Genomic DNA, 72089 nt, shown 5'->3' with positions numbered 1-72089 from the left:
GTCATGAGGTGTTTTGGCTGAGCCAAAGTGTCAGCCCAGTGTTTCTTTTGGAGCTCTTTTCCATTATGTGTTGCTGAGATAGGTAGAGAGAGAGACAGACAGGGAGACAGAGAGAGAGAGAGAGAGAGAGAGAGAGAGAGAGAGAGAGAAAGGAACTGATTGATTGGGTGGGGGATAAAAGCCTTACATTTTCTCTTTCTGATAAACTCCCCACCGTTTACCCTGACAAATATTTTAGTAAGATCTGGGATTGGGGCCAATCATGAGGTATGGCAACTGTTGGCTCAGTTTCTGTCTGATGAATCCTGTTCTCTTTGCCTGCCCTCCTCCCTCCTGACCCCTGCTCATCCTACTCTACTCTCTCTCCATCTCATCACTCAGCCCTACAAGCCGTACTCCTACTCATCCTTCAGGCCTCAGATTATTCAACTCCATTTATTTCAAGAAAGTTAAACAAATTTTTTAAATGTTTATTTATTTTTGAGAGAGAGAAAGAGAGAGAGACAAAGAGTGAGTGGAAGAGCGGTAGAGAGGGAGGGAGGCACAGAATCTGAAGCAGGCTCCAGGCTCTGAGCTGTCAGCACAGAGCCCGACATGGGGCTCAAACTCATGAACTATGAGATCACGACCTCAGCTGAAGTTGGATGCTCAAACAAGTGAGCCACCCAGGCTCCCTTTCAAGAAAGTTTTCCTAACCTTCACAAACCCCTGTCACCCCATCCCTGTAGGCTAAGATCCCCTTCCTCTCAGAGCTCCCTGTAATCACAGCTAATATTTATTGGTGTAAGTTATGAGCACTTTACATGCATAAATTCATTTAGTCCTCAAAGACCATGAGGGATGGATAGTAAGAGCATTACCTCCATTTTATGATAAAGAAATCATGACATAGAAAAGCTAGCTAACTTCCCTAAGATCACACAGCTAGTATGAATTCTAACACAGGTAACTGGCTCAGAGCCTAAACTTTTAACCACTATGTAGTAATTGTTTTTCTTGGTACATATAACAATTACAAGTATTTGTTTACTGTAAGCCTTCTCTGTTTAACTGAAAGCTCTATAGCTTGTTCACTAGTATATCTTGGCACTTAGTCTCAGGCCTATTATCACTGGGGCCCAATAAATATTTGTTGAATGAATAGTCATGTAGGTCGGGCATTGGGAAGAACAAGGTAGCAGGAGTCACACAGACCAAAGTCAGTCACTTGGCCGCTTACCAATTAGGTGATTTTGGATAGGTCAATTGACTTTCCAATGGAGTAGTTTTGCATTTGAAAAATGGAAATTAAATCATTGTGTGACTATATTGCAACTACGTGGAAAATTGCATTCTGGTGTAAATGTCAGTTATGACGGCTTATTGTACCTGATAGGTAACCAGAATATGGTTTTTCCACTTCCAAAAAAGAAACAAGATAGAGACTCTGTCCAGAAAAAGTCACTCCCTGCCTATATTGAGCAGGCCTCAGGGACAGGCCAGAAATTCTAAGTTAGGCCAGAAGAACCTGGCCAAAGAGACCTGACAGGTTTGTTGGCTGGCATGGCAATGTCTGCTCCTCTCTGTGAGTTCCTCTAGGAGTATGAGACTTAGTTTGCCTATGTGGAACTGAGGGCTGAATCCAGGGATGAAGCAATGCATGGGAATTGTGCTGGGGCAGAATCTGAGAGTGGGTGTGAGAAGAACAGGGAAATCAGAGTCCCCACTCATCCTCATCCTAGGGGAGGACTGCAAGAGATGGACTAAGGGCTCTCAGAAGAGGGCACCCTGGGCACCAGGAAATGTGTTCCCTTCACGTGCCCATTCTAACTGTGCACGGGTTGCTGCCTTCTCTTCAGACATGGAGTAAACGCAGGATGAACAGGTAGCTGTGAGGAATGATGTGATTAGACCCATCTTGAATGATGTTGGGGAAGTAAATAAAGCAAAATGAGAAATCCTAGAAAAGCTTGGGCTCGAGTGCATAAAGCTTAGAAGTAACTAGTTCTTAAAAAATATTTCTGAGTTGTCTGTGTCTACAGGTGGTAAGTCACCTATAAGTTTGGCTAGAGTCTAGTATGATTGCTAGGCAGATATTTTGTGAAGACCAAGAAAAGAAAGTGATACCTTTCAGAGCTAGCATGAATCCAGTAGGAACAAATAATGCCTTTCCTAAAAAAGCTGGTTGCTTAATTAGAGGCCATGGGAAGTTGTAAACCCAACAGGCCTTGATGTCAGAGCCAGATGTCCTGAAAGACATGGGAGAGAAACATGGGTGGGAGACAACTGGCTGCCAGACCCTGGGCTTATAGATAATAGAAATACAAAGATGAATAAACATACTTCTTGCCCTCAAGAAGCTCTCAGTTTAGTGGATTTTTGTTTAGATTAATTCTAAGCAGTTAAAAATATCACAAAGATAGATGGATTAATGAAGAGTTCACTGGATTTTTACTTCTAGTGTAGTGCTATTCAACTGAAAAAAGAAAGGTATAGAGACACAGAAGGCATGACAATCAAATTTTTAGGTGACAAAAACCTGGAGGGGTGACTAAAAGTGTGGATGTCTCAATAAGTACTCTTAAAAAGTTCTGACATATCAGAATCAATTAAGTCCAAGTTGAACCTTCACTTAGTTTCAGAATAATTAATTAAGCAAGTGTACTGTTGAACAACCTCTGATTTATGTTTTGTTTTTTGTTTTTTTGTTTTTTTAACAGTAAGGTTGTTTTAGTCAACCACAGACTCATCATGAGCCAGGAGCACAAGGTGGTTGCTACAAGCATGAATGCAGCTGGAGGATTTAATAATAGATGTAGCACATCTGGAACAAGGGAACTTATGACACCACAGTCTACTGTTCAGGTCTAGTCTTGCTCAGAAAGAATGGTGTGTGGTTTGGAGTACCACATTACTTAAGGATATATCCATAAGTTCCCTATTCTTCCATAAAGTATGTCTTTCGTTTTTTGGTAAATAGGCTGTTGAAAATGCATTGAAAATTATTATAATCACCCAAACAGAAGAAGTTTTAAATAATGACCCAGACTTAAGAGATGAAAGCCACAATACTCATGGATAGAGTTTAGTCTTCCTGGATTTTCCTGGATCTCATCATTACATTCCATAGATTTCACCATTCTGTTCTTGAATTGCCTCCATGACACAACATCCTCTTTCTTTAAACTCTTCTCTAGCTCGTGATTGCCCCACTGACAAAGACTCTCTCCTTGACTAAACTTTAGCTAGGCCCCTCTTAGCCCTCCTTTCTGCTAGGCCTTGTCTTTGGGCCCTGTCTTCAGCCTGACTACTCCAGTTGTAGAAAGAATCCTGTTGAGTCTATCTAGCAAGAATCCCCCTACCCTTGATTTCTCCTCTTAGTAATTTTCCATCCACCACGTCCCTCACCCCCTTGGCTCTGAATCCCCAGCTGCCTTTACCACATTCAGAGTTGAGGCTCTCCCCTACTGTGAGAGTCCTGACACCTATCACAAGAGGCCTAAATAAAGTCTTCCTTATCATATAAAGTCTTCCTCTTTCTCTTCCCTTTCTCCTTGATAATTCATCTACTCCTGTGGTTTACAACTTCTGACTTCTTTGATAACCTAGAAATCTATTGTTGCACCTGGTGCTTTGAATGCCAGTGCTGTGTCCAACTGTTGAGGGAAAAAGAAGAGAGTACAAATGCGTTTAGTAGTGTTTTACCTATGTGATCTTACTTAATGCCCACAATATCCCTGTTTCGTGTGAGTAGTTGTATATCTATTTTTCAGATGTGGACAATGAAGCTCAGGGAGCCTGAAGTCAGACTTGTAGAATGACAAGTTGGTAATTTGCACCTTGGCCTTCTGGCTCCTATTCTAGGACTTTTCTCACCATAGCACAGAAGCGGCGCTTACCCAGAGTCGGGTTTATGCTCACCCCAGGCAGGGCTCAAGCTCACCTGAAGTGGGGCTCAAAATGAGGAACAGTGAGATCATGGCCTGAGCTGGAGTCTGATGCTTAACTAACTGAACCACCCAGGCACCCCACAGTTCTTTCTTTTTGAAGCTAACAGTCTAGAAGGCGAGATGATAAAAAGGCAGATGACAGAGCCAGGTTACAAGGACTTGATCTACTATGGGATGAGCAGTTTACCTTAGATACTTGAGGAGGCAGTATCTGACACTGGTGGGGTCACCTCTCCTGACACTTGGTGAGGTCTTGGAGGAGAAGTAGAAATTTGACTAATATAGCTGTGCCTTTTATTTCACTTTGCACATTTATATGTGTTATCTTCCTCCCCACCTCATGTATGTGCACAATAGGCCCTCAAATTGTTGAATGCAAGCTTTGAACAGGACTATGGCTGTAATGCAATCAAATATCCACATTTAATTCTTACGTGAAAATCTCAGTACATCAAACAGATGGTTTTTCATTACCTGTATCAGAATACTTATCAGTAGAACATGTTGCTTCTTTATTTTGTAAGGGAAGAAATCATGTAGCAGGGAAGTTTAGTTACTTGTGGAAGGTCACACGGCATTCAATGTCAAAAACTCCGTGTTGGATCTGTTCTTTGGGCTCCCAATCCCTGGTGCTCACCATTGTAGCAATCAACATGCGAATGTTCCCATCTCTTCAAAGAACAGCTGGAGATAGAGCCTGAGCAAGACTAGGCATGTATTTTATCACTGTGGGTGAGAGAAGGGTCCACAAAAGCACATTCAGTATAGAAATGCTAATAACTTATTAGGATCTCAAAATTTAGGCAATTTCTTACCACCTGGACATTAATGGCTGCAATCAGTTATCCACCTTGGTCTGACCCTGGGAAAACCTGCCAAGTGCTGTCCCACCCTACAGAAACCACTTTGCTGGCAAGAAGAGAAGGGCCATTTTTTGTCACTGAATTCATAGAGGGGGAAGCAGTTCGCTCTAATAGTTCTGGAATCTGAAGTTTCATAAAAGGCACCGTATCTCTCTGACTTTCTCATATGTCTTCATCTGTTCCATTGACTCTCTTTGATGGAATATACCAGCAGGTGCTGCAAAGTGCTTTTTAATACTTTAGTAAACAGTTGAGAGAGAAGCCTCATTATAGATAAAGTGAGGAGTGAAGTTGGACAGCCCATTTATCTTACTTGAAATGAAATAAGTGCCATTGTTCAATTAGGCTAAAATAAAATCTCTCATGTTTCTTTCCTAATGTCTTGTTTGGGGCAGAGGTGTGTGGGGGTGGGGGAAGTAAGCGGCAGGATGAGTAAGCTTCTGAAATATTGCCCAAGATGTGACAACAGAAAAATATCCTCTTTTGAGGAGGGGCGATGGGCATGGGGGCAGGGGAACAACAGCCTCAGCAGCTGCTCCCGCAGAAGTTGCTTTGCACTGATTTCTGCTGGCATGTCCAATTAGGAAGCAGGGGCATGACACAGCTAGGGACCCATCAGAGAGAGCCAGCTCAAGTCCTTCTTCACTGATGGAACTTTAATTAGCATGTCTCAGAGAGGAAAAGGGAGGAGGGAGATAGGTGGCAAAGGAATATCGCTGGGGGTTTTAGGAAGAGGAGTTTGAAGAGTCAGCTTGATCCCTACCAAAAATGTAGGAAGATTGCATATCTGCTCTTATCCTTTAGCCATTAATCATAGCCAATGTTTTTGCTGATTTTTAAGGGGATAGAAGGGGGAAAGTGTTGAGCTGAAGGGTGGGGTGTAGGTGTTGGGAAAGCATGGTGGTTGTGGAGGAGAGAAAGAAAGCTTGTCTTGTCACCGAAGTTTGCACCTGGCTCTTTCTCAGCTGCTGTTCTGGTTAAGAGAATGCTTTCATTTGTTTTCTCCCTGTGGATACACATGCTTGTTTTCAAGAAATGTGGGAAAATCCCATTTTTGCTCCCAGACTGTTCATCTGGTAGAAGGCTATGATCTTTGCTAGGAGATATCTTTCCCCCTGACTTTTTCCACTTTGCCTGAACCAAATCAAATTTAGTGTAAGGTATCTGATACACTGGGGGGAGAAAAAAGGCAGCGAGAATGAAAGCTGAAGTTCTGGCTCATTCGTTTGAGGTTTCAGACCTAGGTAGAAATATCCCCTCCTGCTCTCAATAGTAATCTTGTTTTATATGTGATATCCAGGGTGATAAGTCCTTGTATTCTAGTCTTTCTGCTATGGCTCCAGTATTTTTCAAATATTTTTATCTACATGGAAAATACAAACTATTCACCTATTTCTTCAAAACTTTTTTTGTTAGCCTAAGAGACTCATGCATGAAAGTATTGCCAAATGGTGTTTTGATTCAGTTTCTGATTAAGTTCTTAAAATAAGAGGATTTCACTTCCTCAAACTTTCCTCTACTTCAAAAGGCAACCATGTGCCTCTAGTTGGAAGGATAGCAGCCTCTTGGTCAACTGGCCCTCAGGATGCTGAAAACCAAAGAACTATCACACTACTAAAACCTGGGCTCAGGAGTACCTGCTTGCCCTGGAAGCTCCAGGACAGTGTCCTAGAGCTGCCTCTCTTAAGGCCTCAGGAAAGAGAAAATGCTTCAGAAATCATTTAGAATACTTAACTCATCATATATAATAGAGCAGAATGAAAAATCTGGATTTGGTTTATGGAATGGTAAAGAAGCAATACCTTGTTCAATCCTTGTTATTAGGATAGATTAGTTTAGAGATTAATTTACCAGGAATGTGCCATGAAACAACACTAAGAGGCAACTGTGAAGTTCTTCATACAGTTATCAGCTTCTGAAGGGAGAAGTCAAATCAGATGCTTGTTCAGGGTGGGTCGAACTGGCAAGAACCAGGCAACACCCAGAGAGCAGAACCAAGTGACCAATGCCCAATGTCTCTTGAAAACCACTTTTAAATTTTAGGAAACTTTACAGTCTTTGGGAAGGCAGATATGGTAGCATTGCAGTTATAAATCGCAATTGTTTGTATGAACCTCAGCCTCCTAATCTGAGCTCCTTGAGAGTAGACATCCTGTTTCTTTCATTTATTCAGTAGGCACAGAGAGTGTAACAAACATGGCTGAGCTGAACTGAACTGAACTCAGTGGAAGGCTGGACATGTCCCACTGTTGTAGACTATAGCGAACACAGTAGTTTCTACTTTCTAGCAAATTCAGTAAGAAACCTTCACAAAATAGGAGGCTGAAAATCCCCCCTGGAACAAGAAGCATATTTCCCCAGAAATATTCCTATCACTACAGAAGGGTGTGTGGTCTATGTTGGAGGCAGGGGAAGTTGCTCAAGCTTTTCCACAGCTGCATCAAGGAACTTCAAATTCATAAGTTATTTGACCATCATTCGTAAGTAAGATAATCCAACTCTAAATTCAGTTTCTGCATTCACCAACCTGCCCTTAAATTTCCATTGTGGGTTTCCTGATAACTTTTAACCGACAAGGGGATGCCCCAGCCAGGACTTTCTTTTCAGACAGGACAAGAGAAGCCACAAAAAGTTTTCACAGTGTCTTCATTCAAGATATTTAGACCTCCTTTCAGAATAAAAATGAAAAGTCACAGTTAATGGGCAACAAAAAAAATGGAGGACTGAGTGTATAACCACGAAAGGGTTTTCTGAAACCAAAATGTGGATCATGAAGTTGGCAAACTCAATACTCCAATGCAACCAAGCCCGTGTGTCAAATTAGACTTTGGGTCTCCTCTTGGGACTTCAGGATGGTGCCTTATAACCCAGGGAATGCCCACCCACTGGAGGAGAACAAATGAGTTCTTAACAAATTAAGGGACCCTTAAGTTTAAGTTAATAAATTTCTAGATCTTCAATTTCCAACTGTACTCTTTTCTAAATTTGACCTGCCAAGTCTGTGTTCTGCTGATTCTTCCCACCTCTTATTTTAAATTACCTTTTTACAAATGAAAGACAAACCTTTACCCATCTTAATTCTTATAATTGTCCCAGAGTATCAAAGAAGAGGACAATTCCAAAATACCTTGCTCCAGAGGGGAGTCCTGTAAGTGCCAGCAGGACTTATTGAAAGGAGAAGTCCCTTATTTCATCTGAGAGGTGAACTCTTGGCAAGGCTCTGAGGGCTTGCTTATCTACCCATTCATCCATCCATCCCTCCTCTAGTTAAAATTCAAAAGTGAGACGGCTATCACGGGACTGAGCTTTAACATGCTTATTTGAATTGAAAAATAAAGTAAGACTTTCTGACAGAAAGTGATTCTGTTTGGGACGGTTGGTTTGGCGATGAGAACTGGGTTTGCTAATATATGTGGTAGATATTGTCTACAAATTAACTGAATTAAGTATGAAGCTCCAAGATTTTGACCAAAAAAACATATTCAGAGCACATAGACATCATAGAATATGATAGAATATGTTGGAAATTAAACATAGGATGAACATTTCTCAATGTCAGCTCAAAATCATGGAGGGTCACATAGATTATTTTTCAAAGATTGTAACGGAATGTGCAAGGAAATTTGAAGACAGCTGCTCTGGGGATTCAGCAGGGAATAGGTTAAGCTAGATCAATCTGAAGAGGTTCATTGAAGTGGATTGGTTTGGGTGTTAGCTAGGATGGTTCAAAGTAAAAAGGCAGGGTAAGGATACCTGGTCATTTGTTCAATGTTGACAGCACATGCAAGGACTTCGAGGTTATGCCAAATGTGTCCAGTGGCAAGATGATAATATGACTGGTGTCACTTCAGGGCAGGAACCAATGGGATGGAAGGGACAAATACTTGGGCCACCTGTCTCAGCCTGGAAAAATTTAATATCGTTCTTGCTGGGGAGTATTAGGGGAGTAGATTGGACAGGTGAATGAGAAATAGGGCAGGTTAGAAAAGGTGTTGAAAACCCCATGAAGGACTTTTGTAAAAATGTTTTTATTTATTTTTTAAGAGAGAGAGAGAGCAAGTGGGGGAGGGGCAGAGAGACAGGACCAGAGGATCTGAAGTGGGCTCTGCACTGATGGGCTGACAGCTGCGAGCCCGATGTGGGGCTCCAACCCACAAACCATGAGATCATGACCCGAGCTGAAGTCTGACGCTCAACCCACTGAGTCACCCAGGCGCCCTGAAAAACCCATGAAGGATTTTAAACCACATGAACAAAGCAGGATTTACTCAGTCTTAGTCCCTCAACTTTTCTAAGCAGGGCATGTTGCTCTTCTGGATTCCCATAAAATTATTTCCATTTTCTGTTAGAGGAGGTCTCTCAAGTCATGGCAATTGTTTGGTTACAGGTTGGTCTCCTCCATTATTAGTCTGTGAACTCTTCAATAACATCGGTTATGTCTCATATATCTTTGTAACCTCAAGGCCCAGCACGTCTTCCCTCAAGTGATAGGATCTTATAAACTTTTTCATAAATAAAATAATAAACAAAGGAAGTCCAAAAGGAAGGCAAAAAGGGATGAGATAGGAAAAGAGGCCCAATATGCTATATAGTCCTGTATACCAGGGACTGTGTGCTAGTTGTCCAAAGTCCTCCCAGCTGAAGGGAAATCCTTTCTCCTCTCACCAGCTGTTTTGCTCTGTCTGTAGCTTTGCACTTTCAGGTTGGTGTATTATCACTAATTTGTCATTATTATGTTGTTAGGTGTATGAAATTTGATATAACTCACACATTGGTAGCGTGCAGTAGTAAAAAAAGCAACACTTCAAGGAAATACCTAGTTTAAAAAAAATGTTTTTTTCCTTGAAGCCTTGGATCACAGCAGCTGACAGAGAACATCTGAAAGTGCAACCCGAGAAACATAATTTGTCTCTTTTTTTTATCTAGTTCTTAAATTATTTTCACCCTAAAATCTGTCCTATCTATGGAATCCTTCATAATGGACACTACAAGTTGCAAACTCAATACCCATTCCTTGCTTTCTTGCTAAGAAAACCCTAATTTCCTTTTCAGGCATCTACTCTTTTCCTATATGACTTCTGGAACTGCGTCCCCAGCTCCTAGGATAGATCCTACAGATCTAAGCTAATTATGATAATCTCATTTCCTCTGCTAGTGATTGGTTTAGAAATGACCAGAGAAAGTGAAAACAGAAGTGTCCTTGTACAGTGGGAATTTCTGCAGAAAGGCCCAAATCTCTTTAGCCTAAATACAATTTAAGGGAAGGAAGAAGATTCCCTTTAGGGCATTGACCAGACATTAGGTAAAAGCAGAGATTTTTTTTTTTTTAAGCTGGTGAGGTCAGCAAGGATCTTAATTTATTTCTCATGCTTTGCTTAGACAAGATAATGCACTTAGTACTGCTTGGTCGGTCTCAAATGCTTGGCCAGCTCTCAAAGAGCATTTGATTTGGGGAAAGGATAGAACAGGGCATTCCCAGCCAGCCTTATCAGGACCAGACAGTACTCAGAACTGCAGCCTCAATTGTGTGTGTGCCCTTTTGTGAAACCTTTAAAAGGCTGGATCTGCTTACAGAGCCATTAACTACGGGGTCCCAAAAGTCACCTTACAGGGATGGCTGAGCATCCCTCTCCTAAATGCATAGCAGTCATCAAGCTGGAGCCTTTCACTCTTAACCATTGCCAACCCACGACATACTTAACAGATTCAGGGAAACTCACCAAATCTGTGTGGAAATAAAAATTTTTATTTATTCTGTTAACATACCATTAACTGACCCTAAAATGGGATGGTCACAGGGGGCAACTTGGAGGAAGTAGGATTTTGATTCATTCATTTCCTCATAAACTCAGCCTTTCTCAACTAGGGTTCCCCTTTTGAACTATAGCACACAAACAGTGATTTGAGTGACTGTTTTCTCATTCTAAGAATGGTACAAAGCTAGCGCCATTCATGAGGCATGGGAGAATAAATTAGTTCATGCAGTGGATGGGGCATTAGGACTTAATTCTTTCATGGAACCACAGTTCATTTATTCATTATATTTATTGAATGTTTACTATGTGCCAGATACTCTTATAGGTACTGGTTATACAGCAAGGAACAAAACAAAGTCCCTGTTTCATGGAGTTACACACACACACACACACACACACACACACACACAAACACACATACACACACTCTGTATGTATATAAATAATATGTACGCTATATGCTTGGGTCTTGAAGAAAAGAATGGAATTTGGATAGTGGAAGGGAAGGGGGAGCCATTCAACATGATCTAGGAAGGCCAGACCATCTGGAAATGGATCCAGTACCTGGATGGTTTCTGCTCTGGTCATTTCCACCAACCGGAAGGGCTAAAAGGGCAGGCTCTCCCCATCTCTGACTGCCAACCATCATAATCTCTAAGCATATGCCTCTTTGTCCATGGGGCCATGGTCAAGCTCCACTTTTGCGGGGCTGACAGTACAGGAGCCAGATGTCACTTAGGTTATGACCAGGAATTTGGTAATAAGGTTGGGCATCTTGAGTCACCAGAAAAGTAGACACCAGAAAAGTACATGGTGTGATTTAGGGATCCTGAAGTCATCCTTCTCACAAATTCTTTCCCCAGAGCTTGCTAAGGAGCTCCAGATGCTACCCTTACTTTCTCCATTAGCCTAGGGCAGAATTTCCTGAACTTTCTCAGTTTATGGTACATTTATTTTTTTTTCATGGTTCTCCTAGGTCAAAAGAAAGATCTAACAGTTTTATTTATTAAGTAGTTAAGACCAAATACTGTAACTTAGTTTGTAGTAGTTCCTGCAGAGTCTGGCAAATGTCTCTATGTTTCCCTCCAAAATTTAAAATATCCCACAGTACCCCAGTGAGTTCACTGTGGAAAGCTTGGCACATGTTTGTGGTTGTAGACTCGATACACTGAAAGTCCCTGTTAAGATATAAGTCATCTATCAACCCTGAAAGCCAAATGTGTGTCTCTGGTTTGTTGGAGAGTGGTCTGAGCCTAAAGAGATGGAACACATGATGGTTCAATTTGGATGGAGGGAAAAAGATGTAAAGGCCAGGATATAAAGTGCTATGGGAGTCAGACCTGTGGAGGGGGAAAAGGCTGCCTGCCAGGAGGAGAAAGAGAAAGCAGTGAGAGTCCCACATGGGGAGCCTGCAGAGCCATAGGAAGTGAAGGCAAGGAGGAGGGTCATGAAGTAGATGCAAATTATCTACTGTTAGTACACACTGCAGCCCCCAGTATGGACCCAGTCAAGAGAGAGCCTCTCCTAGGTGTGAGAAGTCACTCTGAAGGGCTGGCTCACCCTCTTCAGATGGACCCACGCTTTAGTGTTCCTGAAATTCCGAAGTTGCCCCTCTTGGCCATACCTCTCACAGTCCTATACGGACTTCCAGGACAGGTAGGAGATATCATCTTGGCATCCCACTCACTTTGTTTCTATAGGTGAACATTTACCAGGCTCTACCTTGAGAAAATGCTCAGGTGTTAGGGATGAATGAAATGCAATTTCTAATTTTATGAGCTTAGAGTTCCAACATCCATCTGGAAGACCTTTGGATCTTCCCTGTCTTCTTCCCTTTTGTCTGGGAGTATTTAGATTCATCAGGTGTTAGAAAAGTATGGGTCTCTTGACTAGCTCTGTTGCACATATTCTCTTTGAATTTTACCAGTTAATTTCCAGATTCCATAGGGAAAATCTAAGAGAGAACCACCAAATTCCAAAGGCTCTAAAATGACAATTCCAAGATGCACCCAATATTTATGTATCTCTAAAAAAGAAAAAAATGTTCTTAATTATGGTTGTGAGATTTTATTGATTTTAAGATATAACTTGTCTTTAGAAATGTTAAAATGTTAAAGAGAAGGTGTGTCTCAGAGAAGAGAAAATATAGTAACATTGATTAAGCATCTGTCATGGTTAGGGACTGAGCTAGACACTGTTTATATATTATCTCATTTAATCCCTGTTTTCTGCAGGTAGAGACTACATGACCAATCTCTGAATAACTAAGGCATATTCAGATGGGGTTTTTTTTTTGCTATGTTACTAATAACTTGATTTCTTAATTTAAGTTTCCCAGAAAGTCAAGCATTTAGATAGGAATCTAGTTATTTGGGAAGTGATTCCAAATAATTCCCCGAGGGACCATGGAGAGTGCACAGGGAGAAGGAAAAAGTCAATCAGGTGTGCATTATCAAAACCACCGATTTTGGCTACAGGGGCTGAACTGTGTAGGGACCATTGAGGCCTACAGAAAGGCTTCCAGAATTGTCTCTCCATCATAAAGGAGGTTGGGGCATCTGTCCAATGGATCCTATTTCCCTTTGGCTGAAAGTTCTCCCTGGGGGCTTTAACTACTCCCATGTCCTGGAGAACATGTGTGCCGGTTGAGTGGGTTCTTCCTGTGTTTTTAGAGAAACCCTTGAAATGGAAGAACAGAGAAAGGCAGGGGTACACTTCAGGTGAAACTGTGATAGCTGCAAGCTGTAGCTGAGAGGATATGATGCTATGAAGATACTTTGTCATCACTTGCAACCTTGAGTTCTGACTAATCTTATAGTTTAGGATGAGTCAAGGGGCTGAGCTCCACACAGTACTGTGTAGTCTTGGGCAGGACCATTCACATATCTGGGCCTCAGCTTCCTCCTCTGTTGAATGAGGGTGGTGGACCACACCAATTTTGAGGAGCCCCTTAATCGATATTCTATCACTTGACCTCAATCTTCTATTTACCATGATTATACTATTATTAGTTTCAGCATTGGCCACCTTCCTATCTACCTCCTCTCTTTGTTAGATATCTCCTTGAAGGCCACCCAGATGGTAAGGGATGAGACTGGAATTTATATACAGCGTTGTCTGGTATAGACTATACAGTCTGAATCAACGTTAAAATCAATGCTGAATCAACATTAAAATATAGAACTCAAGTTACATTTTCCTCTTTCTTTAATCCATTCATTCATTCAATAAAATTTTATTTGATGCCTACCATGTATCAGTCACCAAGCCAGGCTCTGGTACACAGCAGCAAACAAAAAGACAAAGTCCCTATCCTTTTGAAATTTATATTCTAATGGAGAAGGACACATAATAAACAATTAAACATTTAAGTACTGAGGGGAAGATAAGTACTATGAAGAAGAAAAAAATAGGCTAAGGAGATAGAAAGTGGTGGGGTACTCTTTTCTAAAGGATGAAGGTTATTTGCCAGCAAAGTCTTCATTGATAACCTTAATTGGTGTGGTAGATGTGGCATGTCAACCCTTACAACTTTTCTCTTACCACAGTTGAAGACCCCTCCCCAGTCTTTCCTACCCCTACCCTCTATTTCTAGCTGGAGCCTTGTATGGCAGGTTGCATTTTCCGAAGATGGCTATAACAAGCTCTTTTGCTCTGCGTGCTCTTCTTATAATGTGACTTTTAAACTCCTTTCATCAGGAGGTAGATACTATGCTCTTCCCTTTGAATTTGAGTGGGTTTATGACATTAGAATAAGTGATGTTATTAAAATTCTGAGGCTAACTCATTGAAGGTAATGCAGCAAGCAGGGACTCAAACAGGTATTTGCATACTCATGTTCATACCAGCATTATTTGCAAGAGCTGAGAGGTGACATTTAGGTTGAGATTGGAAGGATAAGAAGGCAATTGTCTTCTACTGGAAGAATACAGTGAAGAGTAATCCAGGCATAGGAGAAAGCACTTGTGAAGGTTTTGAAGCCCAAAGAACTTGCCGTGTATAATATACTTAATACATGTGTGTTTGCCTGGACCTGCTCAGAGCTGTAGGTGTGGTCCAGATTATTCCACAAGTCTCTCATCCTGTTTGAACTAATGTTAGCAGGGTAGGCTCTTCTCTGGTGCTGGCAGAAGCCCAAGAAGGCAAGCCCAATTGTGTAAACACATTACAAGCCACTGTTTACATGCTTTAAGCATCCCATTGGACCAAGCAGGTCACATGACCAAGTCCAGCATCATTGGGGGATCCATGGAAGAGAGGGAAAAGGGGTACATCCTGTTTTGGGGACAATCCTCTACATTTGTCAAATTCCCTGAATCCTTACCTATTATGAATATTGCCTGGGCTCCCCCTTTTGATCTATGAATGCTAATAATTTTGTAGATTGTACTGACACCAACTAGACTGTTCTTCCTGATACTTCCAGGTAGGTCATGCCCCCTCTCCTGGCCCCTCCAACCATCCATCACGGCTCATGCCAATGCCTTGTTTGATTTTCCATCCTCATCAGTCTGCCCCTCTCTGCAGCATTTAACTGTCTGTACCAGCTGCATCCGGCTATGACAAGAAAATCTGATGAAAATGTAGGGTGCTGGCAAAAATCATTTCATGTAGATAAATTAAAATAAAATCGCCTAGGCTGATTAAAACCCTGAAGAAGAATTGAATTGGAACAGGGTAATAAAACTCACTTATCTTAGAGAGATGCCATGAAAATTAGCTAGTCAGTATTCATGATTTGAACACAAAAGAAAAATTGTTATTGATTTACATATAATGTCTCTGTTCTGTCTTCCAAAAGCCTCTTCAACTAATATATAATGGGATGGCAAAACCAAATGTTAAGCTTAGGACCCATTCATCATGGCTTTCTTTTTTTGTTTTCCCCCCCCCCCCTTTTTTTTTTTTTTAATTTGGTCAATCAAAGAATACCATTAGCAGAGGCAAAGATAGCAGCTCTCTCGGCAGTGCGTGGAAAAAGCAAAGAGAGCTGGCTCTGGACCTAGACATCTTAAAGAACTGCAGAGTAGATCGTAAAACACCATTACATTCATAAAGTATGGTTCATTAGATTTTTGATGAAAAACTTCAAGAGGCATCTGTTTTCCCCTCTCTGTTCTCGCCCCACCCCCCATCACCATTAGAGGCCATTTTGGAGTAAATTATGGCTTGTTCTCAAGCCTGATTATTCCGGGCCTGCTTGGCTTGGCTGCTTTCTTTTTCCTGCCAACCAGCGTCCCTCCATCTCACAGCTTCTTAGCCCTAACCTCTGAGAGCACAGAAGCAGAAATAAAGAGGAGGGACTCATGCCAATTCATTATGCCTCTTGGTGGTGGTGCTGGTAAGAGGTTTGCTGGGAAAAGAGATTGGAATTATGGCCCTCATTAACTGAGGCAATGGAAGGCGGGCCCTGCACTGCTGTTCAGCACTACATCACAGTTTAGGGGTAAAACCTCCTTCCTTCCAAGCTTGTCTTAGCAACGTCTATTGAGAAGAACTTTCCAGCAGGTTTTGTTTTTTTTTCAGAGTCAAATGCTTTTATGCTATGATAATGGTTATAATTATAAGAAGACATGTTCAGTTAGGCACTGTGCAGAGTATTTCCAGTGTATCATCTCATTTAATGCCCATAAAGACCCTAGAGGTGAGAACTGTTACGGTGCTTATTTTACAGAGCAATAACCAACTTGCCGGAGACCGTGGCCCAGAGCAGCAGTAGAAACTGTGAAGAAAAGAGAAAACTGTTCTCCACTACAAGCAGCTTCATCATCTCTTATGGCTGTCCCACTGACACCCTCTGTCCCCGAGGTGCAGAAGCTTGTGTGGGTGTAACACTCTTTCCCACCTTTGTGGAGGGATTCACCAGAGCTCCTTCCCAGCCACTCCCTACCTGCTTGCTTGTGAGATTTCCCTGTGCACATCATGGCCTCCGCCTGCATGATAGAGCCTCCATGGTTTTCTCCCCAACCCTCAGACAGCAAACAAAGGCTCACTGAGGTAATACAGCACACTTGTTAGTCATTCTGGTTTTGGATCCAGACTCCTGGGCTCCATTCTTGCCTCTATTACTGATCCCCTCTGTGACCTTGGGAAGTCAGTTAGCTTCTCTGTGCCTCAGTTTGCTAAGGCTGATAATCATGCTTACTGTCTACAGCGGTTGTGAAGGTCAAATGCACATAGTTTCAAGCACTTGGCAAATGCTCAATAAATACTAGCTATTATTATGTCTTACTACATACTGTCCTAGGACTAAAGAGGCATGAAAAAAAACCCCACTGGGCTCAGATAAATTTAGGGGGCTTCAGTAACCTTACATTTTTATGGACTGCTCTAGGTATTAATACTATTTTAGGCATATTTTTGGTTAAATAGATTTTGGTGCACTGACTTGGGAGCCTTGTTACCATTTATGACATATCAATGTACTCTGAGTTTGAGCAACTAACTTTCAAGGACCCTTGGGAAAGTTCGCTTACTGGGATGAGCTGAGTAGACTGGAGAAGCAGCACTCATTTCCTACACTAATGATGAGGCTAGGAAGGGAGGGTCCCTGATTAGGAGAGGAGCGTTCCCAACCTGCTGAACATTCCAAAATGGTGGGCACCACAATGGGTTAAGAAACAAGAGGAAAGAGAAACCATTTCTTGGAATAGCATCCACTGGGCAGGAACCATCAAACCGTGGTTGAGTATTATGTTTAGCTGCATTTGAGAAGCTGCACTCTATCTTGTTCATAGAATAAGTGTCTGCTCCTACCCATTTTAAATATTGGCTAGGCTTAATGGTATAATAGTTCATTTGGGGGGAACCCTCAGTGTAGAAACTGAATGCGAGACTTTTGGAATTAGGGAGACTTGGGTCAAATCCCAGGCTTCCTACTCTACCTGCTGGGTGGTTTAAAAGCTTTTATTTCCCCTTTTGTAAAACAGAGATAAGAGTGGTACCCACCTCACATGTTGTTAGAATGAGATAATGGGTGTAAGTCACCTGTGCCTGGCATGCAGGAAGCACTTAAATCATTGCAGCTATTATTATTTCATTGTTTTCTTAAGTTGCAAGGTTTCTGTTGATAGGACATTTGGAGAGAGGAAGTTGGGAAGGGGGTAGGGAAGACCAGCAAAGGAATCCCTGTCCACTACCTGCTCATGACTGTGGTTCCTGTGATCGGTGATGTGAAGCCACCTCAAATGAAGCAAGTGACCCCAGATGGGAGGAGATCTCTCCAGCACAGCCAGATCGGTTTCTAAGATAGACACCTGGCTGCTAAGGGCTTGACAAGTTTCCGGGTCACCACCAGTGTTTGTCCACTACTAATCCAAGGAGAATTTTTTTGCATTATTGCATTGGAATGTATGCACTGTTGGTGGATCTATGTTCTCTAATCTAGGGAAATAAGGTGTGACCAGTGGCCTCTCCAACTCTGAAGTAATGAGCAGACAGCTGTCCCATGTCTGCAACCCCTGAAGTGTGGCACTATCATAGTAGCAAAGTCACTATTCCAGCAAAACAACACACGAAGTTATCCAACCCATCTAATAATTTGCATACTAATTATTTTGCTATATGCTAGTGAAGCAGATATGGTAAGCTATTTATAAAAATCACCATACTTCTGTTGAAACCAAAAGCAAAGAATAAAATGAAAAACAGCCTTGAAAATTCCCCAAGCAGATAAAACCAGCGTGGTTCTACAAGCAAAGCTTCATTTAGCTTACTTTGTAAGACAAACTTTACCTGGGTTATTTCCTGCTTATGCCTCTGAAAATCATAAAAAAAAGCTTAAACCATCTCCAGGGTTAATAAGAGGTAACCACTAACCAATTCCCTATCATTTAAGAAAATTCTAGGGGCACCTGAGTGGCTCAATCAGTTAAGTGTCTGACTTGATCTTGGCTCAGGTCATGAACTCACGGTTCATGAGTTCGAGTTCTGTGTCTGGCTCTGTGAGGCAGAGCCTGCTTGGAATTCTCTCTTCCTCTTTCTCTATTCCTACCCCACTCATGTGTACTTTTTCTCTCTCTCAGAATAAGTGAACAAACTTAAAAAAATTAAAAGCCAACAAAATAAAAAGGAAAAGAAAATTCTAATATAACTAATCACTGTGAAGAATAAAAGTCCCTTCTTCCTCACTATATATGCTGCTTTATAGTAATATACCTTTCAGCCTCATTCCATGTTTTGGTTTGTGTTCCTCTGGTTTGCAAACTGCCTTTTTGTTGTGTGGGCAAACTAAACTTTTACTATTTACTTCCTCAGTGATTAATTGGCTTTACTGCTGTTATTTCTGAACTTTTGACACTTCCCATGATTTCCATATGGACCAGTCATATTTTTAGTTATTCTCTTTGCTAGTTGCCTAGTATCTCTCTGCTCAGGGTCACTATTGACATAGTTTTCCACCTTCTAGAAGTCATGCCTCCTGCTACTACTGCTATTCTTCCTTTGTCTTCCCAGGAGGTATTCCTGTCCCCCCTCCCAGTGAGCTCCTGGGTCTCAGCAGCCCTCCTAGATCAGCTGTCTGGGAGCTGGAGGGCTAGAGTTTGCAGAAATTGAGCTTAAAATCAGCCACAATGGGCATCATGTTGGGAGTGAGAGAAAAAGTGGAAATGGGCTGAGAAGAAAGACCTAGAGCACTGGCCCCAGTGCTTAACAGTACTCTCCCCGCTCCCCCCCCCCCCCCCCCCCAAGTAAAGGAATGGAGGGCTAGCTAGCAATATGGAGGGAGAGGAAAGAGGAGCTACAGTTTAAGGAATGTACCGTCTCTGGAGACTCCGGGACCTTGAAATAAGCACAGCAGGTTCACACTTAACGTCTCTAGTGAAGCTTCAGCGTTCTCATCTGCAGAGTGAGGACAACAAGGTCTCCCTCACAGTGTTGGTTCAAGAGTGAAGACAGAGAATGTGTGTGAAGCACTCCATACAGTGACCAGCATACTGTAAATGCCGATGAATGGCACCTGCTGTTTTTTGTAATGGCGTCCTCTTGTCTTGCCCAATAGGGCATATAAGCCCCTCCGTGGAAAATAAGACTCTGGCTAGAAAAAATACTAACGATTATATAGATCTGTTATCTTGATAAAAGACAAATTTTTAGAACATATTCCATTATGGCTAAATTTTGGAATAAAACTACTTTAATCCATGGGCCCTTTCCCCTGTTCTGATTATATTCTGAGTATTTCACTTGCTCGCCAAATTTCTCACTAGTAATGGCCTATTTATTTGACAGAGTCAGTAAAGTGGTATTACATTTCAGCTTATTTTAACAAGTTAGAGTAATATGGGGGGGGGGGGCTGTCATTGCTCTTTTTTTTTTTCTTTTTTACTGTTTATGCAGTAAGTCAGCTTTAAAGTGAAAGACAAAAAGGCAGTTTCAGTCTCTGCTTTATTTACATCAGTGTTTCTCAAATGTGCCCATCAGAATCACCTGGAGAGCTCTTGAAACACAAGATGGCTAGATCTCACCTGCAGAGATTCTGAGGACTGTGCTTTGAGAACTACTGATTAAACCCAGGCTGATTTCTTTGCCCTTTTAGCTGTGCTGGTTAATGAAAGATCCTCACTTGGCTTGATGAACTTTGTAGATACTTTTTTCATTGGTTAAGAATTAAGAAAAAAAATTTTTTTCTGCTCTAAGAAAAGTTACTAGGCCAGGAGGATGGCAGGGAATAATAGGTCATTGACCATATTTGGGGACACATATAAAAAAAGGTTTTGGGCGATTGACTGGCTCAGTCAGTGGAGCTTGCTACTCTTGATCTTGGGGGTGAGACGTTAAGCCCCACATCGGGTGTAGTGATTACTCAAAAAATAAAATCTTTAGGGGCACCTGGGTGGCTCAGTCGGTTAAGCATCCGACTTAGGCTCAGGTCATGATCTCGTGGTTTGTGGGTTCAAGCCCCGCATTGGGCTCTGTGCTGACAGCTCGGAGCCTGGAGCCTGCCTCAGATTCTGTGCCTCCTTCTCTCTCTGCCCCTCTCCAACTTGTGCTCTGTCTCTCTATGTCTCTCAAAAGATAAATAAATGTAAAAAAATATTTTTTTCAAATAAAATGTTTAAAAAATTAAAAATAAAAATAAAAATGGTGTCTACGTTACACACTGATTAAGAGCTTGGGTTTTGGGGTGGGAAGACAAGAATGAGACCCAGCTCTGCCACTGTCTGTTTCTGTGGCTCCCCAAACTTTGTTTCCTTTGTCTGTAAAACGGGGTCAAGGATAGCTTGTTGCCGGGTTTAAAGCAGGAAATGCACATAAACAATTCAATAAGTATTAGCAATGTTTTTCAAAGCAAAGTAAAAACTCAACAATGCCCAAGACCGTTGAGTGCCACTGTTCATGACGTGAAGGCTAGTTAGACTCTGTCAGTCCATGTGGAGAGGGATTTCCAAAGGAATCTCTCTCAAGTTGTCATTCAGTCTTTTCTAGAAAATTCACACTAAAGAGTTTTGTTCTCTAAAATTAAATATTGATAAAACAGCCCCATTGATTATCTGCCCATAGGTTGTGCGTGCTGTTTACGTTAATTAATAAATTGGGGGTTAGCATCAGTTACGACTACAACATGAACAGCTTTGCCTTTTTTAGAATATCTTAGGATGCAAGAGCTAGGATGGTAGAGATCACCAGCCTCAATACTTTTATTTTACAGATAAGAAACCTCTGGGTCAGGCGGTTTAAGTGAATAATTTGCCGGAGGATACAGAACCACAAATTTAATTGTTACTGGACTTGCTATCTAAATGCTCTCAGAAGGAATGGCTAATGATGAACTACTCTAAAACCACAAGTATTTTAGTCTCTTGCAATATGTAATTGGTTTATATCCACACACCCTAAGTAGAAGGTAAATCCATTTAGTTTCACAGGGTGACATGAAACAAATTTATCTGGAGACATTTCTCGGGAAGTTACAGGGAATAAAGCTAGTCATTTTATGATTGCATCATTGCAACTGTTTCATAACCACAACATCCAACAGGTAACATACGCTTTCAAACACCTCGGGTCAAAACGTCATGGGTCCTGGGTGTATTCTATGAATAAGAACATTGGAGCTTCAGTGTCCCCCTTTTCCATTCACGTAATTACACACTGGACTGTTTTCTGAGAAAAATCTTGACCCTTTCTCCAGTTGCTCCTTTTTGCATAGACGGAATGATGTTCTGTACTTTTAGTTGGTGAATTTTTGGTAAAAATAAGTTCAACTCATTTTCTACACAAGTGGTTAATGTATAGGGATTTGTGGTCCCTTTCTTCATCAGAGATCTTAACTTCAAACGTTCAGCTGCCAAATTCTTATGAAAAGTTGGGTAATGAAACAACTGGGTGTGAAGGGTGTGTAGTTCATTACTTTAGAAATTCTGATAGTGATGATAATAATAGTAGTTCATTACTTTAGAAATTCTGATAGTGATGATAATAATAATAATAGTAATAATAATAGACATTGTTAAGTATTTACCATATGCCGATTACCATGCGCCATGAGTCAAGATTTTTCGTGCACTGTTTTATTTGATCCTTAGAATCAGCGGTTCTCCAACTTCAGCATGCACCAAATCACCCGAGGGCTTGTTAGAACACAAATTGTTTCTGATTCATTTGGAGTCTGAGAATTTGCATTTCTAATAAATTCCTAGGTGATGCTGATGCTCTTGGTTTGGGGACTGTGTTTTGAGAACTACTGCTTGCTCTTCACCTAGGAGGTAGGGATTTCAATCTGTATTTTACAGATGAAGAAACAAGAATTGAAGTTATGTAACATGCTCTACACACAGCTAATAACGGGCAGAGGTAGGATTTGAAAATTTGCCTCTTTGATTCCAAAGTCTATATATAGTCTTAATTTCTGTGCTAGGTGGTTTTGCAAGAAGACATTCTGTCTAGGAAGAATAGTATAGGACTCTACTGCTCCCAATACTGAAGTTCAAATACAGGCACACTTCGGACATTTCGCAGGTTTGGTTCCAGACCACTGTAATAAAGCAAATATTGCAATAAAGCAAGTTAAATGAATTTTTTTTGTTTCCCAGTGCATATAAAAGTTACGTTTACACTATACTGCAGTCTATTAAATGAGCAATAGCATTGTGCTAAAAAATGTACTTACTTTAGGGGCGCCTGGGTGGCTCAGTCGGTTAAGCATCTGACTTCTGCTCAGGTTATGATCTCATGGTTCATGAGTTCGAGCTCTGTGTTGGGCTCTGTACTGACAGCTAAGAGCCTGGAGCCTGCTTTGGATTCTGGGTCTCCCTCTCTCTGTTCCTCCCCTGCTCACTCTCTCTCTCTCTCTCTCTCTCAAAAATAAAGATTAACCAAATGTACTTACTTTAATTAAAAAGTACTCTATTGCTAAAAAATGCTTGCCATCATCTAAGCTTTCAACAAATCATCTCGCCTCGATATTGATGGCTGCCAACTGATCAGGGTGATGGTTGCTGAACGCTGGGGTGACTGTGGTGATATCTGAAAATTAGTGAATTTGCCACATCGACTGAGCCCTCCTTTCAAGAATAAATTTTCTGTGGCACAGGGTGCTGCTTGATAGCATTTTAGCACAGTAGAACTTGTTTCCAAATTAGAGTCAGCTCTCTCAACCCCTGATGCTGCTTCATCAACTAAGTTGATGTCATATTCTACATCCTTTGTTGTCATTCCAACAGTCTTCACAGCACCTACACTGGGAGGAGATTCCATCTCAGGAAACCACTGTTTTTGCTCATCCGTAAGAAGGAACTCCTCGTCCATTAGTTTTGATCATGAGATTGCAGCCATTCAGTCACATGTTCAGGCTCCACTTCCCATTCTAGCTCTCTTGCTGTTTCCACCACACCTGCTGTTACTTCCTCTACTGAAGTCCTGAGCCCCTCCAAGTCATCCATGAGGGCTGGAATCTTCTTGCAAACTTCTTTTCATGTTGATATAGTGAAGTTTCCCCATGAATCACGGATAGTATTAATGACATCTAGAATGGTGAATCCTGTCCAGAAAGTTTTCCATTTACTTTGCCAAGATGCAACAGAGGAATCACTGTCTGTGCCAGTGATAGCCTCATGAAATATATTTCTTAAGTGATGAGATTTGAAAGTTGAGATGACTCCTTGATCCATGGGCTGCCGAATGGATGTTGTGTTAGCAGACATTAAAAACAACATTAATCTTGGGGCGCCTGGGTGGCTGAGTCCGTGGAGCATCCGACTTTGACTCAGGTCATGATCTCACGGCTAGTGAGTTTGAGCCCCACGTTGGGCTCTGAGCTGACAGCTCAGAGCCTGGAGCCTGTTTCGGATTCTGTGTCCCTCTCTCTCTGCCCCTCCCCTGATCAGGCTCTGCCTGTCAGTCTCTCTCTCTCTCTCAAAATAAATAAGTGTTAAAAGAATAAAAACAAAAAACAAAAACAACATTGATCTTATTGTACTTCTCCATCTTGTAGGTGACCAGGTACATTGTTAATGAGCAGAGATATTTTGAAAGGAATCTCTTGTTCTGAGCAGTAGATCTCAACAGTGGGCTTAAAATATTCAGCAAACTATGTTGTAAACAGATGTGCCCTCATCCAGGCTGTTGTTCCATTTCTAGAGCACAGGCAGAATAGATTTAGTGTAATTCTTAAGGGCCTTAGGATTTTCGGAATGGTACATGAGCCTGGGCTTCAACCTAAAGTCCTCAGCTTCATTAGCTCCTAACATCAGCATCAGCCATTTCTTTGAATTTCAAAGCCGTGCATTGGGGCCTCTCCTCTCTAGTGATGAAAGTCCCAGATGGCGTCTTCTTCCAATAGAAGAATAGAAGGCTGTTTTGCCTATATTGAAAATCTGTTGTTTGGTGTAGCCGCCTTCATGAATTTTCTTAGCTGGATCTTCTGGATAACTTACTGCAGCTTCTCCATCAGCACTTCTTGCATCACCTTGCACTTTCTGTTACAGAGACAGCTTCTTTCCTTAAACCTCATAAACCAACCTCTGCTAGCGTCAAACTTTTCTCCTATAGCGTCCCCACCTCTCCCCACCTTCACAGAAAGGAAGAGAGTTAAGGCCTTGCTTTGGATCAGTCATGCTTTGGCTTAGCAGAATGTTGTGGCTCGTTGGATCCTTTATCCAGACCACTCCAGCTTTCTCCATATCAGCAATAAGCCTGTTGGTTTTTTTTGTTTGTTTGTTTCCTTTTTTAAAACATTTATGTGTTCTCTGGAGGAACACTTTTGATTACTTTCAAGAACTTTTCCTTTACATTCACAACTTGGCTAAGTGGCACAAAAGTCCTGGCTTTAGTATGCCTTCCTCACTAAACTTAATCATTTCTAGCTTTCGATTCAAAGTGAGAGATGTGTGACTCTGCCTTTCACTTGAACACTTAGAGGCCGATACAGGGTTTTTAGTTGGCTTAATTTTAATATTATGTGTCTCAGGGAATAGGGAGTCCTGAGGAGAGGGAGAAAGACAGGAATGGCTCATTGGTAGAGAAGTCAAAACAAACGCAACATTTACTATTTAAGTTCCCCATCTTATATGAGCGCGACTCGCGGTGCCCCAAACCAATGACAATAGTAACATCAAAGATCACTGATCACAGATTGATTGCTGCCAGAGGGGAGGGTGGTGGTGGGACAAGCAAAATGGGTGAAGAGGAGTGGGAGACACAGGCTTCCAGTTACAGAATGAATAAGTCACAAGAATAAAAGGCACAGCATAGAGAATATAGTCAGTAATATTGTAATAATTCTATAACAGTGACAGGTGGTAACAACACTTGTGGTGAGCATAGCATAACTTATGAACCTGTTGAGTCACTATGTTGACCCCTGAAACTAATACAGCATTGTGTGTCAAGTATACCCAAATTGAAAACTTTTCTAAAAAGTGAAAAAAAAAAAAAATCACTGATTACAGGTTACCGTAACAATTTATAACAGTAACGAAAAAGGTTGGAAATATTGCAAGACTACCAAACTATGACACAGAGACAAGATGAGAACAAATGTTGGTAAAATGGCACTGATAGACTCGTTCGATGCAGGATTGCTGCAGACCTTCAATCTGTAAAAAAATGCAATGCCTGTGAAGCATACTAAAGGGAAGTACGAACGAAGCTCTGCCTGGAGGCTGGTGAGCAGCCCTCCTCCCCCAAAGGCTACAGGATGAAGGGGAGTCTTGTTCCAGGTGGACACTGCAAAGTGTACGATCGTGGGATTTGTCTCCACCAGCCATCCTCGTTGGGGCTTGTTCCCAAAAGATTTGGCTGCATGTGGAAACTGAAAGAACTCTTTAGCTTAGGGAGCTGTGCTTTGAGAGGCCCTCAGTGGAGCATCATAAGGAGGAAGAAATGGCTTATTGTGCATGGTGCTCTGATTTCTACCTCTAAGGGAGCAGTAAACCTGGCATGGGGCGCCGTAGTTGGCACTGAAAAAGGGGGTGGTGGATTAGGGTTAACAAGATGCATGGGTGACTGGGTAAGACCTGTATTGCTAAGGTAGTGCATCCCCATGAGTTATATAGGGGAGGGGAAAAGTTCTGTCATGTAACAGCTATAATACTTCGAGTCATGATGAGCAACTTTATTGCTTGCAATTAAGTTGTATTAATTAAAACAGCATTCCTTGCTCAATTCTGTAGACTGTTACATCAGAGGCCAAGGGTGACCTTCCAGTTTTGCCACTGTAACCCCTGCATCATTGGCTGCAGCTGCAATTTTTGAGTCAACTGGAATGGGGGGTGTGCAAGATGGGGTGGAGGGCCTAGGCTGTCCTAGAATGAGGCAGGAAGCTGGTCCCTGAATCCTTTCTGCACTAGCAGGTAGAAAGGAGAAGATTGATCTGTGGTCTTTAAGTGTCCCTGGAGATTGTGAGAAATATGTAGGGAAGGGGAGTCCTTGACAGGTGAAAGCTGGGAGTCATTGTATTTCAGGGTGTTAAATGAATCCTTGTGTGCTCGTTTATACTCCCAGGTTGAGGAAACCTACAAAATAGCAGATATGTAACATTTAATTCCTGAATGAGGGCAAGAGCTCTGGCCTCTTTTTTTTTTTTTTTTTTTTTAACTCTGCTTTGGTGCTTGATACTGTCTTTGGTGCCACCCCAATGAGTGGCCTTTGGAGCACCAGCATGTTTCTATAGGTGGATCATTGATATGAAGTTCAATCATACTTCCTTCTTTTTTGGTTGCTAAAATCTGAGTCAGATTTGCCACTCAGGAATAGAAATTGACCAAAATCAATCATACATTATTTTTCCTATTTGACCATTTTTCTTTTATACATTTACCTTTTTCCTGTTATGTGGTACACATTCTCCTAACCATCTAATCTTTCTGAAAGAAGGGAGAGGGAGTATGCACAGAAATAGAAAAAAAAAGTAGGATGAAAAAAGAGGTAAAGGAGAGGAGACAAGAAGGAAAGTTAACCCATTTTACAGAGGACATTTACATGGAAAAGCTAATGACCTAAATTGCCCAATCTTCACTTAATTGAGATGACTAATCCTAAATTTAACTTGAAGTATCTAACCAGCAAAAAAACGTCCTAATAAATTATAGTTTTGCAAAATACAATTTAGTGATGGCAATTGTTTAAAGTGGATCAGAATCAACAGGAAGTAATAACAATAGATTCTGGAGTTTATGCTCAAAGAAAAGTAGGCATCATTTTCTATATTGGTGTGCAAAAGGAGAAATGTTTCTTAGGGCAAACATACATTTAATAGCACCAAGTCTGAATCATTAATAGATCTTTTGTAGAAATTAGAATGCTGGAAGCAGCTTCGGGGGTGCTGGAACTCAGCTTTGGGTGAGCTAGGAGTTAGGGGACACAAGGTCCCTGTCCTTGAGCTCAGCTATGTTGGCAAATAATTGCAATTCAAGGCAATAAATGCTATAGGTGAGTTACACATATAGATACATGGATAATTAATTCTGCCTAAGGGAGTCCAGAATATCTTCGTAGAGGAGGGAGCCTTTGAGCTTGCTCTTAACAAATGAGGGTCTTCAGGCAGACCGAACAGAAGAAACTACACAGAAGGCAAGCAGCCATCAGAATATGTGGTTGCTGGGGATTACCCAGTATTTCAGACACTGTCACTAGAATGTGAGACAGGGCAGAAACATGTGCGCTGAACCCCCCAGTGCATCAGGCTTCCAAATATTTGCTGTAATAATAGCCCATTTTCTTTTACCTTATAATCATTTAACTTCTGCTTTGTTCTCACAAACCTGAAGCCTCCTCTGTAGGCTTTCTTACTTACATCCCTCTTTCGTTCTCTTATTAACTCAGTTTTTATTGGCTGAGTAGCTCCCAGTTATAATCAACAGACTAGAGGCTAATTTAAACTTACTGGGGTTCATCCAAATGTGACGAGTTGGTTTCTGGGGTTTTGTCTGCTATGATTACTGTAGCTGTTAACCCTAAGACATCTGTCTTTTGGAAATACTGCTGAGCAACTTTTAGAATTTAGATACATCTCTAAATTTCTTCCATTATGGATGGATCAATTCTCTGTCCTCTAGTTCTGGAGATGCTATTGGGACTTAGCAAATTACCGTTACCTGTATATTGAGCTGAGCCCTTTGTGCCAGGTTCTCAGACTAGTGTGGGGCAGTTTCCATTAGGAGAAGTCTGGCATGGTCGGCCTGTCCAGCTCACCATTTTAGAATAATCTGATCACCACTTTGTTATGGCCACAAAAGCATAGCAGTTGAAATCTTCTACGTTACACCTTGACCGAGAGTTTTATTCTGGTTAGGTACTTGAATGCCTAAGTGTGCAAAAATTAGACAGCTTTTTAAAGCACTAGATTTTGTAGGTATAGCAGGATATACCAGGCAATATCCATTTATCACGACAGCTTCCAGGAAGATTTTATTCGGCAACAGTCGTGATATTCACTCCACTGAGGTTGGTAACAGCAACTGCCCTAACACACTCAGCTGGAAAGCGTAATAAATTATTATCTATTGGGTGCCAGGCACTTTGTAACATGGTACTCCTTTCAACCCTACAAGAAAGGTTTATGTTACTCTCATTCTAGAGTTGAGCAAAAAGGCTCAAGGAGGAAAGTCAGCGTTCTGCTTACCTTCCAAAGTTTTTACTTCTCTTTTTATAGCTAAGCTTTCTAAAACCAACTACAAGCCTGCATTAGAATGCAGAGGGGCCCCATTACAGGGGTGCCTGGGTGGTTCAGTCGGTTTAGGGTCTGACTCTTGATTTTAGCTGAGGTCATGATCTCCTGGTTCATGGAATCGAGCCCCGAGTCGGGCTCTGCACCGTCAGAGCCTGCTTCGGATTCTCTCTCTGCACCCTGCCCCCCGTCTCTCTCTCTCTCTCAAAATAAACAATAATAAAAAAAATTACCACAAGGTTCCACTCAAGATTGTTCTCTTACCGTTTCACCACAGTCAGAAAGGTGATTGTGTTTCCAGGAGATTGAATTAAAGGAGCGAGCTAGTACTACAAACATTCCCAAAGGATTACAAAACACATAATAGAAAGTAGAACAGTAAATGACGTCACATTGGAATAACTTAAGACTAATCTTAATTTTGCAGGGTCATTTTACCTTCCTCTTACACTTCAGTTTTAAACTGAAGGCCCTAAGAATCTTTAGTTGGAAGCCCTCCAAAAAGAAACAGTATTCTTTTACATACTACTGATAGAAGTGTAAATTGGTGTTTTCTAGGGGGCAAAGTGGCAGTAACAAAAGCTTTTAAAAACTGGCATATTCTCTCCACTAGCAATTCCAAGTATTCATCTTAAAGAAATATTAAGAACACATAAAAGATTTAGCAACACAATGTTCTTTAGAGCAGTTTATTAGTGAAAAATTGGAAACAGCCTAAAAGTCAACAATAGTTTAATAAAATGTGGCACATACGATGGCATACTGTGCAGCCATTAAAAAAGATGTAGAAATAGATTCAACACAGCAGGATAGTTATGGTATTGTCAAGTGAAGAAAAGTTACAAACAGCACGTACAACTTGATTCCAATTAAAAAAAAATGTATAAATGCACAAAAGAGTCTGGAAGGCTATATACCTCAATAACAGTCCTCCCGGATGGTGGGAGGATAGGTGATTTTTATCTTTCAAACTAAATTTTCATTTTTTTCCCCTTTTTACCAACACATCTATGACTTGTATTATTAAAAAAGCATTAACAATTCTCAAAAAGTCTCCTGTGAAGTAGGAATGAGAGTGGAGCTTAGTAACCTGAGGCACAGGGATGTAAACATTAGTCTGAAACTGCTTTAATGGCTTGTCAGGGTGCTTTGATGTCAAACTGTCACTGTGTTTAAGTGGAAATGTGGGTGGTCGTAGAGCTTACCCTTCTTCAGACTAAGGGATTCATTCCTAAGAAACCTTCCACAGCAACCAAGAACTGGCATTCCAAGCAAGGTTTCCCTTGCACACACTAAGCATACCTTTATCTCACCCACTTGTAACAGAGCCCAGCAAGGTACCTCTACCCTTGAGAACAGTGCTGGGTGACAGTACAGAAGGCAGGGAAAATTTCTCAAGTGATGTCAAAGAGTACCTGAAGGTGAAAGGCAAGTTTTTTGTTCTACTGAGGTGGTTCTCAAACTCACAAAAACAGATTGCGGGGCCTTACCCCCTGGGTTTAATTCAGTGGATCTCAGTTAAGGCTTACGAATTGCCTTTCCCCCCTTTCATTTGACAAGTATTTATTGAGTACATAAAACGTGCTAGGTCTTGTATTGTTGGAAATTTGTGATCAAAAGAATTATAGCCTCTATCTCAGAGCCTATATTGTAGATTGACAGATATATATTAAATAAATTATAAAAGTAACTCTATATATAATTAAAATTATGATAGTGCTAGAATAAAGAAGACAATTTTTGTCTTAAAACTATTTTTTAAAAATGTTACATGAAAGAACTAAGACCAGTTCTATAGCCCCTTCAAGACAAAAAATTAAGTACAAAGAAAGTACTTGGAAATACAAATTAGCATTTTAGACAAGTCCCTAGGTGATGCTGATATTGCATCTTAGGGTCTCACACTGAGAACCACTGCGCCCTAACTGAGTAGACTTTCTAATTAGGATAATGTGGGAGGAAGGGCACAAGGTAACAGCCATTTAATCCTCTGGGGGAGGGGCTGAGGCAAAGCTAGCTAGCTATTATGGCTCCTTACTCAGGCTTCAAGTGTTACATACTAGGCAACACAGATCTCAAAATTTTAAGCATTTGGGAGGCAGGGAAGAGATTTTTGAGGAATCCTGTCAACAAAGCATGGAGGTGAGCTGAGCCTCTGGGTAAACGGAGCTGTTGCTTCTTGTCCTGCACTTGTCACCTCTCCCACAGTATCTCAGAAAGGTGCTCCCGTATCAGCTCCTCCATTCACATTCTGTTCTTTTGTCCTAGTGGGTAACAGCAGACTGTGTGGATGGACTCGAACCCACTGGTGACCCTAGCCTCAGGTTTCTTATTTCTCCTGTTACTCAGAATGAGGCACATTCCCATTTCTGGGACTTAATGTTCTAATGTATCAGTTTTTCTGATTTAGCACCATAAAAAAAGATTTAACACCATGACCTTTCAGGTTAGATTACTTTGAGAACAGATGTAGAGGCAATCCAGTAATTTTTTTCAGTCTGTAAAAGAGCCTACAATCATTTCCAAGTTTATTACATCATTCGTATGTGCATCTTTCACGTTACTATACCTTTAAGCTCTGGGCCACAGAGCTTATTTAAATAATTTTAAATTGCACCATAAATTATTAGGCTTCCCAAGCTTTTCTTCTATGCCTAAGAAACTTTATGGGCTTTTACCTGAGTAAAAATCAAACTTATGACTTCATAAGTCAAAGCCAAAACCAAAAACCCACAAAAAACAAAACCAAAAAAAACCTCCCAAACCACCAAACAAAACCCCTTTAACATAAAAAGCAATGAACATGAGAACAAGCCCATATATTATGGTGGATTTGTGGTAGACAAAGGCACTAGAAGCCTTTGGACCTTAACATTATTGAAGGTACTAACATTATTGGATTACTATAGTCAACATTCATTTGATGGAAAACAAAAGGTTCTGATAAAACTTATGCTCTGGTGAGGTTAAACCTAGATCTAGGTGTGATTTAAAGGGAGTAGAGGATACAGGTAAGTAGAACAGAGCTTGGATATAAAAGGTATCTCTGGTACACAGTCATAAACAAGGCCTATAGTCTGGATTGGTCAGGAAGCTATGGGGGCTAACAAAGGGAAACTGGTATTTACAGAATGTTTCTACTATGTGTCAAACTTTTCCTAAAAAAGACTTACCATACAAGTTAACATTTGCTATATAATCCTCACAATAACCTTAAGGTGGCATAACTATTATCCCTATTTTACTAAAAAGGAAGCAACAGTTTATATAATATTGAAGCTCAAAGAGCACAGGATATGAGGAAGACTGGATTTGAACTCAGGGTGGTTTCACTCCAGTATGCATACTTTTTCTCCTTGACTACTCTACTTCTCATAAACTTCACTTCCATTTGCTGTTTAAGTTGACCTAGATTCTTTCTATGATCTCCTAAATCCTAAACCTGGACTGATGTAACATAAAAGATGGTACTCTCGGCTGGCTACAGACTTCCCTTCTGGGGAAAGAAAAAGTTCACTCACTTGGCTGGTGCTATAGCTAACTAACCAGCTTGAACACCTGTTAGGGTTACGAGTATGGTGATTCACAGTGTGAATCAAAGTGTCTTTGTACAATTATAAAATTGTAGAGCAATGTGTCTCAGCACAGAAATAAAAGGGTAACAACTACTGTTACAGTTTGGACTGTGGGCTAAATTATTATCAACATGTTGACAAAGTTCTGATTAGGAGCTCTTAAATAAATTTGAAAATACTTTTTGTGTTACGTGTTCATTTTTTAAAGTACCAAAAAGTGTTTTAATGCATTAACATTTCCTGGAAATGAACTACATTTCTGCACTTCACGAGTAAGCCAGACTGAACTCCTTTCAATTGTCAGAACGTGTCACATTCTCTTGGCTCGAGGCTCTTTTTCCCTCTGCCTCGAACACTTCCCCTCCATACCATCTCCCACTCCCCAAATCCAAATTAAGTGACTCAAAAGGTCTCAAACACAACACCCTGCATTCCTTCTATCATGACATGGATTCTGTTATATGGCAACTGCCTATTTATTTACTTAAGGTCTGCAGGGGGAAGGACTGTGCATCTTGTTCAGGGTAGTATCCCCAGCTGATCAGCATAGTGCCTGGCCCTCAAACAAATGTTTGATGAATGAACGAATGAGAATGAATGCAGAAGTCCTAACATGGAAACAATCTGCTGATTCATAGCAATGCTCCAAACAGCAATTTTCTGACTGTAAGTGTGTTTCACAACCGGAGATCCTGATCAAGATAACCTAAGTTCATTAATAAATATTCAAAATTTTATTAGTAAATTGAGTAACCAAAAATGTATTGTTTGTATGCAATTTTCCTCTATAATGAGTGTAGTTGCACTAATCAATATTTTGATAAGAATTTGTTGTTGCATAAGAACACATTCTCTTTACTGAAATATGTTCTTAACAGATCCAGTTCTGATTATGCATTAAATTGTGCCAATTAAACAATCTTAAAAGCATTGTTTAGCAAATTGAACTTGTTCCAGATGTTTTAGAACCTTAATGAAATATATACCAGAGAAATATGGTAATCCTTTTCAAGGATTTCAAGGACTAGTTGTTCTTAAATTTAAAAGAAATCATTCAGTAGTGTTTAATAACCACCCCCCCCCCCCCACCAAACCTCCAAAATAAACCATTGAGATACAATATTGAAATCACTCCATTTCTGTTGGAAAACAAGGTAAACATGGTAGATTAACTGCATTTCTGTTTATGGAAACATTCAGAAATATTATATTTTTCACAAAAGAGGCTTACACCCTAGAGCTCTTTTAAAACCAACAGTTTAAAACAAATTTTAATTTTATTCTTTGGCTATTAAATTATACCTAATAAATGAGTCACTGATATCAATTCACAATAAATTTATTTTACATAAAAGAAAAAGCTTGCCATTAATGAAAAAATTCAGTAGAAAACAGTTCTTCTGCTTTAAGTTGGAGCTCAAAAGTAGAAGCTGCTTATTAGTGAAACTCAGTAGAAAGGGAATTTTGTAAGAAAACATTCTTGGCATGAAAGCATTAACATAAATTCTGTAATGAAATATTTACCATGCAATTTCACTGGCAGAAAGGCTGGTTTCTGATGGCTGGTATTTCTTTTCAGTCTCCTAAGAACATTAACATGGAAGATACTTAAACCTGCTTTATTCAGAGTTAATTGTATATAAATACTGGTGTCATGATGGGTAATCTTTCCATAGTCCACCTATTTAATTGAGCAGTTCCAAGTAGGTAATTGGCACCCTGCCCTTCTGATTTCCCCTTTCCCCCATTAGCCAGTCTGAATCCATTCCAACGACACTGAACACAGTGATCACCTACAAAATAAAATAGTTCCAGTTACTATGTTAGAAAATAAACATTTGTAACTTGTTTAAGCTATTCATTATCAAAGTTCTTTAAACATTATTAATTTTGCTGAAAGATAAAGGATTTTATTAGAGGCAGTTTTAGAAATTTTCTAGTTATTTAGCAGTTAAAAACTTTAAATCTGTGCTATTCTATTAAAGAATAGTAGTTAAAATTTTTATAAAATGTTGATATAACCATCTTAAATCTATGAAAGCATTCATGATAAACTATTTACCAAAAAGTAATAAAGAATTTGCATTTTATTATAATACTAGAAGGTATGTCAATCTATGATACAGTTTTCTTCTTAAACCCATATATTACTCACCTCATCTGCCAGAAGTGATAATTCACTACTGTTTGCAGCATCATAATCATACAGAACCCTGGCCTTCCTGCTGCCACTGCACTCCTTAAGGTCAATGAGGTTGGAAGGGGAGGTGATTACCAGACCACTTGTTGAAGTCAAGGCAGAAGAACCAATCACATTTGATGAAGCAGATGGTGCAGGTGCCACAGAAGTCTGATTGTTGTTACAATAATTGGATGGAAAACTGTTGGAAAAAAATGGCCAATTATCAATTTCCAAGTGACTATAGCTTCTGAATACCGCCACTTGGTGGCAGTGTTTACTTTCTACCAACTTCCACTTTGGCTAAAGATTTACAGATGTAATATTTTAATAGCAAAGTACCCTAACTAACTTATGCCTCTTAGGCCATAGAGAGGAAGACACAGAATCTGAAGCAGGCTCCAGGCTCTGAACTGTCAGCACAGAGCCTGATGTGGAACCTGAACTCATGAACCGCGAGATCATGACCTGAGCCAAAGTTGGACGCTTAACCGACTGAGCCACCCAAGCGCCCCATGCAGGTGGTTTTCAAATATAAGTACTTGGAAGTTTTTTTCAAAGCTGTCTTTACAATTATAAACTTGAAGTTTAAAAACAAAATACCCCCCCCCCCCCAAAACATGCTATTTCCAGAAAAAAAATGAGTTTATCCTTAAAACACTTCCAAAAAACTTCTACTAGTATGTTTTATTAATCTTTTCTTGCCTTTATGAATTGTTAAATAAAAATATCAATGAATAACACTTCTATACTAGATACCACCACAAGAGTGAAGTCTTCTCAAGTTAATTCTTTGAGAAATATTTGAGTAACCAAACTCTCTTTATAAAACTGATCCAATCACACTTTCCTATTCATTCAAATGACAAATATTTATGGAAAATCTACATGTCCAACATCACTACCACAAGCTAAAGACACAAGGATGAAACAATACCCTTCCTTTATGGACATATACACAAGGGAAGGACATGGACATACAAATACTATGTTATGAGTAATAATTACCATAACGAAGACTCGATGGGAGAATAGGGCAAATTTCACAAGCTAATTCTGTCTTGTATTTTTTGTAGGGGAAAAATAGTAAAGTTTTATTAGAAACTAGTGAAATCTAGGGATGCCTCGGGGGCTCAGTTGGTTAAGCGTCCAACTTCAGCTCAGGTATAGATCTCACGGTTCGTGAGTTCAAGCCCCAAGTTGGGCTCTGTGCTGACAGCTCAGAGCCTGGAGCCTGCTTCGGATTCTGAGTCTCCCTCTCTCTCTGCCCCTCCCCTGCTCACACTCTTGTCTCTCTCTTGAAAAAATAAAACATAAAAAAAATTTTTTTTTTTAAAAAAGAAGTTAGTGAAATTTCTGTGACAAATGTGCTTGTAAATATTTTAAAGATAATTAAAATTTTCAATTTAGTGTAAAGCTACTGTTTCTCCAATACTACATGGAAAAGAGCATCAAATGGCTGGCCTATATTCATTCTCATCCAGGCATTTCTAAGGTTGAAAATTTCCTATGAAAATTCATATTTAAATTTTAATAAATATAAAAGGTCTCATCTGGTAAGGTGGGTGAAATTCATCCCTAAATGAAACACAACTTCCTTCTTCTCTTTATGACCACTGTGCCATCTGGAAATCAGTCAGCCAACAACACAATTCTCGTTAGTCTCATAACCTCTTCTCTAAACCTTCCTTCACCCTCTTATGCTTGTGTTTATTTTTCATACTTATTGAGTCTACAAGTGGATGGAGTAGGAGTTGTATGGTCCTCATTACCATTTCTACACTCTTCTAACCAATCTCGCCCAATCTTGGAATTTCAGGTTATTTGACTCTTTACTACCCATCATCTCTTGTTGCCATCATCTATGGATGTTTCATTCCCTTCTCCATTTCTACAAGATTTTAGTTCCTGGCTCACAGATACTGTATCTCACCTGGTGATTATAATATACATAGAGACAATCTTCCAACACTTTGCCTTTTCAGATCCATGGTATCTTCTCTTTCTGTACCTGATCCTGTAGTTCAGCCACGCATTTCTACTGCCTCATCTAGACCTCATTAATTCCAAAAACTATAACCCTTGCAATAATAATTTCCAACATCCCATTGTCTGACCATCATCCTTTTTTTTCCCCAGTACTCTCCAACAAGTCTATAGTGGATCTATGGTCCTACTAATACGTCCTTCATGGCCATGGTAATTACTGTAATCACTCCCTTGCATATGTCTTCATCTCCTATATTCCTCACTTTAAATTACTCATTTGGTAAAAATCTATGAACCTACTCAGTATCCATGTTATTTACTGTTGAGAGGAGAAAAGTACAAAACCATGTTGTCTGGCCTTGGCCCTGAATTTATGAGTAGGAACCTCAAGTGGGTCCACAATGCTGCTTAGCAATTACTATACATTTCTCTAAGTCCATTCACTTTCCATTCTTCTAATATTTCATACACTTTCATCCATCCTCAAAATTCTAGCAATTTCTCCTCTAACTTTATACTCGGTTGATGAGCTGTTTCCTTTCTCACAGAGAGGAAAAAGAACAATCAGGACACATCTACGTGTTTGTGGTCATCTCTCCTCTTACTACAGATGAGCTGTCTATGCTTCTATGGCTAATTTCTCCACCTGTGCACAAATCTCATTTTTACCTCTCAAGGATATCACGCTAGCAATTCTTCCTTTTCCCATGCTATCTTATTTCTCTATGTGCTGTATCATTCTCATCAGCTTGCAAACATGCTCTGATTTCTCCTATCTTAAAAACAAAAATCTGCGAGACCCACTTTCTCCTCCAGCTACTACTTCATTTTTCTGTTCCTCTTTACACTAGAACTCCTTTGAAAGATTTATCTAAACTTACCATCATAGTCCCTCCTCTTCTGTTCTCTTACACTGTAGACATGATCTGGCCCTATTGTTCTACCAAAACTACTCTTGTCAAGGTCAGCAAGGACTTCAATGTTCTAATCCAATGGTCTATTGACATTCCTCACTTCACTTGACATATCTAGTGATCACAGTGGATCCTTTCCCTCCACTTTCCTGTACCTTCCTCACTTGACTTCCAGGCCACACTCTTGGTTTATATCTTACCTTACTGTTCATTCCTTACCGCCACTTCCTTAGCTGTGCTGGAGTACTTCAGGGTTTAGTCCTTAGCCCTCTTCTTTTCTCTGCCTATATTTACTACCTTTCATCTAGTCTGAGACTTAAACATCCCTGATATGCTGACTACTCTCTAACTTGTATCTCTAATTTAGCTCCCAAACTCCAGACCTGCATATCCTAAAACTGGGCATCTCCACTTAGATGTTTAATAGACATTTCAAACTTCATTATGTCTAAAATTGGGCTTCTGGTGTAAAACTGGGGTTATCTACCACCCCAACCTCCTCCTCCTGTGACATTCCCCATTTTAATTAACTACAGCTCCCTTCTTTCAGTTGCACAGGCCAAACACTGATAATTCTTAACTCCTCTGAGCCCTATGTAAATGAAGTCTGTCAGCAAATCCTGCTGGTTCCACCTCTAAAATGTACCCAGGGTTTGATCATTTCTACCACACCTATCACATTCACCATGATCCAAGCCACCATCATCTCCTGACTGGATAGGCTAAAAGTTTGCAATCAGCTCCAAACAGTTCTGTGTGCTTCCACTCATGCCCTCTAGCATTTATCTTTAACAGAGCAGCAAGAATAGTCCTATTAGATGCTAGTTGAATCTGTCACTCTTCAGGGCAAAACCCTCAAAGGCTTCTCACCTCTGAATAAAGGCCAAAGCCCCATGTGTCCCAGCTTCCCGTTTTCTCGATTCATCTCCAGCCGAGCCCTCCTCACTGTTGCTTGAACATTACAGCTATGTTCCTGCTTCAGGGTTTTGTACTTGCTGTACCCTCTCCTGGAGCAATTTTTCTCAGATGCCTGCATGGTTTGCTTCCTCTCATCTTTCAGGTCTGTCTTCTCTAACTAGTGCAAACCTTTACCCCTAACCAAGGCACTTCTCCACTTATTTTTCTTCACAGCATTTATCACCCTCTAATGTAGTATGTAATTCACAGCCATATTGATTTTCTACTTCCCTCTGCCCCCCAATAGATGTAGGTTCAACAAAGACAGGGATTTGCTCTGTTTTGTTTACGCTGTATCCTTCATGCCTGGAATAGTGCATTTTTAAAAATTAAAAGCAAATGTTTCTCTGATAGATAATAGGGTTTTAATGACAAAAAGAACTAATTTCTAATTCAGGTTTTACCATAAAGTTAGGAATACATTTCTTAGCATCTCTTGCTCAGTGAACTCGGTTCCTCAGCAGTGGTTAAATATACACATTTCTGAAGATTAAAAACAAAAAAAACCCTCTCTTTCCCCACATAAGTGTGTTTATACACACGTGTTTTTAAAGCCTCTAACTATGGAATTTTACTTTCAAATTTACTAGTATAATTAACCTTTGTTCACCACTGACCTCTACCTATGTCACTTTGGGGGAATTAATGGTAAAAAGAAAAACACCCAACACCCATCCCTCCAACCAAACAACAACAAAAACCCTGAAAGACCATTTTTACCTTCTAAGAACTTTTACTGATATTTTAAAAACTATAGACTTTCTGCTACTGTAGCTTGATGTATTAAAACCTTCTAATTATTTAAAAGTAAAATACATCTGCTAGCCTTGTGACTAGTGCTTCTGTTTCCTCATCTGTAAAATGTGGATAATGGTACCCACCCTCACAGGTATGAGGACTGTAACATTACATATGAGGTGTCTAGAGGAGTGCCTGGGGACAACTAGAGCCCTTCCTAAATGACTACTGTTTTCAGTTACTACTACTGCTACTAACACTGCTCTTATAACCTGGTTCTACTTCTCAGAAATAGCTTCTGAATTAGCATGGAATTGGATGATTTGTCGAGTTCTGCAACTGAATACTTCTATACACTCTTAAAAAGCATAACCTGCAACATTAAAGACTTTAAACTCTCTCCCCCTCCCCCACTCTCTATCACTGGTCCTTACCAGTAATCTAATTCTTTGAGGGCAGGCTTTCTTCCCCAGAACAGCAGCACTCAGTTCACGGTAATGTCTGAGCTTACCCTAAAGTGCAATAACTAGCATTTTGTTTGGATGGAAGAGTTCCAAGCATTTGTATGGCTTTAAGCAGAGTGCAAGTATAGATGGTAACAACAGCAACCCCTCTGCTGTATCAGGACACAGTGAAAAGAAAGTACTAAGGCTTCTTGCGCTTAAAATAGTTGTAACGATGTGGGGATAAAGTGGTGTTCTGCTTTCAGGTATTTAACACCACTAACAAAACTTTAAATATACAGAAGTGTAAATCTTCTGTAAATCCTATTGGAATAACCAATGGTATCAGACCACGATTCATTTTTAAGATCTAAAATGGGTTTTGTGGATGTGCCTAATATTGTTCTAAGCCCAGTTTTAAAGGATTATGCAGAAAAGAATATTGAATCCACTTAAAAAAACCCCACCTTATTCCTTAAAATTATCTTCTCTTGATATTTTTTCCTTCAAATATTATGTATCACCCACTCCCTGCTTTAATGGTTTCTCACTATATAAATCTTAAACTCCTTACTATTACTTACTTTACAGGACATTGGTGACATGACCCTGCTTCACTCATCTAGCCTCATCTACCATCCCATTCCTTAACTCAAACACCATGTACACTCTAGCCAGAACGAACTACTGTCAGTTCCCTGAACTTGCCACACTACTCTTTTTCCCTGGCCTTTTTACATGCATGTTCTTCCTTTGTCTGAATATTTGTTGTCCCTGCCCCTTTCTTCATCTAAATTATTTCCACTAAAATAATTTCATTTGTGAAACTTTGCTAGACCCACTGAGTCACAGTTAGACGTCCCTTGCAGGAACCTACACTTCTACCTTTCCACTTGCCATCTGGCCCATCCCCCAATGGCCTTTATTTCTAGCTAGGCTTTAAATACCTAGGTATTTCCATCTAGACCTTGTAGAGACCATGTTTGTCCTATACATCATTTTATTTCCAGTGTAACCTTACAATGTGAACTCCATAAGGGTAAGCAATTTTGCCTGTTCTGTGTGCTGATATAATCCTAGAGTACAGAACAGTGCTTGGTATATGGCAAGTGTTCAATAAATATCTGATGAATGAATGACTGAGCTATGCATGTTATACGTTATCACTTTGCTTTAAAGTATATTAAAATATGATTTTTAATAATAACATCAATGGGCTTGAGGTCTTACAGACTATTCCAAAACTTTTTTTTTTTTTTTTTTTAAGCAGTGAACAAGTGAGTAATGAATAAGTATAAATTAGCTAGCTGATCTCTAAGGGCAAATAAGTGTCAATGTAACTAGTTAATCTTCCTCAACTAATTGCAAAGGTATTCCACAGAAAAGTGAACTTCAAACACTTTTGGTGCCAGGAGAGTTCAAAATGTTTTTGCTACCTCACAAGTCTGACAATTACTTTCCTTAAGAAAAAAAAATCTGATTTTAAGCAAGCTAACACAAGCCTTTAATTCTTTGAATCTTCACCTCTATCATTAGTTCATATGCAAAAATCTGAATTTCTTCTCTTATCAGGAGTTTTATGTGTGAAAAGGAAATTACCACCTTCCTAGTTGTTTCTGGAGGTCTAACATGTACTGGTAACATTGTGCATAATAAGTCATCTGGGCTTCCACAAAGTCATTCAGACAGCGGAGATGATGGGCCTGTAAAGGAAAGTTACAGTTACTTCTCAGTTCTATAATCTACTTAAAAGTGTTAAATTCCAAGGGGCAAGAAAGCACGACATATACTCATGGCAAAACACCAGTAACTAGCATTCTACTACAAGGCTTATTGAGACTGACCTCGGTCAGCAGTGTAAGAACAAAACGTGTAGCCAATAAAGGCCAACAAATGATGATAGTGGGAGAACTAGGTGATGAAGTATAAACAAAAATTTAAAATATTTCTCCATGTATCTTGGAAAGTGCCACAATTTAAATTTTCCTTGATAAGTGACTGAAAAAGAAGTTCAGTTTTCCCCCCTCAAAGTGCCTTAGGACCATCAAAGTCTTCTGTTTCAAACAAACTTCCAGTTAATGAACACTCACGTGCGTACTGCTGATTCCCTCTAACAGAAGTCTTGTAATCTCTGCTTGACGATCAAATTCACTTTGGGTTATTCTCAATTCCTGTTCAGACTTAAATTGGAATATAGTTTTAGAATTTTGCTTAATGACTTAGTCCGTTTTATGTACATTTGTTTAGACAGTTTACAAATCTCTCAGGTAAACCCTGAATGATGAGCTGGCAATGCTCTCATTCTGCTTTGAGTTTAAACTGTTCCCTGAACTCTACACCTCAGCTTTTCTATATTACTCAATCTAGATAGAATGTATTCCTTACCATTAATTGACTCAAAAAAATCTATTAATGTCAAAGCTTAATGACATACACATAAAAGCCTAGAAACACTACTATGGGACAGTCAATATACTGTCATGTATTTTGTCATGTCAATATAAAAGGTCATAACATTTTATAAAATCTTAAGAATATTAGTTTATATGTATATTTGAAAAAATTCTCAATTATTACTATAGTTAATTTATTTTGAAGTTAAAGATAGCCTTTAATCTCAAATGAAAAAACTTAAGAGTAAAGTTGTAAGATTTTAATCTCTCTTTTTTTTAATGTTTGTTTACTTTTGAGAGAGAGCACGTGAGGGAGGATGGGATAGAGAGGGAGACAGAGGATCAGGAGCAGGCTCTGAGCTGAGAGCGCAGAGCCTGATGTGGGACTTGAACTCATGACCTCAAACTCATGACATCATGATTGGAGCTGAAGTCAGACGCTTAACAGACTGAGCCACTCAGGTGCCCTAGATTTTAACCTCTTATGTTTAGTTATCAAACGTACTGTTTCTAGGCATATAGTTCTTAGGTTCCTTAAGAAGGAACTCTTTTTGCATAAGGGGTGACTTTTTAGTTTTCTTTCTAAACTTTGCATTTTATATGGCTTAAGCATCACTATTATCTACAAGATGTACTAGGGTTTTTCTGCAAGTTATGGGTGACCTTTAATCAGTAGTGTGCTGATAAACTAGCTGGGGTTGGGGGAGTTCTAATGTGCTGATTTTCATGGTGCAAATACTCCAACCACACATCATTTCAAGCTACCAAGGTGAAGTCACTGACCTCATGGCTGGAAAGAGGTGTATATAATAGCACTCCACTACTACTAGCTTCAACCCTCTCATACAGGTTCAGCGCTGGGACAAAATAGTTCACTAAAAAATCAACTCAATAAAAATAGTAAATACTCAATAAAAAACATCTTAAACCTTTAGCCAGAGTTGGTTGGTAGTAAGTGAGGAGGAGAAAAATAAAATCTCACATCTCACTCAAAATACTCAGCTTATCCCACACAGGGAATCATCATTGGTGAGAATATCATTAATACTGTTATGTTATACTACCTCTCCAGGATAAATAGCTCCCCCCACCTATCCAAGTAATATTTCTAAGACTGTAGTAAGTATAAAAACTAGGTCTAAACTTTTTCCTTGCACATCCCATCTTCCTCTCCGTCAACGTTTGGTGGCAATAGTTAACCTAGTGAACCAGTCAACAAGGAAACAAAATAATCAGTTGCTATAATCATTTTCATCACACTGGTAACAGACCGGGCAGAGTGACTAAGAAGCGACCACTAGATTGGATTTATGGAAATGAGCTTGAATTACTCAATAATTCAAAAGTTAAAATTAAATTTTACTTGGCTGAAACCAGAATGCATGGTGCTTTGATAACAGAGCTGAAGTTACAAGTTTCATCTAGAAGCCAATATGAAGCAGAAAAAAGTCCCAGGAGAAGGAAAGAATCAATCAATATTCTTCCTAAGTAAAGTGTTAAGGAAAACCAATCACTTCAGAGTTACATTTGCATTATTTATTGTTCTGCTTGGTTGAATACAGAACGGTTTTAAGAAGTTACCATAATAAACCCAAAATAAATGAAATTCAGAAGTAAACAAGACTAGTGAAAGTACAATTTGATTTAATGGCTTTTAGTAGAAAGGGCAGAAAAGCCTACTAAATAGCAATATTTCTATACAAGGTGTAAACAAGTAAACTAGATAATAGATTAAGGGACTGGAAAGTCTGAGTATGAAGTGGAAGTGTTTTAGTTAAGGACACTGAGTAAAAAAAGTTATAAAATGATCTCAAAGGATAAGAGATCAGTCTTCCGTGTTTGAGCAAAACTGAATGATTTCATTATGAAGAAAGGCACCATGTTACAAAGCCTAGGAAGTCATTCTTTGAACAATTCAGACTTTGTATTTAGAAAAGGTAAATGACAGGAAGGAAATGAATCCCATTTTTTGAACAAGTTTCAGTGTATGCCTGGGGTAGCTGCAGTCAGATGTCCCAAACCATCTCTACTGCTGACACATATAATGATCATAATAATTAATATAAAAGGCTGAGGTATCTAAAATAGGTTTGGCATCATTTACTTAGGAAGAGGATGATCCCTATTAGAAAGACAGATAAAAAGGGTTTAAAGAAAGAACTGTCTTTCTTTAAACATTTAAGGGTTTTTATTCTGTCCTCCAGAAGACCTCATTCCCTGACGAATTTTACAATGAAGACAAAGAGTTCTAGGGGAAAGACCTTTTCCTGCCAGAGTATATGACAGCATAACTTGGGTTAGGGAAGCAAGAAGAACTCTTTTAGGATGTAACTTGGAAAAAGGGCAAGAATTTGTTGATCTGTGATATCAGGACTGGGTAACTAGAAGCTAGAAATTTGGTGGTTATGCTTTTGAGGCATTTGCTGTGAAATTTTGTTCAGTGTTATTTTTTTCTATAGGCTTAAATCTTAAAACATTTGAAGATATGAAGTTTTAAAATTATATATTTTTTAAATTATAAAAATGACAGAAGTGAGTATGGAAGAAAAAAATCTCCCTAAATCCATTTTGATATATTTTCTTAAGTTACACACACACACACACACACACACACACACTATAAATATTTGTTTCATGGGCTTCTTCCCATTGTATATATCACATATTTCCCAAACTTACAGAGACTGCAGTATCAGAGATTTTTTGGTGTATCTGTTTGCTAACCAGAGTGGAAGAGACCCTGGTTTCATTGTTCAACTTATATTCTCTTCCATGTTACTCTGCCCTCTTTTCATGCTAGAGGTTCAGAAACAACCAGAGGCCATGGCAGAAACATAACTAAGCTGACAAATGGATTCCTACAGAGCATTCCTACAAAGTCAAAAAATAAAAAGTTAAAGTTTGAAAAAAAAAAAAAATAGGGGCCACAGTAACCACCGGCCCTTAATCTCCAGCACTGTCCTCATCTGGAGGTCAAATTTTGGTAGGCATGAACATGAGGAGTAAATAAAAAATGCTTCTGAAGACCTTAAGTAGCATTTGAAACAAATCTGCCTAAAGTCATAATTTTATTCCTTACATTCTTGCTGATTATTTTATTTCCCAGCCTAGATAAAATGAGAAATGGAAATACAGAAAGCGGGCCTACTAGTAGCAGTAGCAGTCATGTGGGGCTTCTAAGTGACAGTCCAACACTGAGGGAGGAGACAACATGCTTCAAAAACAAACAACAGATCTAATTGTTATACAGTACAATAATGTACATTTATAATAGTGACCCTAACTGTAAATGAAATTAAATACATGCTATCCTATATTTACCTAATGGAGCAGTAAAATACTATTTTAAAGCTGTTTTCAACTAAAGTGACAGAAGACTTAGCTCTGGTGCTGGAGGAACAAGCTTCGGTTACCTAGGAAACTCATTTGTGTGACATATGATATATTCAATCTCTGAATATACAAGACATGGCGTAAACTATATTTTACATAATTGTCACGTAAGTAAACCAAGTATTTAAACTGCTTCCTGGCAAGCACTGTAAATATTACTACTTAATGTAGCATGTATCTAGTATTTATCAGAGTGTGTGCACAGTACATCTCTGTAATATTCTTCTACTGCTCTGTGGAGCTACTACTAGCCAAAGAGATCTGAGCTTTCTATAATAATTTTCAGATTTTATAAGTAACAAAGATACAGTAACAAAGACTGTCACTGGCCCTATCCTATTGGCTGTCGTCCAAGAAATATTTACTGAATGAATGACAATTAAATTCTTGTTTCATAATTCTGTAGTTTAATAATTTACTTACTTTTGTCACTTCCTCTGCCCAAATCTAGCCAGCATTAAAAATTAGAGAAAAATATACAGCATGAAAGAAAGTTGGAATTTAACATTTTCTACAACTTAGTATAGAAAAATGTAATTATTTTAAATTCAAAGGGCATACTCTCCTTTTCCGGAGTCACATTAACACAATAGTGAATCAGTATAGTTTAATATACTGTGAAAGTATGCCTTCATATGTATCAATACTGTTAATTTTTGAATCTTATACTAATTTTATAAATTAATAAGAGTAATAGTTTTCCAAAATTGGGACTATTTAGCCCCTCTTAGTTGTAGTTTTCTAATCTGTAAAATGAGAGGTTTGGACTAAGTAATTTCTAATTTCTCATTTAGGTCTAAAATTCTAGAATTTTGGGAAACTAAAATAAAGCAAGGATAAATAGACAGTGAACATTGATATAGCCACTGGTGGAGCACATTATACTTGAGAAATAGTTTAAAATTACCAGAGTTAAACACATATAAGTAGATGACATCAGTAGTAACACAAATGCCTAATAAATGGAACATAGTCTTGCTAACTGTTTAGGATACTTTTACCTAAAATAAAAGAAAACCTATGATCTATAGACAATTACCAATGACTGAAATAGTCTAACACTTTCATTCACCTACAAATAGGACAATGGAAATAAATGAATGCATTCTCTTGCTATCTAAGGAAAGCCCTGATTTAGCCAGGGCTTTGGTGATCATAGTAGTTTAAACAACAAAAATGCATTTTAAATATTGTTTACATAAACTTTCCGATTACACGGACATTTTCCCCCCTTTAGCTCAATGCTAATGGAATAAAAACAGCTGACTGTGAATTTATTATAAACTGTACTACAGATTCCATGTCACTTCTATGGAAGTAATTTATCTAGCAGTATAATGCCAAACACCACATCTATAAATCTTTATTGGCTAATGTTTATGAGTTTTGGGGCTATATTCAGATTTTATGAATTTCCATTTTGTTAAAAATTAAAAATTACTAACATCTCAAAAATTTCCTCAAGCCAGACTCAACATATATAGAACAATCCTCATTCCCAATTCTTACCCAAGGCTATTAATTAATATCCTGAAGCTTTCCAAAGTAAATTAGCAATGGATAGGGAATGGGCCTTGCTACTATAAAAATACCCAAAATATCAGGGGGAGGTGGAGTGTCTTGGCCTGAAACTGAAGAAATTAATTCAATGTTGAGTTTGGGTGAAAGTTAAGGTAAACATCAAAGATACTAAGAAACAAAGTAAATCTGTATACCTTACACTTTTCTCTAAGTAAATTTTGTTAATTTTCTTTGCTAAAAGTAAAAATGCAAAGTGCCAGCCAAATTAATGTCTTAATTACTAGGTATAAAAGGCACTATATATTTATATATAAATTCATATTTTAAAACCTGAATTTGGCATAGATAATAATATTTGGCAATTAGAACACAATTTCTTTTCTTCAAGTTCCAATATTACTTCAGCTAGTATTCCCTGTGATTTTTGCTGGACTAATGAATTCATGGCTTTGACTACTTTAGACTTTTACATGCAGATAATAGCAAGAGAAGGCACTTTACTGAGGATGTAGAAAACACAGTAGGCCAACAAACCTTCAGCCATTTTACATGCAGGAAGTTGAGCATGTAAGAGAAATTTACCATAATGTTATCTCCTTCAAGGCGAGCTGAGTTTAGTTGCTTAAGTGCATAGGTAAGAGACAAAGAACACATTATACCAATGAACACAGTGAAACAAGTTACTTCTTCACAATAAAGAACACACAAACAAGTATTAAGAGAGCTGAAAAATGGTCTTCTACTTAAAAAAAAAACCCACAATAAACTATATTGCTCTATGGAATGTCACATAGTGGTGCCTATTCAAAATTTTCCAAAAGATACAAATTTTTAAAGACAAAAAACATGGTTGATGCTTGATTTTAAATTAGAATCATTTAAGGAAACATCACTTTAAAAACTGCTGCAGTTACCTATAATTTTTACTAAATTTTCAGCTATGAAAGCCCTTCTGCCTACCCACAATTTTCCTATTCAAAGATCATTTCTATTTTATGAATATATGATGCCTTTAACCACATTTTCTTTTCAGTCAGCCTCAGCCAGGTCTTGGCATACCCTAAGGAAATATGAAAGGCAGGTCAATCCTTATATTTTTAATAAGCTTTAAATTCTCATATGTGTACATTAAGGTTAAAGTAATATGATGGTGCTCAGTTTACAGATTAAAGATTTAGACATCTGTGAAAATAAATGCTTAAGCAGGCAGAGGGACATTCATAATACTGTGTTATTTGAAGATGTATTTTCTGTATTTGTGTACCTAAAAGTGAGGTCTAAACCTCAAAATACTAGCTGTGAAACCAGATGATTTTTTTCTTCCCATTAACAGTAGTCTAAAATAATTTAAAAAAATTTATATAGAACTAAATAAAGCTATTTAGTGCCTTATATAAAGTGCCTTATAATTTAAATGCAGAAATTTTATTTGCCTTTGCTACTTATGATGTAAGTTTTAGAATATTTTCAAAACTGTGTTTCTGTTCATTATAAAACATTCAAGTAGGTTTTCTTTCTGCTCAACTGGTATATTTTTGAGAAAAGCTTTTGATGTTACGTTACCATTCTTCAACATGCTAACTAATAAAATACAAGTTAGTAAAGTAGCAATACTGTATACAGGCATAAATATTTCACTGATAGGGCTAACATCATCAAAAAGTTCAATCTAGTGTACTATATTGTGAACTGAGGGCAGCAGAAATTTTGCATTATTTATCTCTGAACTCCTCAGCAGAGCATGTTATACAAAATAAGCATTTGATAAATATAGAATTGAAAAAGAGGTCACAAGAAGCCAGTAAACAAGCTAAAAAAAAAAAGTCTTCAGGTACACAGGTCCCAAACCTTACTTGCAGAGAAATAACTACTCACAAAACAATACATGGAGATTTATAAAGTGAAATCAAAGAAATTCTGAGATTAGAATAACCTCTTCAAGCTGCCAACTAGGAACGAGGAAATGGGTCAAAGAAGGAAAAAACCCCCGCAAATTCCTAGTGGTTTCTATTTTTCTGTATTCTTCAAGTAAACAGAAGAGAAATACAGAAAACAAACCCCACCAGAGATCACAAAATATAGGCATGCCTCAAGGTTTTATGTAATAACAAACTAATAGGACTTTTCCTTTCTAAAGTATTTCAGACTTACTGCTATAAAGTTGGAAGAAAAAGGAGTTGGTTATCTAGGGGAAAAGAACACAACTAAAATCAGGAAATGTGAATTTCTGTTTGGACTAACATTTTAAATATTTGGCTATAGTTAAATTTGTTTTACGTAATATATAACTTCTAGAAAAGTTGTATAAAAATAAAATTGTTCAATAAAGTCACTTGTATACTCTTTGGTATTTTAAATGTAATTTCTCATGGAAAAAATTCTGCCCTCAACAATACTCAGTAAAGAAAAATTGCCAAGATCTTTTCTGGATACATCAAAAGGAAACATCTCTCAAAGTTTGTTTACTATTATATTTAGTTCTTACAAACTTTAATAGCAATGGCAAAATGATTTCGAATAACTAAAGGACCTTTACAGTGTTAAATCTATGAGTTTTCTGGAACTTTTTCAGGTAAAAAAGTAGACACAGTCATTATCCCGTAATAGTGCTTGTGTAAGCACTACAAAATAAAGTTTTGTACTGACACTTGACAACAGTATTCTTCTCATTCCACAATCATTATTGGGCACATGTAGGCATTTTGAATAAAGAGATTTTGTTCTGATTCAAACACTTATTTCCAAATGATCCTTATTTATCTTAACATTTTTTTTCCTGATTATGACATTAGTATCTTAAAAAAATCAATTTATACTTTACCACATAAATCTTTTATTAGCAACTAGAAACCAATCCTAATTTAGAGTCTCTTGCCACCTACAATGTTCATTTTTAAAGTTCTTATTCTGCAAAAAGCCTGTTTTGGGAAGTTAGGGTGTTCTTGATGATGACATCATAATAAATTCTGAGGTGAAATAGCCAGTGAATTTGGATTCAATGTTCTGTCAAAGATAGCTCTCCAGCAGTAACTAATACAGTGTCTTCCAAAGAGGAGCTGTCTAGAAAAAAATTTTTCTAGAAAAAAATTTATTCAGCTCATATAAGGTTTTGGGGTAATCTCATAAGACATCACTACCCAATACCAATTTTACCAGTTTTAAATTTCACTGTAAACCAAATGTCAACCTCTTCTTCCCCAAAACAAGAGAGCCACAGTCAACTTCTGCCAGCACTGTGGTTTATGTTCCTTAAGGCAATGGTTCTTGATGAGGACAGTGGTAGTTGAGTTGGGATCAGAAGGCAGGGGGAATGTCATGCCTCTTAACAAAACATATCCCTTAATATATGTTAAGAATTTGTTAACCTTCTCTAATAAATTCAGACCAGTTTACATTGTACTATCGTAAAGGCATAAATCTCAAATCTGATTGACATCTCCAATCTTTGGAATGGAAATATAAACAGTATAAATACTAGGTTAAATAAGCTTAAAAATAAAATCTTTCAATAAAGTTATAAATATATACATACATAAATCATTAAATTACTACATTTAATATAAACCCACTCTATTTAAAAAGACTAAACTGAGGTTGATTTTATGAAAAATATACCAGAACTTATGTATCCAAATGAGTTTCCTCCCCTGCAAAATAGTCACCTGGGAGTCCATGCTGCCACTGTTTGAATGGTTTTGGAATTCTTGGTGACAACTCCTTTAGCCAGTTTGACTCACATGTGAAAAGGAGTCCAGTTTAATTTTTACGTCACACACAAGCAATCTCAAATTTGATTCTTTCTAATCTTAATTACTATTTGTTTTTCTATTTCAAAGATAATAACCCTATCTCCAAAAGAATATTTTCTAACATTACTGATGATATTTAAAGAACATGATACAGCTTTAGGAGCTCTCACAATTTTTATTTTTTAGCAACAGGTATATTGCTGAAATAATACTACCTGTTGATATAACTATTCTACATTGATTTGGATGCATTAAGCTCTGGTAAGTTTGTTTAAAAACACTAAAAGTCATAGTCTAGTCTTCATAATTAACTATAGCTTGCATGGTACAGGAGTAAAATATTTTACAAATTTTAAAGTTATCAACCTAGAATGTTTTTCTATTAAAAAATACTACTTACTGAGGCTCTAGTTTCTGCAGCTTTTGCTTTTTTTAGTCTGGTTTTCGCAGCATCCAAATCCAGTCTCTTATTTTGTAATAGTTTCCTTTCTTTCTATAAATATAGAAAAGAAAAAAAAGGCTAATTATGCTAACATCCAGTAAAAAGCATACACATTTAAAGTATTATTCTCCATTAAATATATGAATCATCTGCTAAAGATCTAGAATTACAAAATTGACTATGAAGTGACACTTGATTCCTTTTTCTCATGGTTTTCAATTTTAAAATAATGGAGACATTCTAGATGCTTGAAAAATCTGGGAAAGATGGCAGGTGATGGCAGAAACAAACGAATATTAATTTTAATATTTTGTGGTTTTGCTCTCCAGGAAATGTTTTGCTCTATCTTCTTGGTTGTCACAATTGGGGGTGTGGGTGTGTTACTGAGTAGAAGCCAGGATGCTGCTAAATATCCTACAATGCAGTATGGCTCCCACAACAAAGAATTACTTGACTTAAAATGTCAGTACTGTCCAGGATGAGAATGTTTTGAACAGACTATCTAGGAAATACCTATGATAAAGGAGATATGGGCCTAGGGCAAAGTCTCTTGATACCTTAAGTGATCTACTTTAAGAACTATGCAGGTTCACTTAATGTGCCATAGCAGTGAATGCAGTTCTACTACTCCAAAGTGGAATTCCAGATTTCATATATCAAATTTCATCCTATTGACAATTTAATCTTTTAAATCATCTTTCAACTTGGTAGCTTTTCTTTTGTCTCAGGTGAAATACTTTTTACCCAGACAAATTCATTGTAAACATACTGAGTTTCTGAAATAAATTGTAATAAGAAATCTGCAAATTAAAGTTTAAAGTAGTATTTACAATAAAGAATAATCTTGCAAAAACCTTAGGAAAAAAATCCACCTAGATCTCCACTCTCCATCACTGAAACAAACAAACAAAAAATAATACTAGGCTTGGGAAGGTGATATTTATTTCTTTGGCAATAAAACATAGCTGTGTGAAGAGAAGATAAGAGGCTTCTAGGGATGCAAAAAACAGGAAGTCGAACAACCAGAAATATAGCTTCCAATAATTAGGTTTTTTGCTTCCAGTTTAAATGAATAGTTACATGTCTATACTATCGTGATATTTTGTACCATATTTTTATAATAATTCCAGGAACTTCTCTACAAACTTTAATGCTGGTAATGGACAAGAATTGATGTAAAGTAATCTCAATAACACTACAGGGACACAAAAATAGAGTACATATCTTTAAGAGTCCTTTATTTCGGTTAGGTTTGTGTTCTGCTGGATATGCACCTAGCTAGATTATTTAAATTTTCTAATCTGCTACATCTACATGATCAATAAGAGGGTAAATTATTCATTAAAAACTGGAATTATATATCTTAATATTGTACTAAAAAAAGGGAACATTTTCCAACTCACAGCAATTGTTTTGTAATCTCCTTCTATAAAGTTTCTTAAAGGAGTGAGAAAATTTAAGGCTGATGTTTGAATCAGCTCTCTGTCTGCTGTTCCAATTCGTTTTTGTGTTTCTCCACATTTAATAAGGGCATTACCTGCAAAGGAAAAAAGTGTTGTTTGGTTTTTTGTGTTTTTTTTTTCTTTTTTTACCATTTTCTGGTAATGTCAGAAAATAAAATCAGCAATTTGATCTGCTTTAAAGTTAGTTGTCACTTCTTTACTTAAGTAAAAAATAAAATAGAATTAACTGTAGTTAGTTTTATTTTAAAAGGTAAATTTAAGACTATAAATATCTAAATAAAAATGACAAAGGTGAAGTCCTTATCATACCATAGTTAATTGTACCAATTCAACCAATGGAACACAAGAGAATAAATATACTAAAAAGTATTTATGGTCATAGCTCAAACAGTGGAGGTATGTTTAGAAAAGCATTAATGCTTAAAATATTTTAATAAGTCAAAATTTGTCTTCTGTTTCTATATTAATGCATGGGCCTCAAGTATCTCTAAATAATAGTATAAATTTGCATCTTAGGTTAAAGAAAAAGCCATGTTTTGTAACACATATACCTTAATGTTTAAATAGGACAAGTACAGTGGAAAATCGAGCAAATGAAAGGGAACCACAAGACCAAGGTTCTACTCCCAGGTCTACCTCTAATAACTTTTAATTCTATGGATCTTGACTCCTCCATGTTAGCATGAGATCAGATCTGATTGGCAAGGAGGATAATATAACACAGTAGTTAAGAGAGCCATGTCTGGATACATATCTCCATTTGAATTATTAGATGTAGGATTATGGATGAATTATGTAATCTAAGACTCAGTTTCTTTGTCTTCAAAATGGAGATAATTTATATTGTAAATAGGATATAACTGAAGATTTACAGAAATAATATGTTGTGCAGTGTTAAGCCCAATGCCTGAAATACTCAATTGTTAGCTACTATCAATTACTAATAAATAGATTCACAAAGTCCAATTCCAATGATCAGGGTAGAGTGATTAATAGAATTACTATGGGTAAAAACAAACTAAGTGGATTAAAAAAGGAAAAAATGTTCCTTTTGAATGTTCATGTCCCACTAGGCCTTCAGCTTGACGAAGGTAAGGGCTGGATGCCCTTTATGACCCCCAGCATCTAATTGCATCTGACACAAGCAGGCACAAAAAAATCTGTTTAATGTGTAAAATTTTTGTAAAATAGTTAAAATTTAGAAATAGAACTATAAAAATTTTAAGCATTTTCAGACTTCTGAAAGAAGTACATTTTGAAAACCACAATGTAAAAGTTTCAGTTGCATATCTAACAGTCAATGGATTAATGCCATTCATTATACAGTATTTAGGATATTTCCTTCTGACATAAAGGTAACTACTAAAACTTTAAGTTCATTTTGCTCCAGAATTTAGTAACTATTTTATAAATCAGTACTATATGAGGAAAATCATTTACCTACCATTTCATACCCACATAAAGACCAATTTCTTGCAGAAGTCTTAATAAAGAGAATTTTTAGCCATGAACAATAGGAAAAGATGCTATAGAAATCTGAAATAGTCTTATATTCTGAGAAAATTAGATTTGAGGGATAATGAGCTTCAGAGTTATACATTTAAAAATTCAGTACAGCAACCAGCAAAGCTGACATAACTATAAAGCATGATGATAGAAAATTTGAATTACATGAAGAAAATAGAATGAAATGTAATCCAAACATGTAATCCAAATAGTTATCCAGAGATAACCATTGTTAACATTTTTGTGGTACCAACATCATTGTGTAATGAAAGCACTAGTGATGTGTTCAAACACTATGTGCCAGGCATTTTATTACAGAAATCATCAATAAGCTCTCAAGAAAGCTTTAAAGAAATCATCTAGAGAAGACATATGTAAACAAAATTACAATATATCAAAAGAAGTACTGTAACAGAGGTTGCAAGGTTCAATGGCAGTACCAGTAAGGAATTAATTCATTCAACTTTTTAGATCTAAAAAGATTAATGTGAATTCTCAGAATAATATATACTAAAAACATTACATTGAATTGTACATATTTACTGGTCACCTGTATTTCTCACTTTATCTGAAATTTAAACATAAAAAATTTGAAGTTAAAATTGAGTCTACTAATATTTGGCAAATGTTAATGATGTCTCTAAGTAGTAAAAAAATCTAAAAGGAAAGTTATTAACTTAGCAGATCTTTTTGCCTTTTGCTTACCATAAGCTGTTCCTGGGCCAAACTCAGTCCCTGCATCAATCATATATTGTCCCAAAAGTTCTGGGTTGTTTATACGACTTGGAGCTTTTCTATCCAGTTTCTCATAAACAAATTCTTCTATCCTGGCATCTAGGAGAAAGGTTTAAAACTATCAATGATTTCAAAAAAGCAAAACTACTTAAAAGACTTATTGTTTTTTTCCCCTCTGAGCCATTTATCACTCTGTAAAATAAACATGAAATTAGCATGCTTCTAAGTACATATCTTAACAGAATTTTTAATTTTTATGTTGCAGTATTATATAGCTCAAAGAAACTTATACTTTAAAAATATGGTAAAATATTTTGGCACAAAAATACTTAAAGTAAAACTATTATACAATGAGTATTCTATGAGATTTTAAAAGAGTTGGTTATTTATTCACTTAATACCTAATGAAGTTGCCTTTGTCCCACTCATACACAGTCTAATTTTTAACTTTGAATACATGTTCATTTCAATTTCAAAACCAGGGATTTCCAGCTATGAAAATATAGAGATAAGGCACCTATAAGAACTAAAGAGTCACATACTTCTAATACCCTTTACATGCTTTTGCTTGCTCGCATGCTTTCTCTCTTTCCTAGAATCTAAATATAGGCATGGGAATTTAAGGAATAGAACAATCTAGGCATGGAACAGCCACAGACAGAGATTAGCAATATGGTATCTTGGCTTAATTTTATTTAATTTTGCTTAAAGTACAAGATATATCTCTCAGCATGTATTCACATTAACATTAAGGTTAAAATACAAAATAGGTTAAAAGCAATAATAGAAGGCTAGTGTACATGGAAAGGAAAAAAAATCAGTAAAATCTGAATATAAACACTTGGTTAGTGTAATGTACAAGACATTCACACCTATACTGTCACCCAATAGTGAGGTATTTCAGAGACAAATGAGAAAAAGTCAGTTTCTAGAAATAATGATGAACTATGAATCAAACTTACAATCCAAAGAGAAGCTAAAATAAATAGGTCCCTTCTAAGCAACTCAGATAATTCCTCCACAAGTGGAAGCTTCTTCACACAGTGCACTGAAAATTTAAAAAATGAACTAAACCAATAAAACAAACACTTCAGGAGCCAGCATAAGCATTAATTACAATACATAAAATAGGCTGCTGGAATAATACTTGCTTTTGTGGTAGACTCTGGAGCAGCGTCAGAAGTTTTTAAGCAGGACTTTTAAAACCTTTAAATTGGTTAAAACCCTAATGAGTCAGTCCAAAACATAACCATTTAAAAGATGTTAACTACATTTCAGAATTTCATTTTCTGACTGTGAGAGGGATTCTTAGCTTTGTTGCATTTCTATTTGGTCAAAAGTTCAAAGTTGAATCCTATGTTGATTTCATTCAGTTAATAAAACATTTGGTATGTTTAAACTAAATGTTCATTTCATTAGGGCATCAATGGATCATAATAAAATCTTAAAAAAATCTGCGGGCAATTCTGCTATAATGCAATAAATATTTCTGAAAAACTCTAGGTTCTGGAAAATTGTACCCCCAAATTAACAGGGTTTAGAGTAAAATGAAGTTTGTGCCTGACCACTCATAATCTATGTAACTTTATAGTCAGAGCACAAACAAAAAACCCAATTTTTGTTTACTACTTCAGACTTAAAACACTAATGTAAAATTGTACTATATGAGCCACTGTAACTTTATGCTGATGAAATTCCCGTTTGCCAGTTGTGTATGAGTTTGTCTGCCATTCAGAAAAACATATAGAATAGACTACTTATGTGAGGAGCTCTGGACAGAGCAAGGAACAAAAGGCAAAATATCTACTACTTTTTTAAGATGCCATGGTATATAATTTAAGTAGCCTTAAATGAGTAAGAAATACCACTTGGTGTTCAAAGACCACAGGCTTCAAAGTGTGAAAGGCCTGTTTCAGAAGGTCACCACAGTTCAAGTAAAATGTACAAAATTACCAATATTTTGTGTAGTGCTTCAGGTTCACAGAATAGCAATAAAGTTTAAACCTTGGAAGTTAGTTCCTAAAAGTAAGCTTATGGAATTTCACAACATGGTCACAATACTGGGGCAAAGGGGAATGAAAACATTTGCTGCTTTGTTCTTGACTGTTGTATAAAGCTCACAGTGAAAAGACTGGGTGTCAATACACCAAATTCAAGTTCAATTTCCACTTCTAACTGGCTAAGCTACACTGTATAAAATACAATGTGATTTGCAATTAATAAACAATTGTTGTACACCTTATCTGAAAGATTACTGAGATTGGTGATCTGAAACCTTAGAGTTGTCTGAAAATCAAATGGAATAATTTATGTAAAAATATAAAACTTAACATAAACATAAATAATTGGTAACTAAGTTTTCACATAATTTTTCCTTAATTATTTAGGGACAATTCCCCTGTATATATATAAAAAAAAAGGTTAATTTTTTTTCACAGCCTTCCTAACTCTTAAAATTAAAAGTCACTCCCTGAAATTGAGTTTTCAAGAGGATTCTACGAAGGCATGAAAAACACGATGTTAGTCCAGTTGTCAGAGGGTACACAAAGAGGTGTTTAGCACCCTCTTCTTCACCAAAAGCACAACACACAAACCCATAGACCCTAAAGCCACAAACCAAAAACTTCTGTTTTCTAATAGCTATCAAAACCTTTTTTGTTTGTTTGTTTGTTTATATTAAAAAAAACCCTTCTAACAGTACCCTTTAATGAGATTAGTCAATAAGGTAGACAAAGGTAAAAAGTTTCTTACTTGGATTTGGCTGCAATAACACTTCAGTTTGTTTCATTATTTTTTCTGTCCATATTTTGGTACATTCAGCTTTGCTAAGAAGATTCTCTAAGTGAGCATCCAATTCTGTCTTCTCTGCCTGGCCAAGCTTTTCTTCTGTGAACTGTTATTAATTATAAAAAAAATTAAATATACCTCAAACACATTTTAGGAACCTATATCAGTAATTAAAAACTCAAATCCAGACACTCCCAAACATACAAATAATTGTTTGCAAACCATTGCACTGAGTGCTTTTTTGCCCCTATAGAAATTTATCCATACCTCTTAATCTGGACCCTCTCTTAAGATTAACGTATATCCTCAGTTCTGCTAAAAATGTATGGTGTGAATTCTAGAGAAAATCTAGCATACTGCCTGGTATATAAGTATTTCTTACATATAAAGGTAGGATAGCATAGTGGTAAGGAGTAAGAATTTTGAGTCCATTGTGCTGAATTCAGATTCCGGCTGCACTGCTAATTGTGTGACCTGAGCAAGCTTCTGAATTTTTTCTTAGGTATCTACTATCATAAAAGAGAGATGATACATATCGTACAATGCTTTGAGAATTAAGTAAGAGTATGTACGTAAATCACTTTGTTCAGTGTCTGGTAATTATTATTTTGAATTTAAAAAGGGCTGCTTATGTTAACGTGGCTTTGTATTAATGGCACTTTAATCACCTCCAGTTAAATACGCTTTAATGGGATGTTCTGGGAAACTACTATTTGTTTCTTCAGGATATGTTACAACAATTGATCTATAGACTAACTTTTGGGGCATATCTTATTCATACTGTGGAGGCAGGTTTTAAAGATCATAAAATGTAGTTAAATATAGTCAGCATATCAATTTTTACTATCTTGAATGTGGTGGTTTTTGAGGAAAAGCAGCATTGCCCACTCAAGAACAAAGAGGTAAAAAGATTTCCATGTGCATTTTATGGGCACTTCTGAAGACTTTCAATTGAACACTAGCAGTGACGACTTGGGGGGGGCGGGGGGGGGAAGAAGTGATGACTCAGGCTGTTTACCATGCAAAATTTTCTTCTAGAATATGTGGCTTTCTCTCATCCTAACACAGGCATATCACTAGCACTAATTCTATACTCATTAGTCATGACTCACTTCTGGGTAACAATGTAATGTTTACTATGCTTTTTTCCCCCTTTTCATCTCTTAAAATATCTTCTGCTACTTCATTTTTCTGAGTTTTATTATCTGTTTCTTTCAGCATCCTTTTTATTGGCCTAATACTTTCTGTTGATTATCAGTTAACATTTTTAGCTGAAAGGTCCTCTAGAATGTTATTCTTAGAGTCTGGTGTTAACTCCCCACTGAAGGTCTTGTTCAGGGGCTAGAAATAAAAGCTTCAATAGCTTTTGTAAAGCCTTATGTCTTTTTGAGACTGGCTTATAGACAAGCCCTGACCCAGTGAGTGCAACTGAAAATAGCAGTTCCAAAGCTACTGCCTAAGCCCACAACCTTGCAATGTACTGTAACTGAGGATAGGAATAGGAGTTGCATTGGGCAAAAGGTCAAAACCCTGACGCCACGGTCAGTTGGGTAACTACTATAATTTCACTCTTAAGAGTGAACTCTGGTATTCTCTCTACAAATCCCTAAAGATTCTAGGCTACAGACCTCCTACAGAGGTTAGAATTTTACATGTTTGAGGTCTACCTCTAATGGTTAAATAGGTTATCTCCCAGATAAAGCAACCGATAGGAGGCAAACAAAGGAGGAAATACATCCAGGTTAACATGATCTATGAAGGCTGATCTACCAATAGAGAAAAATTCTTAACTTAGCACCTTAATAAGTATATGTATTTCTTTATTGCATTCATTCCTTCAACAAATATTTTTAAGTACCTTAATATGTGCCATGCACTATTCTAAGCACATGGGTTTAAGTAGCCAGAACAAAGTTTCTGCTCTTAGAAGCTTACATTTTAATAGAACAGACAATAAACAAGTAAACAATTCGATAATAAGGATACAAAAAGACAATGGATATAGGACCGACAAAGTTGGTCCTATTATTTTTTGAGTGACTGAACAATTAAATGAGTGAATTAATGAATTTGAGTGTAGAAGAAGGAAGAATTCATTCTGCAGGGAAAGGGAGAAGCAGGAGAATCAGGGAAGGCTTCAAAGGGAGAAAAATATGCAACCTGGGCCTGGAATGGGGAACAGGAGTTTGAAAGGTGTGAGATGTGGGTGGTTAGAGAAACAGCTTCTCTGAACAGGTAACAACTGATCTAAGAGCAAATGATAAGAAATGGGCTATGTAAAGATCTAAGGGAAGGGTATAAAGTCCTTTCATGACTGATCTTCCAGTTGCATTTCTAGAAGATTCATTAGCACCGCCTTTATACATGTTAGTTTTTTATAGAAGTCCTTAACAGGGAAGTCAGATGCCCAACCAACTGAGCGACCCAGGCGTCCCTGTTAAGGACTTCTATAAAAAACTAACATGTATAAAGGCGGTGCTAATGAATCTTCTAGAAAATACTTCCGTATTTTTAACAGTGTCAGGGCTTAAGATAAATTAGAAAATGCCATATACCAAGCTGTGCATTTTATACCAAATACTAAAAAAACCTAAAACCCAAAACCAAAATAAACTCTTATAACACATAGATAAGAATCACAACTGTAGTGATGAACATTTTGCCTAACGTGTCAGTGTTGCGATTCAATCTCACATCTGTTTAAATCACAGTCTCTTTATACTGTAAGACTTCCAGTAAATAGTTGCTGATTTTAAAAAATTAGTATTTTCTTCTACCATTATATGAATATATTCTGTTTTTCCTTGCCTCTGTGTCTTTGTTCGTAGCACTCTGGTCAGCTGTATCCTATAGTGCACCTCTGCTTCTTACATGATATTCAATAACCATCAACTTAAGGTTAACTTTAATCCTATCTAGAATGAGCAAAAAAAAAAAAAAAAAAAAAAAAAAAGGAAGGTGCCAGTACAGAAACACACTGCAAATGTTATATATTTAGGTTGAAATTATACACTTATATTTTATTACTCAAACTTATAATTGTAAAAGACACAGTAACTCCCATGACTTTACTGTGGGGGTTTAAGGATTTTTTTTCTATCATTAATCAGCAAGTATGACATACTAAGTTAACAATACAGTATATTTAATACATACATTTTTCTCTAAAATATTTTAAAGAAAGCTTACAGAAAATGAGCTACATCAGTTAAATTTAGGCGTTTTAAATTGTTAATAAAGATATTTATGGGGTATATATTTTCTTCTATTGTAAGTGAGATAAAGAATCAGCATATGACACAGTTCTTTTGCCATCAAGGATTTTATGATCTTAAGAATGCTGGTTAAACACAAACATGAAATTATAATAATGGCACCCTTCTGAGACAGACAGAAGACCTTTTCTTTCCAAAAAAACCCAAAGAAAACACAAAATTCCTGGGGCGCCTGGGTGGCTCGGTCGGTTAGGCGTCCAACTTTGGCTCAGGTCATGATCTCACAGATTGTGGGTTCAAGCCTTGTGCTGAGCTCTGTGCTGATAGCTCAGAGCCTAGAACGTGCTTTGTATTCTGTCTCTCTCTCTGTCCCTCTTTAGCTCACTCTCTTTCAAGATAAATAAATATTAAAAAAAAAATCCTTTCCCTAATTACAAAAAATTTAAAATTTTACTTTAAAAAGTTTTTGTTTTCGGGGTGCCTGGGTGGCTCAGTCGGTTAGGCATCTGACTTCGGCTCAGGTCATGATCTCACGGTCCGTGAGTTCGAGCCCTGCGTCGGGCTCTGTGCTGACAGCTCAGTCTGGAGCTGTTTCGGATTCTGTGTCTCCCTCTCTCTCTGACCCTCCCCCATTCATGCTCTCTCTGTCTCAAAAATTTAAACAGAAATGTTTAAATAAACATTAAAAAAAATAAAAAAATTTTTGTTTTCAACATATTTAAGTCCAAAATCACTACTAAGTTTGTAGTCTTCTGAGGATAACCAGTTGTTAGTTAAAAACAATAGTTGAGGGGCACCTGGGTGGCTCAATAGGCTAAGTGTCTGGCTCTTGATTTCAGCTCAGGTCATGATGGTGAAACCTGGTCCAACAACAGGCTCAGTGCTGAACATGGAGCCTGCTTAAGGTTCTCTCTCTCCTTCTCCCTCTGGCCCTCCCCCACACACATTCTCTCTCTCAAAACAAAACAAAACAAAAAACACCCACAAAAAAAACCCCTATAGTTTGATTTTAAGCATTTTAATGAACTTTTAGCAGTACCATTTAATAAAAACTTTTGTGAAAACAACCTACAATGAAAGTCAGAATATGTCCTGTAAGTCCAAATCCAATGTTCTCTAAAATGTAATTTGATGTACAATTCTTTCATGATTTCATTAGGAATATAGTAAAATGACATGAGAACCGAAAGCTTAACAATCCCCTTCTCTTTACATATTTTCTTTACACATTTCTTTAAGGAAAGGACTGTCTTTGAGTCAGCCACATTATGCCAGACACTGTGATCCTTTCTTTACTACAGGATAGGCATCTAGCCTACAGGATTCTATACCATGCTTTACTACAAAGAGAAAAGCACAAGCAAAAAGACTGTATGATGAAAGACATCTATTTAGTATGAACTCTAACCATCAATTCTTTGAGTGGGTAAAGTAACATTTTAAAAGTTATCTAAACTTCTTAGGGTAAAATGTATAGCACAAATTCTGAATATAATGAATTCGTAAATTGTAAAATTAGATCCTTCTCAACTTATTCTCAATTTTGGCTGCTCTTTGGAATTAACTGGGCAATCTTTCAAAAACAATGATGCCAAATCCAACCACAAGGATTCTTCTTTAACTAGACTGAGATGCAGCCTGTAAAGATTTCTGAGGTAATTCTAAGTGCAACTAAGACTGAGAACTACTGTTCTAAGCTCATAGGTGATTATATTAACACCAGGTTAACCAACCATCTTCTATCAGTTAATTAACACCAACAGCACCAAAGGATGTGAAAAGTTTTGGGTAACACTAAATATGTAAAGTTTTTACACAATCAGAAAATGTATGGACTTTGAATGTGACATGTTTTATTTAGTAGAATTTGAGAGACATGGTGAAGTTGTTGCAGTTTATATTCTATAGAAGAAACAGGATTTCAAAAGGGCTTGGGTGAGTGGTCATGTTAGAATTCCATCCAGATAGGATCTCACAGAAGTTAGTTGAGGGCAGCAGCATATTCATCTTTACCTCTAGGCTCAGACACACCATTGTTTGCTAAATTAAACTGGAGATGAAAGCCAAGCTTGCAACTAAATTTTAAAGACTTTTTTTTCCCCCTCAGAAAATAGCTGGCATTCATGAAGTTTATACAGTAACTTCAGTAGGCAGTTCAAAGGAAATATTAGAAAATTAAACTCCTAAGTAATTTAAGTTGAAAATATTTTTTTAGAAACGGTCTTATTTTAAAGATGGTGACCATTTAGAAAATGGTCTTATTTTAAAGATGGTGAGCAAAATTTTGCTTCAATATCAATTCTGAAGTAAAAATGTGTCCACTTGGAACATTTATCAAGTGAAGTAACAGAATAGTACTTCACAAAATGGATATTTACTACAAAGAATGAAATACTTAATTATGATAAATTGGGGTTAGCCTATGAAGTCTATGAGGGCAGAGGCCAGGTCTCCTTTACTTTTGTACTTCAATGCCAAGCACCTAGAAGGTACTCAATAAATATAGGTTAAATTAAACAGTTTAAAATTTTAGACTGGCATTAGTCAACTTCAACTTCAGCAGATTTAATGTTAGAAAAACGCTAATAAAAATAACAAATTATTTAACGTACTAAATGATTCAAAGAGTAAACTTTGAATATGGATACCCTGCCTGACTAAAATGACAGAAACTTTTTTCTTTCTTTCTTTTTGAGAGAGAGAGAGAGACAGAGAGCGAGCACGAGCAGGAGAGAGGGGCAGAGGGAGTGAGAATCTTAAGCAGGCTCCGTGCTGAGTGGAGGTTCACGACCCTGGGATCACGAGCTGAGCCGAAATCAAAAGTGAGATGCTCAACCAACTGAACCACCCAGGTACCCCCTAAAATTATATAAATAAAAGAACGATGTTGGATATTGTGAGATGGGAGTAAGAAACAGAGTTGATTCCTTAGGACATACAAACTTATAAAGATGTGAAAGCCATAGAGTAATAGAATTTTACAGCTCCAAGGACCTTCATTAGAAGAAAAAAAAAGCCAAATGATCATACAGAATTGAAAAATGACACAAGATTTCACATCAAGCTCTTGGGGTCTAAGATGGACTGAAGTTTCATGAGAGGGAAGGAAAAGACTACACAGAGAGAGGGTGGAGGGTACTGAAGAGGAATTTAAATGTATGAACAAAAGTCTACAGTTAGAAAAGTACAAGATATTTTGGAAATTAAAAAATAATTTGATAGGAATACAGTGTGTATACATGAGTGAAAAAAAAAGACAAGGCCAGAAAGGAGTATGTAATACTCAACTAAGGAGTCTGGACTGAAAAGACAGATACTAAGACTAAATGGCTTTTAAGACCCTAATAAAGGAACAATTTATGGAGGATAAATTACCTGATGCTTTTGTATTCTATTATTTTGAGGGAGTTAAGAACAACAAAAGCACCCAAATGGAATAAGTATTCCTACTGATTTATACATTTTACCTTAATATTCTTTCAAAGTGGCAAGGCATATAAATATAGCCCAACGCAAACTGTTGTGATCACGACCTGAGCCGAAACAAACAGCTGGACCCTTAACCGACTGAGCCACCCCTGTGCTCCCATATAAACAGATTTTATAAGAGAGTAGAGGGATGAAACCAATTTGTATGTTTAATAGTCTCTCTTTTTTAAAACAGGGAATGTTTACTTTTTAATCTGAAAACTTTTAAGTACAACGAAAAAAAGATATGGCAGTTGGCCACCAAGAGCATGACCTATTCCTTAAGGTATAATTCGATTTGAATAGAAATTATTATTTAGAAATGTGAAAGCTGAATTCCATTCCTACTGTTTTTATTACTTATAATGAGTAACTGGCATAGCTCTTACCCTATTCTTAGCATGAAACTTGGCACTTGGCACTATACTGATGTCAACTCAATTTAGACTGGGAATTCAGTTATTAACTAAATAGCAAAATGACAAAGCAGTGTTTTTGTTGAAAATTACTACACAGCATTCCAAGTTTCACATGTTGCATTTTGGAATCATCTTTTTCTTCTTACATAATTAAAAAAAATAGTACTGTGTAAAAGGTCAAACATTCAAAAGTATAATAGTATATTGAAACTCAGCTTCATAACTGTGAACATTCTGCCATTGTTTCAACTACTCCCTTTTTCTCTTCTAGAATATTTTAAAGCAATCCTCAGATATAATATAGCTTCTACATAAATATTTCAGAATCTATTTCTAAGAAATACAGACTTAATAGAAAAAGATAATATTTAAGGAGTCTGTTCCTCCTGAAATTTTTCCCTTCTCAGTAAATCTCAAGCCAAAACCTCATAGTCATCCATAACACATCTTTCCCTCCTAGCCTCAAGCCAATTTGAGAAGCAATACTGAATAGGTTCTGAATCTTCCCTATTACTGTCACCTAAGTCACTATCACCTTTTGCCTATCCTATGGCCACAGCTCCCTAACTGATAACCCTGGTAACCCAGAACCTCAGGGTCTTCATACTTTTTCCCTCTGCCTAAAATGCCTTTCCTCCACAAAATTGGAATGGTCACTTCCTTGAGGTCTCTTGGAATTTGATCCTGTTGGAAAGACTTGTCCTGAATCATATATCTATACAACCTGGCAAAAACCACCATCCCCGCCATTAACATATCACTTCTGGCCTTTTTCTTCATCACCACCTGATGTACTTACTAATTTGTCTTTTGCTAGATTATAAGCTCTACGAGAACAGGTATTTTGCTGATTTTATTCACCAGTGTATCACCAGAGTCCAAAATAGTAGTGTAAGACAGACACGGCAGTAGGCACTTAAGTATTTAGTACTGAGAATAACTTGATAGCTAAGATTAGGACAGAATTTAAAAACTAAAGGATTTGAAGCAATGAGCAATTAAAATCCATCTGAAAAGTACATCTTTTGAGAGCTTTGCTAGATTTATTTTTTTATTATTTAAAAAAAAAATTTTTTTAACGTTTATTTTTGAGACAGAGACAGAGCATGAACGGGGGAGGGGCAGAGAGAGAGGGAGACACAGAATAGGAAACAGGCTCCAGGCTCTGAGCCATCAGCCCAGAGCCCGACGCGGGGCTCAAACTCACGGACCGCGAGATCGTGACCTGGCTGAAGTCGGACGCTTAACCAACTGCGCCACCCAGGCGCCCCTAAATTTATTTTTTAAATCAAGTCTACTAACAATTTAAATCAAATTCTAAAAATCAACCAATCAATCAATCAAATTCTAGTACATGTGTCTTATTTAAGCACTGTGGATTCTATACCTGAAAATACATCTCTCTTTAAAAGGGTGGCAATACAACATCAAATCTCTGCTCGGCAAACAAAATCGTTGGGAATCAGCAATAAAAAATATGGAAGGCCTCTTTTCAGTCAACATTAAGTCTCACAAATCAAATCATTTCAGACTCTCAACCACTTACTCTCCTCGCACTTGTCTTTTAACTATCGGAAGTAGGCTAATTTAAATCAATAAATCATTTTAACCAATGTCTTTACAATATAGCATATGTTTTATTTTTAAAATGTTTATTTATTTTTGAGAGAGAGCAAGCAGGGAAGGGGCAGAGAGAGAGGGGGGACAGAGGATCCGAAGCAGGCTTGGCGCTGACGGCAGAGCCCTATGAGGGGCTCGAACTCACCAAACCTGAGATCATGACCTGAGCTGAAGTCAGACGCTTAACCGAGCCATCCAGACCAAATGAACCATCTATAGCTTATATTTTAATGAAGGAGGAGGAGATAAGGGTTAAGGCAGCTAGCTTATTACTCACCATGCAGATTTTGGAACTTAGAAATCAACGCCTAGAAGGAATTTCCCACTGCCTTAAGTATTATCTGCTTAAGTGTTATTGAAATGCTCAGATTGTATTAGATGATCTTTAAAGTCTCTCCAGTCTGCAACATTCTATATTCTATATCTGCAATGCCTACTCTGGAAGAGAGAAGCAGCTTTCAATGAGTAGTAGATCAGGCAGCACTTGGCTATTTACTAGCCATGCAAGTTAAACAAGTAACTTAACCTCTACGAGGCTGTTTCCTCATATATAAAAGGGGTTAACAGCATCTATCTGGCAAAGTTACAGAAAGGACAGTAGATAAACTGTCAAATGCCTTGCATATGTTTGACAGTTTTTTTTTTTTCACAATATAGGCAGCTATTACCTAGCTCGACTTCTACCATTCTCTTGCCAAGAATAATGCAATGTAAGATCAACTCCACCAATGAAACTGGGGTAAAGGAGAAAAGTAATAAGGCAGTGCAACTGACTTACATTTCAGTATCAGTTTGGTATGTGTATTAGAAAATTATTTTTGTTTTCTCTTTACAAAAGGGAATGTTGTTGCTATGACTATGTCATTAATTTAAGCACCAGACTGTTTATAACTCATGTGGTGAAATTTACATCTGTTCATAGATTTAACCGAGTTGACATAATGTGGGTGATAGCTGGGGAAAACTGTCCAAGTTCCCGAGTGCTGACACTTCCTTGACTGCGGAATGCCGCAAGACGGCTAAATTTCCCCCTTACAGTGTATTTGAAATATAACAACTCTGACAACACGCATAACGCGAATCTTCCCCTCCAGCGTCTCCTTGTCCTGCTGCCGATGCTCCTCATTTTGAGAACGAGGTGGGAACCCCCAAACTCCAGGCTTCCCAAGGCCTTGGCAGAGTATGGACGCCAACCCGCGATCTCCATTTCGCCCGCGGACCGCCCTAAGCCCAGGGACCTTCCTTTCAGGGAGAGAGAGGGCTGGAAGGAACTGCGCTGGCAGCTCTTTCGGTTCAGGGGCAGGAAAAGGAAACTTCCTCCTTGGACTCGGCGAGGAGAGGGAGAGAGACGAAAGGAAAGGGTGGGGGTGGTGCAAGAAAGGCCCGTCTCTCTCGTTACCGCGCCGGGCTAGCAGGGCCTTTGCCCTCCCCGGGAGGGCGGCCACACCAGCCCTGCGATGTGGGGCCAGAAAGGCGGGCGGTGCTGTCTCTCGGTCCGGAGCCGAATTCAAGGTGTCCTCCCGGCGGGAGGAAGCTCCGCACCCTCTCCCCACCCCGCCTCGCTTCCGGGGAAGCGGCGGTTGAACTGGAAGGGGGCAGAAAACCGCCGCCGTGCCCGGAGGGGGCACCAGGCCGCGCCCATCATCCAGGCCTCCGGCCGCAGGCCTGCCAGCCGGTCCTTGTGGTCGGGTGCGGGGAGCGCCGCCGCCTGGCCCGGCCCCTCCTCGGCCCTCTCGGGCGCCACCCTTTCCCCCCCCACCGCGGTACCTGCACAGCACGACTGAGGAAGGTGCCCGCGTCCGCCGCCAGCTTCTTCACGTTGAAGTCCATGATGTTCATCCTGGGCGGCGGCAGCCGGGCGGAGCTGCCGGCTGACTTAGCGGGGAGGCGCCGAGGCCGGGCTGGGGCACCGGGCGAGAGTGGCGGGGGCAGACGTGGTAGGTGGAGGGAGGCGGCGCCAGCCCCGCCGCAGCAGCTGTCGTTTCCGCGAGGGGGAAGCCAGAGGGTGGGGCGAGGGGAGAGAACGAGCGGGGCGGGCCGCGCGCCCGGGTGGCGGCGGGGGCGGCCGAGACGTCGGGCCTGCTCCGCCGAGTCTGGCGCTAGCGTCGGCGCTGGCGGCCGAAAGCTTGAAGGAGACTGACGGACTGGTAATGAGCTGTATGGGGCGGGGTCCCGGACGGAGGAAGCCCCGCCGGCCGCGGGGTGGAGCCTTTTCAGAGGTTGTCGCGGGAACAGCGACCCCTTCTGGATCGCCGGGGCGCAGTCGCGGGGCGCGCCGGAAGCTCGGCCAGCTCCACCGGAGGGAGGGGCATGTTAGCTCCCAGAAGTGAGTAGTGAGTCGTGGGGGCCCTGGTTTGCAGGTTAGCCGCTGAAAACTGAGAGCAGAGACAACCCAAATCCCCCGTTTTGTTTCAAGGGAAAATATGAAAATTGTAGCACAGATGACGATATTATGATATTACAACCAACAGATAACTCCTTAGCATCTTGTAGCAGCCACGCCCCGCTGATCCCTGACGCCTGGTGGCACTCGATTTGTGTTTGCTGAGCAGGGCTGAGTTTATAGTTCCCACTGAGTGTGTTGTTCATTAAGGATTATTGAGAATCTTCTGTGTACCAGGACTGAATCAGGGACTGACATGCCGTACTGAACAAAACTGTCCCTGGTCTCAAGGAGCTTTCAGTTGGGTTACTTGACAATCTTCGGGCCCTTCACCCCCACCAGAAGCTCCATTAACTATTTGCTGCTGCGGGGGTTTTGAGTGCCTTAAGGCAGCAAGCCCAAGCTGGATTATTCGAGCAACACAAGCCGCCTACTGTGTGCAAAGTACGGTGACGGGGGATACAAAGTGCCAGGTGGGAGACACAAGGAAGTATAAAATGGTGAGTGAGATGGAATAACTCTTAACCCTTAACATTCAGTGTGGGGAATTTTAATAACATGAAAATATGAAGTGAAATCTGTTCAAAAGCCCATAATGCCAAGTAACTTCCAAAGCAGCTCTCACGATACGACCTATGCTTGAACTAAGTTAAAACAGGCGATAGCACAGAGGGAGAGACAGTATTTCAAGAATAAAACACTCCATGTTATTTTTTTTTTGTCACTGTATCCTTTTGTTACATTAGGGCTGGGAAAATACAGGCCCAGCAGGCAATGAAATGAGCTCATGTTTTACTGAAGCAGCAGAGAAGCAGTAGCTATTGTTAACAGCTGAAAGATTAGTTCCTGAAGACATAAAGAACAGCAGATTCATATAAATATTTGTATTCTTTTATTCTCTGTGGTGGTGACAGAAACAACCACTTCTTTCTAAGGTAACTCCAATAGAATGAGTCTCCAAGACCAAAATTGCTGCATGTATATTTCATCTCAACCTATTTTCCCAGAAATATGGAAAAGGAAATATGTAATCAGGAATCCTGTTTTTCATTTATTGTCTATTTTAGGTTTTTATGTGGAAATGCACTTTCTCTCTTTCCAGATGTCTGTCTTCACAATAAATATGTTTGCCATCATTTATGTCCATTCTAGTTTAAAATCACAAAACTGTGTCCACCATTATAGGAAAAAACTCTGAATCCTGTCCTCAAACATGTAGATCTTCCTAACTTGAAAAAAACGTCACTTCTTTTTGTTGAGCCCTTTAGAGTTTTAATACTGTTTCTCTTGTTTCACAAATTCATAAGACTCATGTGTTGCCTGTATTAACTTACTATCCGTTTCCTGCCTGATTCAATGCAGTTGACTTCTATTTCTGTAACTATACCTAAACAGCATTCTTGAGGTTGCCTGTTCTGTTCATGATAAACTCATTGGCCTTTTCTCAGACTTCCACAGTGACTGTATTCAGTGCCTTCCCTGCAATACACCCCTCTCCAGGCCCTTATTGTTTGCTGGCTTTCCCAGTACCTCCTAGACTTTCCCATTCTACTCTGCTGGCACTTCTGATGGCTTTAATGCAGGTATTCCTTAAACTCAATGTTCAGCACTTTTTTTGTTTTTTCTCTCTCTCTTTTTTAATGTTTATTTCTCTTAGAGAGAGAGAGAGAGCGAGCACAAGCAGGGGAGGGACAGAAAGACATAGAATTCAAAGCAGGCTTCAGGCTCTGAGCTGTCAGTGCAGAACCCACTACGGGGCCAAACCAATGAACTGGTGAGATCATGACCTGAGCTGAAGTTGGAAGCTTAAGCGATGGAGACACCCATGTGCCCCTGTTCTCTTTTCTTTGATTAGTTTCTTAATCCGTATTTATACCATTTCATTATTTTATGCATTCATTCAGTAAATGTTTTTTGGATATCTACTCTGTGCCGCATGGCATTATTCTTGTGGCTAGGAATATAGCAGGCAACAAGACAGATAGCCCTTGCTCTCATGGGAGTTTATAAATAATTCCTAAGACAGAAATTGAATAAGTAAAATGTGATGAAATGCCTAGGAGGAATCCAAAGTGTTCTTAAATGTTCACTTCCAGCCTGTACTTAGTAACTTGAATTCTAATTTGGATGGTAGGTCTTTCTGTAAGGGTTCTAGATTACCTTTTAATGCTTTCTTTAATCTGTTCCTTATAGTAACTTCTTATTCCAATACAAAGTATTATGAAAGTGATGTTTTTAAGATCATACAAAGTGTTGAATACCTGAAATCTTCCCCCAAATTTTTAGCTTAAAAAATAAATAAAACCTTTATTAAAATGGTATTGTAGGTAGTATGATATGCATTTAAAATTTTTTTGTTGTTGTTAGTGGCTGACAAGAAGTTCATTACCTCATACCTAGACCAGTGACATCTAAAGTGGTGGTTTATATGTACCTCATTGGGGTGTGCAATATGATCCACTGGGGTGCTGAAAAAATATTGGAAGATTGGTTTGTATTTTATCTAACAAATAGAAAAAAATTTGTTTCACTAAGTTTTTAAAAAAATATAGATTGACACTGGTGTTCTCACTTTACATTTATCAGATAGACACATGTCACAGATAGTAAATGAGGATCTTAAGAGAATAATGGGAACTTCTCAACTTGGAAGAGTTGAAATTAGTAATTTCCTTTGATTATTTGCATCAGCTTATGATAACATAATACAGTGTGGCTGATTAAGTGTATCTGTAAATTACATTATCTATCTAGTTTTAACTAAATAAACCTTCACAAAAATGGGCAAGTAGCCTAAAGAATTTCCCCCAAAGAAACCATCATTAAAAGTAAGGAAACAAGAAATGCCAGATACAAGTATTTTGGGAAGGTTGTTGAAATATGGATTAAAAGATGATTTGCAAAGCAAAACACAGTCTGAAAACTATAAAGTATAAAAGTTTGTGTAGGATTGGGTGAGAGTGAGAGGAAGGGGGTATTAGTAGGGTAAGAGGTGATAGTGATAATTAAGACTTCTTAGGCTGGGTTTTGATTGAATTTATCTGGAAGGATGAGGTTTGATGGTGGGGAGAGATGATCAGGCTTTTAATTTATAACATATTTGCAGTGTGGCTAATCAATTGGGGAGGGACAAAGACAGGTAGGAAGAACAATTAAGATTCTGTTATCAAAACTTTTCCTGTACTCTGCTATCTTGAAATCTTAAATTTAGAAATCTCATTTTGGTCAAAATTGCCTCTCATTTGACCTCTCTGATTCCTTTACTCATTTAGTGTGTTCTTACTATCATCAAGGGCTACAGTCCCATGACTCATTACTATTTACCGATTTTTAACTCTCACCAGAACTCACAGTTCCCATCATCCTTCTGGCCCATCAGCCTACGTTCCCAGATGAATGTTTTCTCTGTTCATGCTCTCAAACTGTCAAGGGTTGTTAGGGGAAAATTGCACAACATTGTAGGTGGATGCTACTACCAATGCATGATTGCCTATTTCCGTTAAACCTTTAACTGCCTAGACATGCTTTTACTTCTTCCTAATCAAC

At 38.3% G+C, this 72089-nt stretch overlaps 1 protein-coding gene across 5 annotated transcripts; it reads right to left on the bottom strand.

Annotated features, from left to right (window-relative positions):
- Positions 1–33552: 33552 nt before the first annotated feature.
- On the bottom strand, positions 33553–68333 carry SH3GLB1 (SH3 domain containing GRB2 like, endophilin B1). 5 transcript variants are annotated; one of them, XM_043575491.1, is made up of 11 exons: positions 67928–68308; positions 57403–57544; positions 54622–54750; positions 52351–52484; positions 50906–50998; positions 47291–47377; positions 45659–45682; positions 41540–41629; positions 41052–41152; positions 34385–34610; positions 33553–34022 (listed from the first exon to the last, which is right to left on the bottom strand). In XM_043575491.1, exons 1-11 carry the CDS (start codon positions 67997–67999, stop codon positions 33915–33917), a joined length of 1206 nt encoding a protein of 401 aa, XP_043431426.1. In that variant the 5' UTR covers positions 68000–68308; the 3' UTR covers positions 33553–33914. The 5 variants fall into 5 exon arrangements, with proteins under 5 accessions (XP_043431426.1, XP_043431429.1, XP_043431427.1 ...); XM_043575494.1 differs by having other exon boundaries at positions 47339–47377; positions 67928–68307; XM_043575492.1 differs by lacking the exon at positions 45659–45682.
- Positions 68334–72089: the final 3756 nt, after the last annotated feature.

The sequence above is a fragment of the Prionailurus bengalensis genome, chromosome C1 (assembly GCF_016509475.1).
Source record: "Prionailurus bengalensis isolate Pbe53 chromosome C1, Fcat_Pben_1.1_paternal_pri, whole genome shotgun sequence".
In the NCBI taxonomy this organism is placed as follows: Eukaryota; Metazoa; Chordata; class Mammalia; order Carnivora; family Felidae; genus Prionailurus; species Prionailurus bengalensis.
The sequence above is the reverse complement of the archived record's forward strand: the minus strand, read 5'-3'. Positions and strand labels throughout refer to the sequence as shown.

Excerpts from the sequence above, each read along its gene's own strand:
- SH3GLB1 (XM_043575491.1), bottom strand. The coding sequence starts at position 67,999 with ATGAACATCATGGACTTCAACGTGAAGAAGCTGGCGGCGGACGCGGGC. Across the intron at positions 52,485-54,621 it reads TGGCCCAGGAACAGCTTATG|GTAATGCCCTTATTAAATGT; the intron begins GTAAGCAAAAGG and ends TTTCCTTTGCAG. Across the intron at positions 47,378-50,905 it reads CTGCAGAAACTAGAGCCTCA|CAACTAAACTCAGCTCGCCT; the intron begins GTAAGTAGTATT and ends TATGCACTTAAG.